General features: G+C 38.4%; 7 protein-coding genes and 2 pseudogenes across 15 annotated transcripts in view; 5 read left to right on the top strand and 4 right to left on the bottom strand.

Moving 5' to 3' along the window:
- Nucleotides 1–1,481, bottom strand: part of LOC113685566 (dopamine receptor D1) — a 2,140-nt gene extending 659 nt beyond the window's left edge. The window contains exon 1 of the mRNA XM_027203094.2: nt 1–1,481. This exon is cut by the window's left edge and continues 659 nt beyond it. Coding sequence (XP_027058895.2) covers nt 1–829 — 829 coding nt within the window. The 5' untranslated portion in view covers nt 830–1,481.
- A 2,906-nt stretch (nt 1,482–4,387) lies between these two features.
- On the top strand, nt 4,388–33,702 carry LOC149041258 (uncharacterized). 4 transcript variants are annotated; one of them, XM_089180154.1, is made up of 5 exons: nt 4,388–4,426; nt 30,742–30,914; nt 32,518–32,822; nt 33,179–33,444; nt 33,564–33,702. In XM_089180154.1, exons 2-5 carry the CDS (start codon nt 30,764–30,766, stop codon nt 33,607–33,609), a joined length of 768 nt encoding a protein of 255 aa, XP_089036280.1. In that variant the 5' UTR covers nt 4,388–4,426; nt 30,742–30,763; the 3' UTR covers nt 33,610–33,702. The 4 variants fall into 4 exon arrangements, with proteins under 4 accessions (XP_089036280.1, XP_089036279.1, XP_089036278.1 ...); XM_089180153.1 differs by lacking the exon at nt 4,388–4,426 and adding an exon at nt 4,500–4,641; XM_089180152.1 differs by lacking the exon at nt 4,388–4,426 and adding an exon at nt 23,483–23,582.
- LOC149041262 (uncharacterized) lies at nt 6,073–6,930 on the top strand. Its single transcript, XM_089214708.1, has one exon. The coding sequence runs from the start codon at nt 6,263–6,265 to the stop codon at nt 6,620–6,622; it is 360 nt and encodes a 119-aa protein (XP_089070834.1). The 5' UTR covers nt 6,073–6,262; the 3' UTR covers nt 6,623–6,930.
- LOC149041260 (uncharacterized) lies at nt 12,611–24,627 on the bottom strand. 5 transcript variants are annotated; one of them, XM_089180147.1, is made up of 15 exons: nt 24,446–24,613; nt 22,299–22,993; nt 21,303–21,356; nt 20,721–20,832; nt 20,476–20,570; nt 19,964–20,028; nt 19,522–19,575; nt 18,296–18,389; nt 17,799–17,851; nt 16,849–17,635; nt 16,253–16,336; nt 15,597–15,654; nt 14,663–14,877; nt 13,809–14,017; nt 12,611–13,417 (listed from the first exon to the last, which is right to left on the bottom strand). In XM_089180147.1, the coding sequence occupies exons 8-15, from the start codon at nt 18,377–18,379 to the stop codon at nt 13,228–13,230; spliced, it is 1,680 nt and encodes a 559-aa protein (XP_089036273.1). In that variant the 5' UTR covers nt 18,380–18,389; nt 19,522–19,575; nt 19,964–20,028; nt 20,476–20,570; nt 20,721–20,832; nt 21,303–21,356; nt 22,299–22,993; nt 24,446–24,613; the 3' UTR covers nt 12,611–13,227. The 5 variants fall into 5 exon arrangements, with proteins under 5 accessions (XP_089036273.1, XP_089036274.1, XP_089036272.1 ...); XM_089180148.1 differs by having other exon boundaries at nt 20,757–20,832; nt 24,446–24,590; XM_089180146.1 differs by lacking the exon at nt 21,303–21,356 and having other exon boundaries at nt 20,757–20,832; nt 24,446–24,627.
- LOC149041261 (uncharacterized) lies at nt 22,123–23,434 on the top strand (annotated as a pseudogene).
- On the top strand, nt 28,674–29,534 carry LOC149041259 (uncharacterized). The gene has a single exon (XM_089180837.1). It carries the CDS (start codon nt 28,674–28,676, stop codon nt 29,532–29,534), a length of 861 nt encoding a protein of 286 aa, XP_089036963.1.
- Nucleotides 33,703–36,223: 2,521 nt separating the features above from the next.
- On the bottom strand, nt 36,224–46,766 carry LOC113685555 (uncharacterized). Its single transcript, XM_089180145.1, has 15 exons — nt 46,516–46,766; nt 45,678–45,847; nt 44,925–44,981; nt 44,342–44,390; nt 43,844–43,879; nt 43,359–43,423; nt 42,765–42,926; nt 41,901–41,994; nt 41,404–41,464; nt 40,442–41,240; nt 39,831–39,914; nt 39,176–39,233; nt 38,262–38,476; nt 37,412–37,620; nt 36,224–37,020 (listed from the first exon to the last, which is right to left on the bottom strand). Exons 1-15 carry the CDS (start codon nt 46,655–46,657, stop codon nt 36,831–36,833), a joined length of 2,391 nt encoding a protein of 796 aa, XP_089036271.1. The 5' UTR covers nt 46,658–46,766; the 3' UTR covers nt 36,224–36,830.
- A 16,302-nt stretch (nt 46,767–63,068) lies between these two features.
- LOC113685538 (uncharacterized) lies at nt 63,069–65,369 on the bottom strand. Its single transcript, XM_089180144.1, has one exon. The coding sequence runs from the start codon at nt 64,791–64,793 to the stop codon at nt 64,095–64,097; it is 699 nt and encodes a 232-aa protein (XP_089036270.1). The 5' UTR covers nt 64,794–65,369; the 3' UTR covers nt 63,069–64,094.
- A 4,066-nt stretch (nt 65,370–69,435) lies between these two features.
- The window catches only part of LOC149041257 (uncharacterized), a 4,676-nt pseudogene continuing 3,689 nt past the window's right edge, over nt 69,436–70,422 (top strand). Inside the window, exon 1 of the transcript XR_016179314.1 lies at nt 69,436–69,478. The product of XR_016179314.1 is annotated as an uncharacterized LOC149041257 (transcript). The remainder of the gene's footprint in view (nt 69,479–70,422) is intronic.

The following is a 70,422-nucleotide window of genomic DNA, read 5'->3' as shown; positions in this document are numbered from 1 at the left end:
CAACTATTATAGAGACAGTCTTGGCTGCTTTTCTCTGTTTGATGGTCTCACAATGTCTCTTTTTTCTTCTGATTGTACCGGAAGACATTTCTTTAATGTTGCTACGATGACCGTTCGTGTACTGTGCATTACTTTCGAGAACAGCAAGTTCTTGCACGTGAATTCTGCGCACGTGCCGCAAGCTGGCTTTGAGAATAAACCCGTATAAAAGTACAACTGTACCAATTGGAATAGCGTGAACAATAACGTACATTCCTAATATGTAATCTTGATTTAAGTAAATGGGAAAGCGGCAGACTCTTGATGAAACAACTGGTATAAGCCACACCAGGGGTGTAGCAGCCATGATGCTCAACAACCCAGCCACCGACCACGAACAAGCGATCGCTATGTATGTGCATTTTATGTTTGAGTATCTAACATATGTATATGGATATTGCACAGCAAAAAATCTGTCAATGCTTATAACCAGGATAGCCAAGTTTGAGCTGCTGCCAAACAATATTGCTGTGGCAATTGCAATTCTACAAAATACGTTTGGGTTGTAGCCTACCGCCATCACTTCCAGTATTCGCAAGGGAATCGCAATCAATCCCTGGAAAAAGTCCGCCACCGCCAGGTTTGCTAAGAAGTAATTACTGGTGTACGAGCGTAACGTGTGATCCCGACAAACAGCTGTAATAACCAGAAGATTTCCGAATACCGCAATGAAAGAAATTACCGCATACAAGCAAGCCATGGGAATGGATTTGTTATCTTCCTCGGAAAACCAAACAACGGAAGTCGTGGACGTAGTGTAAAATGATTGATTTCTCGTAAAATTTTCCATTCGCTAAGTTATCCTTAAACTGAGCAAAGAAAAACGTCCTTTGTCGACGGAAACTTCAAAATTCAAATCAGTGCCTTGCAACTTCGGTTTTTTCGTCAGCTTTTCGACGAGTTATTAAAAAAGTCTCGTTTGCAGTGAAAGGGAGATGATTTGGCCCTTCTGAGTGCAATAGTGGAATAAAATCTGGTCGTGCTCCAAGAAAACTGCACGTTCAGATATCCTTCCCACACAGTTCAAATCTGTTGTGCAAAGAGCTCAGTTTTCATCAGCTTTATCTTCTTGTTTTAACTTAGTGACCCGGGCTCTATCGATCATATCATCTTATGCCTTCTACGATTATTTTTGACGCGTACAGTTGTTTACCGAAATCGTGTTTCGTTGTTTCCTCATGATCAAAATTATAATGAAACCTGCATTAACAATAAGTAATATTCACTTTTGTTCCTTCATCCACATAAATTAGCAAAGTTCTGCCTGCTTAAAGACAATCGCTTTAAGATAAGTCTTTTATCCACTTCAACGAACCCTGTTGAAAGCCTGAAACACAAAGAGTAGATCGTAAAGAAAGGATTTAGTCCACATCAGAACAATGACTACTATCGTGCACTGTTCATTACAAGCGATCAATTATTTGTGTTAATAAAGCTGTATAAACACAGATTTCTGAGTTCCGTAAATTTTCGTTTGTTTAAACTTATTACTTTCATTTCGGTTACTCTGTGTTAACAAGCTTCGGTGGGAAAATAGATACTTTCCTAACTGGGTTTCAATTTTGTGGCAAGACATTACATCTTTTGAGCCCACGCTCGCATAATAACCTTTCAGTCCCAGGCCCTTTTTTACTCTCTTTAGTATTCTTATATTCTAAAATTTTCACATAATCAGGAAAGAAAAGTAATGTTGTCAACATCAGAAACAAAAACGTAACATTTGGCTCACTTTGGTTAAATACGACGTGATAAACAGTTGAGGATCGCCCATTGTACCATCTGCTCTTGATCTTTTTCAAATGACCTGTGTTTCATTCTTGCCCGTTGAAGCTCTTGTTCTGCTGTGCAAAGCTTCCTAAATTTGTAAGAACTGAACGAATTTTTACCACGTTTTCTATTTCTGCCCGTCTTTTGTAATTTTTAACTGAATCGTAAGGATTGTGATTGTTGGTGAAAAACTGATCACTCTGAGAGACAAGTGAAGTTTTGGGGATATTTCTTCCTTCAAGCACAACCAGTAAATGATAATGAATCAGTTTTTCCATACATTCTTTTGTGTCGAGGTGCAGTGTTGTTTATTTCACACCAACGGAAATTCCATGTTTGATCGCTAGCCCTCCTGCTCAAAAGTCCAAAGTTGTACTCTTCCTTATCACCATCTCTCCCCTGCTCTGGGAACAAACAAGCTTAAAAAATTGAACAGGAAACGTAACTATAAAAACACGCAATTACGCTCGAGTCCAACGTAGGAATTGTGAAAGCCTACAATTTGTGTGCAATGAGGCTCATCTTGAATACGGTTACCATGAACAACATTCATGAGATAGAAAGCAAAGGTCCGTTATTAAAAAACTCCCATGAGTGTTCAGTTAATTAAATAACTAACCAGAAGTCGTCGAAGACCGGCTGACTCCTCTGACTTTCCCCTTTGTAGGGTTCTTTCTTGACTGGTTAGGTACTTGGACAAGTGCTTAAGCTTCAGGCTCTATAACATACCTTTCACAAGTGCTGAGTTGAGTTTTTAGGGCGAGGACTTACCTAGGCGTCATTTCTAATGTGTTATTTACGTAGGATATATACATTTAATAAACTGTCTGATCCCAAAACAAGCCTCTGTCTGTTGAGGTGTTTAGTGGATTGGCTCTCGAAGTACCAAGCCGGAATCATTTGCTCTTTCAGGGTGCCAGAACTGCTATCATCATCATCAGTTTCAGCAACCCCAACGTCACACTACCTGGTTTGTGGTGAACCATGGATGATTTAAATTTCAACGAGACCTTACCAACAGCCTTTATGGAAGGGGACTTTCACACGTGAGTGTTCATGTTGTTTGCCTATGAATTGTAAGTAGATGTTTATTATATATTTGAAGTACGATGTGCCTTTCAATTAGACAACGTAATGACGTAATTAGAATAAACCCACTACATGTTAATGTGAAAACAGGTTTTTTGCCTTCACAAATAACGGACGGACGGAGAACAACTCAATAAACTTCTTCTGGAAAAGGCTTTCCAGGGGGCACTCGCTGGCTGCGGGAAGGTCGGGATCTATTACGGCTGTTGACTATCCTTGAGACAATGACTAGCCACAACAAAATTGGCTCCAACGTAGATTTATTCCGTAATCACCACTAAGCTGTGACTAAAGAATTTGACATGCTTGGCACAACGATAGATAACAAACAGTTTGACAATCATGTTGCTAAAATATGTAGGAAAGTTTCACAGCAAATGGCTGTTCTTAAAAGAATGAAGAAAATGCTTCCCTTCGAAACAAGGCGCGACCTATATTTAGCATTTATCCTTCCTCAATTCAATTATTGCAGTGAAACCTGGAATTTTTGTAGTAAAAGTGCTGCAGACAAATTGGAAAGCCGGGTTAAATGAGCGCGCGATCAGGTTTGTTTTCAGGGATAAGTACACAAGCTACTCGGAACTTCTCAGCGCATTAGGCCTCTCATCTTTAAAACAACAAAGATTAATCAAAATCACACTGTCTATTTTTAATGCCGTCCACAATTCTTTAGCGCCCAAAAAGTATACAAGACCTGATAGTTCATAGGAAGAACGTTAGCTACAATTTAAGAGGTGACTACACTCGATTGCAAAAACGTTGACACGCAACAAGCGTTTATAATGAACGATGAGACTCAGCAAACAGCTATCCAAACTTTCCCGGAAGAAAACGTTTTATCATGAGAAAAGATTTTCCATGAATAATGAGAGAAGTAAATCACTGATTGTGTATCTGTGCGAACATTTCCCATAAAGGTGATGGGTCTTGTCGTTCGTGAATCAAGCTTATTAGGTGTCAACGTTTTTGCAATCGAGTGTATATCCTCTCGCTACCCAAGCCAAAGTCTACTACATATGGCTTGAACTCAGTCCGTTATATTGGTCCGAAACTCTGGAATTCTATTCCGAACATGTTTAGAAATATAACGAATTTTAAGTCTTTTAAGAGATCCATTAGCCAAGTTGACCTAGTGCAATTTTTATAATCTCGACGCTTTTTTATTGAATTTAATATTTATTTAGATATAAGATATACTTATTAAGATTTTATTGTTATAATTTTAAATTATAGAATACTCCATATCTAGTTTTTTCTTTTTCTTTTTTTCTTTTTTTCTTTTTAACTTTATTGTGTTTGTGGAATGCCTGTAAATTAGCTGGCGTGCTTTCACAGACCCCGATTTCGGTTCAGTCTGTGAAAGCACACCATAATTGTAGCTAAGTGTATTTTCACAATAAACTCTTATTGTATTGTGTTGTATTGTAGTATTGTATCTTTAAGAACGAGTTCATCATGGGAATAGATCAGCACGACTGCATGACTGTGTGTGAATTATGAATATTAATGTGGTGAAATATATTTAAGTGAGGTGAGTATTGATTAAAGTGTGTTGTAAGTTGTGACTGTATAATCATATAACCATATTCACCTTCAGCCTAACTCCAAATCAAAGGCTTGGCAACTAAGTACACAACTGTTAACTGGCCTATTCTGACAGCTCTGCTTGTTGGAAGCCTATTACTTAATACGGATTTATGATCCCGCTGCTTAGATTTCGGGCATTTCGAAGAAGATATCCAAACGGTAAGTTGTAAGGAATATTTGTACCAGCCGCCTCCCCTTTGGCGACGTTATTTGCAGCTAGCGCTTTCGCGCTAAGCTGCTAATTGCCTTGGCCACTATGGGCAAAGATGAACAAATCAAATCTTGCTTACTTTCTTGGAATCTAGTAAGGGACAACCGGCACGGATTCCCAATGTGGCTTTTGTTGTCGCTTCGCATTATCGCCTTCAAATTATATTTTAGCTCTTACAAGCGCGTCTTACCGATCGGTAAAGGTTTGTGTATTTTGTGTATTTTCGTGAGCGTATATAATATTAGTATTCTAGGCGGATTGGGAGTTTGTGATAGCCATTTCTTAGTTATGTCATCAATGTGTTTGACCCGATACATTTGGTCAATGATCCTATTAACCCTTGCCTGCGTGTTATTTACTATCGGTGCCCTGAGAGGTTTGTAGTGAACTCTGTTGTCGAGTTGCACTTTGGCCTCTGCTATCTTTTCTGTCTCATTCACGATGACTGTTGTTGTACCTCTTATTCAACTCTTTTAGAGCTGTGACCTCATTGCGTAACAAATTACTTTTTGGCTTAGTTGCAGTGATCTCTGCAAGCTGTGCTTAGACATTTTCTAAGTAATTCTCAGGGGCAACAGAAGGCTGAACGGTGGCATCCAGTTTGATTAAACATGAAACGGAAGTGGTTCTTTGTTTTGTCCGAGAAAGATGTATAACGCACCGATCTCAGCGCACTAAGAAATAATTGCTTCAGAAACTGCTCACCTACTTGAATAAGGTGTCATTGAGCCTGCTGTACACACTCCAGATGAATACATTTCCACTATATTTGTCAGGAAAAAGAAAAGCGGTCAACACCCATGATGTTGAGTTTAAAGGGGCTTAACAAGCACATAGAGAAACACCATTTCAAAATAGATACTCTTTGGTCTGCTGTGGGACTCATGACTCCAAATTGTTTCATGGCATCAATCGATTTAAAAGATGCCTACTACTCAATTCCCATTGAGGAAGTTTTATCACTAGCGATTGATATTTTTGGCACAAATAGCTCCCCAAAGGCCACAATCTTTTCCCATGACTTAACCACGCCAGACACATCGTAAACAATCGAACAAGAAGAGCAACTACATGTAATAAATGGTTAACAATAGCACAGATGCAATTCAGATTCTAGCCCCCAAAATTTGAATCTATCGAATCGGCGTGACTCTAGGATCAAACTTTTACGACGAATTCGTCCTTTCATGACTACGTAACAACGAATCACTTATTAAAAATTAGTCCATAATCAAACCAACTAGGCTGTGCTTTTGTTCTGCACTTCAAGGAGTAACTTAGATCAAGTCCTTAAACATCAAAAGCGAGCTGCCAGAACAATTTTATATGCCCAAAGAATGTAATTTGTGTTAATCGGTATTGACATAAATTGATATTTTGCCGACACGGAACAGAGAACTGGGTGCGAGCGTAGTACGCGGAGGCTCATGGGTAGTATGTTTGTAAGAAGAGATCGTTGAGAAACTTGTGGCATTCTACGGTCAGCCTTGCCACTAGCACTTTCCCATAAGGTTTATTTCTTGTCTTCATCACTTTTCCTTGCCTAGTTATGGACGAAGCAGGCGTCAGATGTCAGAGATTAAAAGGTTGAAACGCGATTCCGTTCCTCACTTCAACAAAAAGAGCAACGAGGAGCAGTACAAAGCTAACAAAGCTGTTAAAGATGCTGTTGAAGACGCCCAGATTGCCCTCGAAAGGAACGACGTCGAGAAGATCAAACAATCCTTGGATAAAGGTATGGAGCTGCTTCAAGAGCGTCAAAAATTAATTTTACTGGCTGATAAATCACAGTACGGGTGGAAGACGGTCCTCGAATACAAGCACCATGATCTCGCAGACGACGAAGAAGATGAGAAAAAGATATACAGGGCCGAATCCAGAGCAGCTAGGTCCACGAAGCGTTTCACATCTCGCTCGACCCGGCAATGAAGTAATGTTACATCGACTTCAACAACTCCGCAGTTTTCCGCCTCACAGCTACCCGATTTGTTTTCGCGTGTAAACCCGCAGCTTTCGTCCCAGAGTTCGTCTTCTGGTTTGTGCTTTGCTTGTGGCAAACCCGGGCATTGGAGGGTTTTCTGCCCTAATTTGCGGTTTGATGTTCTTTCTAATACCGGTCAGAATCCCAAATGACTCACTTCGGACGTCGATTTGGAACAAGGCCTTGTTCTTGAGGATAGCGATGAATTAATTTTTCTTCGTGTCAATGGAAATTCTTTCGAGGTTAAATCCGGCGATGATTTCTCGTCCGTTAAAGGACGGCTACGTGGAGTCCTCGCATTCTGGAACGACACCCACGCCCCTCAATTTATCCTGGTTGTTATTGATTATGGCTATAAATTACCGCTTCTCCAAATTCCTCCGCCCTTCACAGCTAAAAATAACAGTTCGGCTTTGGAGCAGGCACCTTTTGTCGAAAGTGCCATTAACGATCTCTTTATCAACGGTTGCGTCACTGAAGTGTTTGAAGCTCCTGTTATCATCAATCCTTTGTCCGTATCTGTTCAAAAATCAGGCGAAAAGCGTCTAATTTTAGACCTTCGCCACGTTAATCAGTTCCTTTACAAATGCCGATTCAGGTGTGAGGATTTGTCTATTGAAACCAAATGCGTTTGGGAGCCCACTCAGGTTATTACTTGGCTCGGAGCCGTTCTCAATACTTCCACTTCTGAAGTTTCTGCCACTGCTCACGTGGTTTACGGATAATCAGAACGTTGTCCGGATCGTTAATTCAAGGTCTAAGACTCCAGCATTACAAGAGCTTGCAATGGATATCCGTCGTAGTTGTTTGCTTAGTGCTATTAACATCGATATGCAATGCATCCCAAGAGACCTAAATAGTGCGGCGGCCGATATAAGCAATTTCATTGATTATGACGACTACACGATCAACGATACGGTCTTCAGTGTTCTTGACGACTTATGGGGTCCACATACCTGCGATAGGTTCGCTTGTTCCTACAATGCCAAAGTCCAATGCTTTAATTCAAGGTTTTACCAGCCTGGTTCGAGTGGCGTCAATGCGTTTTCTCAGGATTGGTCTCATCATAATAACTGGCTGCGTCCCCCTGTGTATTTAACGTGTAAAGTTATTAAGCATATGGAGCTGTGCTGTGCTCAAGGAACTCTGATCGTTCCCCTTTGGAAGTCAGCCCACTTCTGGCCCATCCTGTGTTCGGATGGTTTCCATTGGAGTACATTTATCCATGACTGGGTTATCCTGCCTAACTCTCCTAAGTTGTTCATTAGAGGAAAAGCTAAGAACTCTATTTTTGGTAGCAAGCCATTGGCTTTCGTTTCGTTAGCTCTACGTCTTGTCTTTAGCATCATTCCCTGATTAGATTCCGAGTTATCTCGTCAAAGTTTTCTAGTTCCTTGTGCTTTATTCCATTCGGGTTAGAGTTCGCTGCTGTCTCCACTATGCACCGATAAGGCGTATTATATTTGCGCGAAGTACTTATTATTTGTTGATAATCATTTTCTAAGTTAAACGTGTTAGGCCTTAGAGAGGCATCCAGGAGAGGCCCTAGAGGGGCGATTTGTCATATGTATTTTCATTTTGTACCCTAGAGGGGTATTTTCTGTTGGCATTGTGCAAACGCCCTAGAGGGCTACGTCCACTAGAATAGCATGGTTTTTTCTCTTGTATCGTTTAACGCAGAAGTGTATTGCCTGATCGGCAAAGTGGTCTTTCTGAGTGATGACAGTGAGTTGAATGTAATTCAGCATTGTGTGCATTGCTGCCTGTCTCATTGATTTTTGTCCCTTTTTTCTTTTTTTTTTATCCTTAGATATCTTCACTTCCGTTTTCTGGTCTTCAGAGGCCCAGAGTTCCCCGAGAGTGGATCAGCTAATAGAGAATCTCAAATCTACCGTGCTTGCTTCCAGAGCATCTGGGACATTCGCAAATTACTTGAGGGCGTTTAACAAGTGGAGACCCTTTGCTAGTGATGTCTTGGGTACCTCGAAGTTTCCAGTCAGTCCAATCGATTGTGCCCTCTACTTGCAATACCTCTTCGGGTCGTCCAAGTCCGTCGCTTCCATCAACTGCGCCTTTTACGCGTTCAAGTGGGTACATCTTCTTGCAGGCGTAGACTCTCCAACATTACACCCTACTGTTATTGCCGTAAAGGAAGGAGCTGTTCGCCTTGCCAGTCAGCCAATAGTCAATAGAAAGGAGCCCCTGGACGCCCACCACCTCAAGGTCCTTGCTGCAGAGACTAATCTAGAAGACCTTTTACAATTACGAAATTTAGTTATGTTCATTCTCGCATTTTCCGGTTTTCTTAGAAGTTCCGAGTTATGCGTTATGCATAGCAGAGATGTTCAGTTTAACGAGGGTTACATTACAATCAGCATAGAGAAAAGCAAGACGGACCAACTGAGGGAGGGCAGGTCGGTCGTTATTGCTGAGTCCTCATCTATCACGTGTCCCTGTTCTTTACTTAAGCTGTATATGCATAAGGCCCAGATTCCTGAAAATTCAGACGAGTATCTTTTTAGGGCCATTTCAGCTTCGGGCAATCACAAGCGCCTTATCTCTGTAAACAAGCCGATTTGTTATTCTACCTAAAGGCAGTCCTTTTAAGAAGTCTTTCGCGAATATTGTACCATATATCTCTAAGTATAGCACTCATTCAGCTAGGTCAGGTGGAGCTACTTTAGCTGCCAGCTCTGGCATTTCGGAGAGGAATCTTCAGCGCCATGGTCGCTGGGCCTCGGTCACAGCAAAGAACATTTATGTTAAGGATTCTCTTTCCAGTAGGCTAGAAGTTTCCAAGGCTCTGTTTCTCTGAGCTCAAGCCCTACCTTTAGCTTTCTATCTTGGGCCTGGCTGACCAACGCGCCCATGCCTCAACCTTTGAGTGTGTTCGGTTGTGTAGTGAAGGCAAAATATGTAATTTGTGTTAATCGGTATTGACATAAATTGATATTTTGCCGACACGGAACAGAGAACTGGGTGCGAGCGTAGTACGCGGAGGCTCATGGGTAGTATGTTTGTAAGAAGAGATCGTTGAGAAACTTGTGGCATTCTACGGTCAGCCTTGCCACTAGCACTTTCCCATAAGGTTTATTTTTATTGTGTAATTAGCCTGATATGATTTATTTTCTTCATTCTCTTCATTGTTTATAGATCAACCTTAAAACCCCAAAGGTGGCGCCACTGCAGTTGGTCGGGGGTACACGGTCCCTATTTTCCTAACAAGAGGTTTTTGGGGTTTACGTGTCCGGCTTTGGCGCATGTAGGACGTTACTTGATGTATCTCTTATCCACTTTGTTGTAAATTCATTGTCACAATTAAAATCTATCTTGGGCCTGGCTGACCAACGCGCCCATGCCTCAACCTTTGAGTGTGTTCGGTTGTGTAGTGAAGGCAAAATACTGCAAATTCAGTTGATCTCTTTAATTGTCTTAAGTGGATTCCTATCTATAAAGAAGCTTCAATTGTCGTGACTGAAGCGTTACATTGAATTTGTTGATAGTCTTGTGACAAAAGTACAGAAATATTGTAAGTAATTTGGGTTGATGATTGTGAGATCGGAGTTACTAGTGGGTAGGAGAATGAATGTAGAAAATACATGCTGTATTAGTTCAATCACTTTTTCTAAACATTGCGATGGAAGAACAAATCATTGCTTTGGGAAACCAGTTTCAACTACGAAAAGCTGTTGGCTGAGATGATTTTCCCGTATCTTTGAAAATCAGATGTGATCTGCTGAAGCACATTTTTTTAATGTTATTTTTTTATGTATAGCATTGCTCAAGAAAATAAAATTCGCCTCTATAAGACCTATTTTCAAAGCTGGCGGTAAAGCAGCATCTTAACTATATAGACCTGTTTCAATCGCTCCTTGCTTTGGGAAATTCTCCGGCCGGATTCTTTACAACCTCGTGTTACGTTGTCTGAGTGGTTTTCATATGCAGACAGTGCAAAATTTGAACATTCGGGAATTAGGACTTCTATACAGTTCTATCTAAACATTTTGCTACATTACGTCAAAAAGAAAGGGTCAATTCTGGGTCTGTAATTTTTCATGTTAAACATGAAAGACTTGACTAATGCTTCAAAATTAATGACGAGTTTATCTTTTTTCCAGATTCCAAAAATTTCTTTCCGTATTTCTTGATCAGTAATTTAATTTACGAAATAGAAAAACTGTTTAACTGGCTCACAGAAAACTGACTCTTTGACAACTTGACGACAAATTTTTGGAATTTAGCCCTGGCAGAATCCGAAAAAGAAAAAGGTACTTTTAACTTTTTATTTCAATGAAAGAACGGTTGCACAGCTAAAAGATAAAAATTAACTTTTAAAGTGTCTAATATCGGACTTAGTCAATAACATTATATCCGATGCTTGAGGTATAACTTCAAATTTCAAATGCTGGTTTAAAAACTGTCTTCAAAGAACTAATTTTATGATTGAATGGCGAGCAAGTCTAAAGACAATTTTCAGGCAGAAGCTATTAGCTATTTCGGAAGCTACATGAAGCAGCATGTAAACGAATTGCAGTCACTACACTAATTTCACTTTATTCTTAAACAATTCACCAACGATACAATCGATCTTGGTCAGGTTTAAATAAAATTTCCTTTCCCCGGGAGTTGGTTCTGGAGAAAAATAACAAAACAAATGTTGCAGGTACAATAGAACACAAAAACCCCGTAAGTTCAAACCTTTTTAGCGAAGCTTACAAACGTTATCGATGATTTTTGTACCTCCGAAGATTGCAAAAACTTGAAATTGAACGGAATCTGAACTAAAACTATACGTGCAAGGTATAAAATGTGCATAGTGAAGCGTATTTAAGTACGTAAGAGTCCTTTGTGGCCTTAACACCGACTTAAATGTGCTAAGTGCATACCGCTGTAACATGCCGACCCCAAAAAGCGCACGTAAGTAAGAGGACAAGCCTTTCCTCGTGCAAGTGATTAAACTGTTCCTTAGTGTCAGTCAACTCTCGCACAAGATTCTGAATTGCATTTCACTCTTTGCTATCAGAGATCGTTTCAAGAGACGTAACTTGCGAACTTTTCGTCGCAAACAACCACTAGCAGTCTTGACTTCAACAAGACGAATAATTCCGTTGCGATTAGGATAAATTTTTTGAGCGATTCCTTTGGGCCAATGTCTACGAGGACTGAAGCACGCAATCGCTCACTGCAAGGTTCGGTCGTCATCTAAGCTATTTCTGTATGCTAACAGCGCATACCGTAGTAACATTTGCAAAACTTTCACGGCATGCAGTAGGTGCAACCTGGTTGGTCCATGTTCTCGCTTAACTCTTTCTTAAAACTTTGTTTACAATCCATGTTATCCTGTTCGGGTTGATTCCCGGAGCTCAGTGGTCTCTTCTGGCACACGAACAACAGTAGAAATTAATTAGGTCCTCTAAAAAGATTGTAAATCGTCAGGCCTAAAGGCAAATAATCAGATTGTTTCACAGGGAAAGGAACTACTAGATCTCCTCGAGGTTGTTTTTTACGGTGGTATTTTATTTTGCGTAGGGTTAGATAACGCCCTAACCCTAATCCATTAACTCCTAATCCACTACGTTTATTTGTAAATGGGGAAAACTTTTCAGGTTTATATTAGTGTTCATTACGCTTTGTTAGTAATGTACAGCCTAAATAAGGCCAAATGAGTGTCGATAAAGCATGTTCAACAAGGTTGGGAAACATGCCTATTCTTTCCAGCAATCTACCATAAGAGAGCGGACACGTGACAGGACACGTGACCGCAATTGATTAAGAGCACCGGTACCTAATTATTGATGTAACGTCGTTGATCTAACAGACGAAATGAAGCATGATATCAGTGCATGATTTACCAGAATCTGTTTTTACCGAATTGTAGTATGGGTTTCTTCATTTTCCGCTTCCTCCAGGTTTAACTGTAAACACACACATCCGACTAAGAATTGAAAACTGAATTTTAATTGTGTAAGAGCTGCTATAATCATAAAAAGACTGTTCATCGTTCTCCAATAGTCATCTACGAACAAAACCATTCAAGACACAACGCGTTATCTACCTCTATTTAACATTTAGAAATATCTACCGCACCTGCTGACGTCATATCCCCCTCTGGCCTAAGATAACACATCTTACTATGGCAGTAAGGAATATCGTAATTCCTCTTGCTCACAAGATATGACGTCTCTCTAAATAATAACTTGCAGTTAAATATTTAAATAGTAACAGTAATCATCACAATACATGTACATGGCCGCTCCTGTGATTGGAGCAAGGGGGGCGTCAGCACTTGACGATGAACTTCGTTTCTTGTTATATTATTTTATGATGCATAATCAAACTCAACGCCTTCAGCTCTAAGCAATAACATTTCTTCTCCCGTGTTATATCTACTTTATTTAATTCTCACGATGCTTGATAAACCCAATACCATTCTGACAGGTTGAAAAGTGGTCACCGCTAAACATATGTCAGTTGTCAAATGGCTACAAGTTGACATCTTAACGTAACACAAGGAAATAACAGATCGCTCGTGCAGTGTCTCTGAATACCGAAATCACTTTGGCTTGTGTAAGTAGCGTAAAGAAAGATATGTCAAAACTCTGAATATAAAAATAAAACAGAGAAGTACAGCAATGTTTTCTCCCACAGATCTTGTCACATTCAGCCTCTCTAAAATGTCCGTTCCTTCGATGACGGTTCCATTGTTGTAGCATTTACCGTAAGAAGACTCAGTCGCCGAGCAACTGGAGGAACAAAAGTGATGCATTTTGAGTGATCTTTTTTACATTATATTCTGTTTTGACATTAACTTTTGTAGTAAAGAGAATTCTACCAACAACAATATTGTGCTGAAACTGTAGGAAGACAATAATCTTTATTTGCCGTACTATGCATATCCCTTTTGGCTTTCCTGTTATTTTTTTATTTATTATTATTTTTTTTGGTGAAGTTATGAACTGTTGCTACTACAATGCTTTGGTAACTTTCATGAAGGTAACGACTGACGTGCTACCAGTTTCATATCTAAAGGAAAAAGTGAAAGAGAATTCCAAACAACATGTCAAGGAACATACAGCATAAGATTAATGCTGAATTGAATGTCCCGGATATTGCATACCTCAGAATTAAGCTCACCTGAATGATGGAGAATTAGCAAATTCAATGATAAGGGAAGCCTCATAAGAATACTTCACGAAAGCAGTGTACTGAAACCAAGATAGCCATGAGGGTATGTTTTTCTGGTAGAATCCGCCCAACAACATACAGGTCAGACCATATACAGCACACACCACTATTGACTTCTTGAAGTTCATTACTGTGGCGCCGATACACAAACCTATGGACTGGACAACGAAAGATAAGGCTTTTTTACAAGCGTGAAGACACCCTATACTCTATCAAACAATCTGCTAATAGAGAAATAAACCGGTAAACACTTCTCTGGAATTCCTGTTTTTGTTTTGTTTTTTGCGTGTGTGTGTGTGTGTACTTTAGAGGAGATGAAGAATCGTAGTTTGTGTGCCGAGAGTTATTATTTTTTTTCCCTACGTAAAACGACTCTCTTTCCTTCAAGTCACGCAAAAAATTTTTTACCATTATATTTGAAAAAAACAGAACAAAACAAAACGCAAAAGAAAAAGAAACCGAGAGGTTAATTGATTAAGTAAAAAGCCCACGTTTTTGGTCGTCTGCATAAAGAGCAAGAAAACCTTGGTAGGACATATTTGGAGCCGTACTGCAAACTTCCTGCCAAGCACAGGTAATGAACAAGGAAGCAAAGTGTCTTTCATGGTTAAACTCGTCTTGCATGGCTTTTCAGTTAATTTCAAAGTTTTCCCACCAAACATTTTTCTCGGTGGTGCAGAGCGTCAGTCCACCAAAGACGAGATTGTCCGCCCAGTTTAGCATTTTTCTTCTCCCAAAAGATGTTTATCAGAAGACTTTGAAATCATATGCCAAACATCTGTATATATTAAACTTGGTTATACCTGTCCTGTTATGGCTGTTAACAAAAGCACGAAAAGGCCACCGAGGAAGGACTCGCTTCTGTTTAAACCCGTCATCCAATAGACTGCCGTATAGAACAGAGTCGGCTGACATAAGACCAGCGGTAATTCACTGAACAACTTGGCTAAATAGTATGCAGAGAGTCTGTAGTAGCCAGCAGCACGTTCTTTATTTACTACAGTCCTTTCACTTGGAACTACATAACCAACAGAAAGATAATTAGATCTAGAGTTGAACACTTCTTGAGTGTTATTTGTAAAAATAAGACAATAACGTTACATGGACTAATGTATTACACGTTCTACTTAGATGTCACTCAGGGTACATGTAATTCAAAAAGGTTATTTGCAAGAGTCAAGATTTTGTATTCAGCTGTAGTCGCTTCATACTATAAATGAGCAGAGAAAACAAGAAACAACTTACAAGCCGTAAGTTTAAATCCCCCGTTTTTCCTATTGCAAATTTTCATTGCACGGCCGCTTGGGCAAATCTCGATCTCCTGATATAAACAATCGAGCCCACTGTTTTGACTCTCTTACATTCTGTATGCCAATAATTTTCATTTGGGTACCATTGGCTGTTTTCATAGTTGTATTGTTCAAACTGTACTAGAAATTACAGATCTTGAAAAAACAGAACAAAGAAATCTAACTGCCTTAAACCCTTCCTTGTAAGATCTTGTTTGCATTCACGACCCTCTCTTAAGCTAACAAAGTAGCGCAGAGATACTGAGGAACTCTTTTGGTACATGTAGCAATTCTTGGGTGTGCAGTCCTATGTCTTATGTCTAATGTCAAAGTTTGGTGCATGTAACTTCGGAAAAGTGTACCAAAGAACAAAAAAACACTTGGAAAAAAAACAACTTGGGAAAAAACATTTTAATGTTTATCAAATAAACATGCAATCTCAACTCACATGATAACAGAGCTTGGAAGAGTGGATTAAACATCCAATAAACCACAACGAAAAACAGCTGTAAAGTAAAAACAAACATGGCAATTTTCTTTCATTGCAAAAAAAAGTAATAGGGCGCAATGCAGCCAAACAATTGATGACAAAAAAATTGAATCAAGTCAGTTAGGAAATCGCCAAAGGTTGAGGCCTCGCGCTCTGCACAAATTTTCTTTACTTCACGTCAGGTGTGTGACATGACTTATCGTCTACTCTCCACCAAAGAAACAAAACAACCCACTTCCTCTTCTCGTGAACCTGGCCGAAATAAGAAGCCGTATCTTTTTTAAAACTAAAATTAATAATTGGTTCCAAATGAGAAAAAGTATATGTTAATGTGCCATACGTATGGAAAAATTAGTTTTCTTTCTTAACTTTTGTGGTACAGTGAATGAACTGGGACTATAGGTAAAACTCTCCGACCACGCGATTTGAGAAAGATGGACTAAATTAGGCCTAAAGAATGGTTAAGGTCTAACATCTCTGTTCCCCCTCCCACACCACCCAGGCCATACTCAACCAATTTATCCAAAATGGTCAATTTCAGAGGGATTAGGGTGATTCATCGTGAACAGTGGTCTTTATTCGAAACTAACAGTGACAAGCGTAACATAACCTACCAGTGAATATCTGTCTTCAATGCTCTTCTCTTTGTAAGGAAGCTGGAACCAGATCAAGCCCGAAACGAGGGCAAGAAGCAAGTTCTGGAACAAATGATGCACAAGCACATTGTAAAAAGACCAATTTTTTTCCACAGAACGGACGAAATACTAACTTAGGAAACTTCATAATCTCAATCTTTTCAATCATTTAACAATATAAAGGTAACTGGAAATGAACGTTAAGGTGACAAAGGAATGGTCAGACAAGGTTTTTACGACTAAATAAAACGAAATAAAAAACCAGCAAGTTAGCGAGTGTCCTGTGTTAGGTCGCTGTGGTGACACAATCATAATGAGTAAGGCAAATGGAAAGTAAACACCATTTACATAACCTTACTACCTATCAAAGTATGCTTACAACAGCCACATCTGACAAGTGTACTATTTTCTACAGCTCTTGAGTTTAAGTAAATGTTTTGGTTCATCACTGGAAATGTTACACATGGACACCAACATCACCGAAATGTTACAATGGCTGTTACACATGGACACCAACATCGTACTGTTATTTCAGGTTCGACCTTTATTCAAACTATACCTAAAATAGTGCTTACCTGTGATAACTCTAACTTAGACAAAATATCTGGTTTGGACTGCTTAAACGTTCTAAGTAGGAGAACTGTGAACTGTATCCAGAAACTTGTGGGCCATGATGTGGAAATATCTGAGAACAGGGCAGAATGATCTTCATCGTCATCATGAACATCTATTTTAGAATAATCACGTGATGTACTACGCTTGTAAGATACAACAGCCACATTGACATCTGCTACTAGTACCAGGACTTCTGAGTGGACTTGTGGAAGATGATCTGAAGATTTAGTGAATGAGTCTCTCACGTTCCTCCAAAGGGTCTTAGATGCAGATGGTTTGGGATTTGAAGCCAAGAGGTTTGAACTCTCACTCATCTCATCATTTCCAAATGGTATAAGCCGATTGCCTGTCTTACTTTCTTTTTCTTTGTGCAGCATCTCCTCAGACGAGAATTCACCTCCATTCTCCTGCCTTAGGGTATCTTTCTGTTCATTCAGACTGTCAGCAACTGACAGCTCATCAATGGACTCACCACTTCTGTCAGCTGCAGGACTTGTTTTATTTTCTTTTTCAGGGACTTCAGAGTTCTCATCTACCTCACGTACATCTGAAGTACAATGAACAGACACATCATCCTTGTTCTGTAACTCTTCAGTAGCTTTTTGCTGCCCATTTTTAGGGCTCGTTTCACTCGCCATATCCTGTGATTTGTACTTGTCATCCTTCTCTGGAGTAGGACTTGGGGTATCAGTTCTTCCTGGTCTATGGTCGTAGGAAATTGCTGAATATTTCTGACGTCTTTTCTGTCTAAAATAAGAGATAAAATGTGTTTTTCTCTCAAGATGTAAGCACCAGGTGACTCTTTCCATCACCACATATGTAAATATTTTAACTACACAATGATGAAAACAATGGGAAAGAAATGTTACAGCTGTTGTCTACTTTTCTGCAATTACATAATTTCACCAACCTTTCAGCCCAGCCTTGGACAATCCTTTCTTGAACTTCCTCTCCTTCAGTAACCTTTTCCATTGAAGAAATAACACAGATTGCAGCTCAGGAATTGTATGGCATAGATACGTAATTTATTGATAGCACAGCCATGCAGTTGACAAAGTATAGGTTGACCAAGCATAGGTATAAGATGACTGTGCAGTCAATGGCTGCCATCTTATCTGTGTGTTTCATGCATGAAAAGCCACCATGAAGTCATCTTGACTAAACAACTAGCTAAAGCTAATCTAAGATTTTGCAAATGAAAAGGAGGTAGCCCTTAAAGAGCTGAACTTATCTGCTCAGGCAGCCAAACAAAATGTAGGATTTTCTTCATATCATACAACGTTCAAAGTACCTGCTTGTGGAGCCAGCCATATTGTGTCAATCATACATTTACAGTATGGTGTACAAGTATGTCTACACTTGAGTTGATATCAACCAAAATTAATAACCATGTAAAGTATTGCTTACATATAAAATCAGCTGGATTAAAATGAGCATCACAAACCAAGCCAACACTTTCAAAGAAATCAAGAACTCTACTGGCCTTTCCATAATATGCTACCTGTCATGAAAAGGATATTATACAATGAAATATCACAATACCACGTCAAGGTAAATGTGCAAGACTTCATCACTAAATAAAGGTATCTACCCCCTCTTTGCTTAATGCAGTTTGCATATCTTCTAGACCCACAGTGTTTTGTTGATTGTGTGGTACAAATGGTCCTGGAAAGAACTCTTGGTGTGCCAGTGAATCTAATCAACATTTAAGATATTAAACTACGCAATAAAACAGCGAAGGTATGCAGACTTCAACACAATGTTCATAATTCACATAGTACCGTAATTTCCGGTCGTTTACCCGCATGGCCGATTACCCGCACCGGCCGATTATTGCATACGGCGAAAAAAAAGTCAACAGATTACCCGTACTGGTGGATAACCCGCACGTTGTTATTCAACTTTTTGGTGGCAAAAACGTGACATTAAGGTGATACATTTCAGTCTTTTAAAAGTTGTCTGATCCAACTTTCGAAAACTTGAAAGCGTCTTTGTCGAGTTTAAAGGTCAAAGAAATTCAGACGCGTGCACAATTCTGTGTCAATATTAACATGTACTTTATTTCTGAAAAAATCGATATCTCCGGTTCTATTGGGCCTAACAAGTCCCTTAAAACGGGAAAATTCTCCTTAGCTCAAGCTAGTGTTAAATGGAAATTTGTTACTGATGCGCCGGATATCTTTGGATAATTTTTGTCACCATCAAGGTTTTGTTTTCACGCGTGCCGATAATAATTTGTTCGTCGCGCAACTAATTATGCGTGAAATAAACTCGAGTCGGCATCATGTTTTCGTGCCGCTTTGCGGCACTATTAACAAAATAAAATTTACTTGAGAGGTGGAAACGCATGTTGGTGATATTTTTTTTCAATTCAACTACCACTGGATTTTAAAATTGTCACATAACCCGCACCTCCCTATTACCCGCAGTGGCGCGCGTTTAATGCAAAATCAACAGATTACCCGCGGGTAAACGACCGGAAATTACGGTACTTGCATACATGTATACCAAGTTCACGTATATTTTTTCCTAATTTTAATAATGATGTGTAAGAGTGAATACTGCCACTAATTTGTAAGCTTTATCTCAACATCAATACCACATCATTATGAGTGCATCCAGATCATGCTTACATGACTAGAGTTCAGGGGGGTCATTCAGTTAGTTTATCTTCCAATGCCTCCTCACTGTATTAGGGAAATAGGACACAGAATAAGTGTTATTTTACCCTTTAAGACTTAAGCTTAAGATCTGGCATATATTATTACAGTATGCTACTGAGTCATTGTTAGTATCTGTGAACTTTATAAGGGAAATTTGGAAAGTCATCACTCTAATGATGTACCTTTTCAGCTAAATTTTAAAAAAAAGCAATTAAATATATAATTCCAGCTTGGGAATTTGAAACAACAGACTTAAATTGAAAAAAAAAATATTTTAACTTGAATGAATAGTAGCATTCCCTGTACCTTCAATAAAGTATGCAGGTTAAAATTCAATCACACTAACCAAAAGAAGGAAGATATGTTGCTAGTACGTACACATTAAAACAACTAACAAAGAATATACACTTACATCCAGGTAAATCAAAGAAGGATTTGTTATTAACTCCGAACCAATGTTCACCCTTTTTTTCTCCCCTGTAAATGAGGAAAAATCAAGGTACTTCCTTTTAGAAATCATTTAAAAATATTTATTATAAGTAGTATTAACCAACAGTAAGGTACACACAGGGCATGAGTCCAGCATCTATTACATATGGCCACATTCACAATATACCAGGATAAACTATAAATAGAGGTTTAACATTCATAGCAGATTTACTAATAGAAAGGAGAAAAGGGCACTGGATTTACAAATTAACCCACAATCAACATCTCAATGGTAACAGTAAGGTATTTGTATTTAAATTCATGTATAGCAACAAGATAAGGACCCAAGGTTAGCCATGTTTGCTCCATGAGTGACCACCCACAATAAGATGAACATGCTAAGAGTTGTATGTATGGATATAAAAACAGGTGTAAAAAGGCAATAATTCGCATCACATAATGTTTATTACTATGTAATAAAACATTTTTAAATACCTCCTGATAACCCTCTTTCAGTGCAATTCTGCAAAGGCGAAATCTATGGTCATACAGATACCTTTTATAACTTTTCAGACAAGGCATCTGGCCAACTGCAGAGAACAAGAAACATAATATGATAATGATTATATATCAGATTTGAACTTTTGAATTAGAAACACTTATATAAATGACTGTTCAGCAAAGACGATTCTGGCTCATAATTCCAGAAAACTAGGAAGATGAAACAACCACAGTCAAACCTCAATTATCTGGATTTTTCAATTATCTGGACTCACTCTTCTGGGCCCATATTTCAACAAACAATTTTATTCACTCTCTCCTGGACCATTTCCTTTTTGTTCATTGCATTATCTGAAGCAAAAAAAAGGAAAAAAATTTGATTTAACAACCTTTAGCTAAGAAAACAGCTGAACTACAACATTCACATTATTCATCTTTGTTTTAGGTTCTGGTAAAACAACATTTCTACAACAACATTTCATTATCTGAAGCAAAGGAGAGAAAAAAATTGATCTAACAACTTTTAGCTAAGAAAATAGCTGAACCTACAACATTCACATCATTCATCTTTGTTTTAGGCTTTGGTAAAACAAAATTGCTAAATATTCTTGCTGGAAGAATGTTTCCAGAAAGTGGTGAAATCCTTCTCAATGGTACACAGTTGAACAAGAAACTGAACAAGGCTATTTGTTATGTCCTGCAAGAAGACATTTTCTTTGCCAATCTTACTCTTCGGGAAACTGTTACTGTAAGCATCTCAGTTTTTGTCTCAGTTTTAACCATACATTTGTACAAATTTATTGTTTAGTTAATTAGAGTACCTTTGTACATGAGTGGGAATTCACATCTTTACTTTTTTGTTCAACTTGACCATGCTGCAAGTACATTTACTCTAATTACCAGTACATTTGAATCTTGATTATCCTGATTGATAATTTATTATTCAATGGTTTTTAAGGGAAAATTCTCAGATGAATGTGCATCATTGCAAAAAATTTGCCAAATTAACTACGACAACTCTTTAAGGCAACAACGGTAAGTACTAACCGTGGAACCACCTAAAACCACCTACAACCACCTACAACCACATACAACCATCTACAACCACTTCAAAAATTTCAACAACCACCTACAACCACCTCAAAACCATCTACAGCCACTCGCAAACTATCTAAAACCATCTAAAACAAGGCAAGAATGTCTTAAATAAGGCAAAATGACAAAATGTTATGTACATGAAATATGAGAATAGAATGAAACCTCCACCTCTTGCTGAAATCTTACTCTCCCTGGTCTCATGTATAATCAACCATCTCATGAAATGAAATGCAAGAGCCAGTTTGGTAAAAGGCTAAATAATAAGCACGTCAAAATACTTTGTGATAACTCACCCATTAATGCTATGGGTGGAACAAAATCTCCAAGTTGCAATCAAGTGGCATATGACATATGGGATTGGTGTGTAAATAACAACACTGGGTTAAGAGCAACTCACATAGCTGGAGTAGAAAACACTGAGGCTGACGAAGAGTCCTGATTATTTAGTGACCACACTGAATGGGCCTTAAAAAGGGAGATCTTTCCACAAATAACCACCCACTGGGGCATCCCAGAGATTTATCTATTTGTCAGTTGACTTAATACACAGCTCCCCAGGTTTGTCTCTTGGAAGTGTGACCCAGCCTCTTGTTTTGTGGATGCATTTACTATTAGGTGGGATTCCTTGTATATTTATGCTTTTCCACCTTTTTGTCAAATTAACAGATGTTTAAAAAAAAATTTGGAGGAACAAGTACCTCAGGGAATCATGATCTTACCACTTTGGTCCACTCAAGTTTGATGGCCACAACTTCTGAGAATGATAATTGCAATTCCATTTGTGTTGCCAAAGCACCAGGACCTACTTTCACTGTCACATTCTCCCCAAAAGTTTCACCCCTTAGGAAAGAAGTTGACTATGCTAGCACTTCTCCTATCTGGAGGATCAGGGGATTTCACAAGCAGCTACAAAGCTCATCATGGTTACATGGCAAAATGGAACAAAGAAAAAATACAGTACCTACATAAAAAAATGGCAAAACTTTTGTACTCAGAGGCAAATCAATCACATTCAACCACCTGTAGTACCTGTGCTTGACTTTCTCACAGCACTATATCAACAAGGCCTTACATACAATGCCGTCAACACTGCCAGAAATACTTGTCTAGCTATGTTACTTTAGAGGATGGGACATGTGTAGGAAAACACCCACCGGTGTCCAGGCTGATGATAGGCGTTTTTCAGGAAAAACCTCCAAGACCAAAGTATACAGAAATTTGGGATGTGTCTATTGTCCTGGTGTATCTCCAGTCTCTATCCCCTGTGAATACATTGTTTTTGAAGGAACTGGCACTGAAACTTGTCGTGTTAATTTTTTTAGTTTGCGGCAAAAGAGGTCAGACTGTACATTTGTTGAATATTGACCGCATGGTTTTTTCAAATAATTGCTACACCTTCCAGCTTGAGGGACATCTGAAGCAAAGCAGACCAGGAGTTAACAGCCTACTTGTTAAACTTAAAGCTTTTGAAGATAAAACCCTGTGTGTTGTATCTACATTAAAAGAGTACTTAACAAGAACACAAAAATTAAGAGGCTCAGAATGTTCACTAACTATCAAAGACCTTTCAGAAAAGTTAGTAGAGATACTGTAAGCCAGTGGGTGAAAACTGTTCTCACTGACTCTGGAATTTAAATCACACAGCACACAGGCTGCCAATACATCTGCAGCTAACAAGAGAACACGTTTGCTGATAGGATACTCAGCACTGTGAAGTAACACACTTGTAAAATAAAAGTTTTGCCATGAAAATGCTTAATGTTTGTGTTACTTCAAAATCTCATGTGATCTTACAGCATGATAACGAGGTAGACTGGCAAAATTAAACAAGACTTACCTGTAAGTTGAAGTTTGATTGAGATTCTACCGAGTTATAAAGTGCTGGGAGATTACATGCCCTCCCACCCACATTAAGCCTCTGAAGCCTGAGTTGGCGCATGCGCTTGCTATCCCGTGTAATCTCCCAGCACTTGGAAGAATCTCAATCAAACTTCAACTTACAGGTAAGTCTCATTTGATTTTACTATTTTAGCACTAGCGATTGAGTTTTATCACTAGCAATTGATATTTTTTGGCACAAATGGCTCCCCAAAGGCCACAATCTTTTCCCATGACGTAACCACACCAGACACATCGTAAGCAATCGAACAACAGAAACAGCTACAGGTAATAGTTGGTTAACAATAGCCCATATTTGAAGAATTCAGATTCTAGCCGCCAAAATTTGAATTTATCGAATTGGCATGACTCTAGAATCAAACTTTTATGACGAATTCGTCCTTTCATGATTAATTAACGACGAATCACTTATTACAAATTAGTCTATAATCAAACCAACTAGGCTGTGCTTTCGTTCTGCACTTCAAGGAGTAACTTGGACCAAGTCCTTAAACTTCAAAACCGAGCTGCTAGAACAATTTTATATGCCCAAAGAACTGCAAATTCAGTTGATCTCTTTAATTGTCTTAAGTGGATTCCTATCTATAAAGAAGCTTCAATTGTCGTGACTGAAGCGTTACATTGAATTTGTTGATAGTTTCGTGACAAAAGTACAGAAATATGATAAGTAATTTGGGTTGATTGATTGTGAGATTGGAGTTACAAGTGAGTAGGAGAATAAAATAGTGTACATAAAACCAGTGTGATTGTTTGTAGCGAGATCATTTACGACACACTGAAGAGATATGCTCTTGTATTCAAGGGCTTAATGGCCAACTGCCCCTATACATGAATGAATTACGAGTGACTGTAGTGTGACCTTCAAGAATGTTCTAGAAGTAGCTGTGTTATGCTGAGTCATCCCCCAATCAATATATAAATAGAATATGCTGTAATGTTACGGAACGTTCTAAATCCTCAACCATACCTATAAAAGCTGAGCTTGTAACTAGATGTAGCGAGTAGTTTAGTTGCTGGTATAGCCCGTCAGATATCAATAAAGGTGTATGCTATAGAGAATACAAGACGTCCACACTTCATGGTGTCAGGAAGTGGACTACAAACTTGAAGATAGATGTCGATCCAAGCGAAGACAGAAGAATTAATCGCGGGCGCTAAAAGAATCCAGCGGTGTTATTGGAAAGACCGGAAGTGTTAACACTGCCACTTGTGAAATTTGAAGTGAATTTCGAGGTTCACATGTTGAGGAAACTGCATTTCTGCGAAAAGCCAGAGCCTATCGTACACTTAGCGAACGTCTCACGAGGACGACAAAAGAATTAACAGGATGGACGATCAAGAGGACCCTCCGGTGCAAGAGAATCCTCCAGAAGCACCTTTAGCGCAACCTATTGTGCCACCTTCACAGATGTACAGTCAGCCGACCAACGCCACCTCCAATGAGTCTCGAGGGGAACCTGGCAGAGAACTGGACTTTTTTTAGAGAGAGTTGGGAGAGCTATAAGATAGCAACTGAACTTGATAAGAAACCCAAACCAGTCATTTGGAAACTCTTAAGATAGTTCTGGGAAGAGAAACTTACCAAATAGCTTAAAATCTGCCTATCGCTGATTGCACAGATCCTGATGGTTTTCTTGCCGGTGTCACAGCGGATTTGGAACCCCCGCGGATTTGGACCTCCCCCCGTCTAAATCCGCTAGCGGATATGGACCCCTCTTCGCAGATTTGGACCCCCTTACCAAACTTTCCTTTTAAGCATCCTCTGTATCATATTTGGTAACTAATTCTATTTGCAAGCTTTTTTGTCGATGTTCTTTTCAATCACAACACAACATTTCCTCAATAAAGGTAAAAAAAAAAAACCAGCCATTTCGTTCCAATTCTACCGCATTCGTTATAGCGAGTCGTACAGTATACGCAAGAATTAGATGTGAACAAACTACAGCATTCGAACCGTTGAAATTGTCACAATAAATCTTTGCTTCTTCTGATGCGAATCAACATTGGTACGAAACGTCATAACAATAGTGGAGACTATTGCGTCCAGTCACAAAAATAACTCAGTCTGACTTTCTAAAATAATAACATTAAACAGTTTTTGAACAAGAACGAAGAAACTACTCGTATTACAAGTCGTTCGTAAAGCCTATGATAAGTAAAAATGTTTCTATTCTGAACTATTGGAACTCTCAGCTTATTTTCAGATGCTAATCAACATTAATGTCAACGTCTTAACAAAAGTGGAGACTATTACATCGAACTCAATCTTATTTTCTAATTTTAACGATTATTAACTGTTGAGGGATCCAAAATAACACCTTAACAATTACGAAGACGTCTAGAGTCTGGCAATCTGCAGATAATGCAGAGCCACTCGCCCTCCAGGGCAGTCTTAAATCCCTCGCAGCTCATGTGTAACCTTTCCTTGCACAACTCACACTGTACCACGTCGGTCAGAAAAAAAAGATTGATGGAGAAATAGAAACTTCAGTACACGCTGTCAAGTACAAAGGAAAGAAACCAGATTTTACACGACGAGTAGAAACGGTGAAACAATGTAAATATTGTGGAACGAATCACAATTTGCACCAGTGTCCGGCTTATGGAAAAAATGCAGCAAGTTTAACAAGAAGAGCCATTTTGCTAAGATGTGCAGAAGTCGAGATCAAGAATCTCAAAGGAGAACACAGAAACCTGTGAAGAACGTTTCCAAGAAACCTACGAGGAGTGTTCATCGAATTGAAGAGGCCGAACCAGTAATCACTGATGATTCAGTCATTGACAGCAGCCGTTGTAAATACATGATTGAACCTCAGCTAAGAAGTGGACAGACAAGTAATTGGATTGAAGTAACCATGCAGATTGATAGCGGATCAGAGGCAAATTGTTTGAGAATGGAAGATTTTGTAAAGATTCAAAACCGACAAGACTTGAAGAAAACTGGTGCCATTTTGAAAGCGTACAATGGAGAACGTGTGTTTCCCAAAGCTGAAGTCTACCTTGACATCAAGATGGTAGTGATTGATGATGCTCCAAGTTCACTGTTATCAGGAAAAACATGTGAGGAGTTGGAACTCCTGTCTACTCCTGTCAACTCAGTTTCTGACGTGAAAGGGTTGACCAAAGATACTATTTTACGAGAACACAACGACGTATTTACTGGGCTAGGGTACATTGGAAATTACAAGATTGAACTGACAGAAGGAGTAGTACCGAAACAAGATGCGCCTAGAACCGTACCCGTCGCACTGAGAGACGATCTCAAGAAGAAACTTTATGAAATGGGACAGAAAGGCCACGTAGCGAAAGTTGATGAACCAACAGGCTGGGTGAGCAGTGTAGTATATGTGAAGAAGCGCAATGGCCAACTTCGTGTTTGCCTGGATCCCAAAGAATTGAACAAGCATGTCAAAATACCAAAGCTCTGCCTTCCAACCATTGATGATGTGACCTCCAGGCTTGCTAAGGCGCAAGTGTTCACAGTCCTGGACGTTAAAGATGGGTTTCTGCAAGTGAAGCTAGATGAGGATTCTAGCAAATTAACAACATTTCATTAAGATGGGTTTCTGCAAGTGAAGCTAGATGAGGACTCTAGCAAATTAACAACATTTCACACTCCTTTTGATAGATACAAGTGGCTTAGGATGCCCTTCGGCATATGTAGTGCACCAGAAGAATTTCAGAGACATATAAATGAAATCATTAAGGGCCTGGAAGGAGTAACTGCTATAGCTGATGACCTGTTAAAAATTGGAGCAGGAAATACCCATGAAGAAGCCTTGGCAGACCATGACAGAAATCTGATCGCGTTGCTACAGAGATGCAGGGAGCGTAACTTCAAACTGAACAAGGACAAGTTCGTCTTCAAACAACAGAAGCTGAAGTACTGTGGTCATATCTTGACTTATGAGGGTATTTTACCAGATCCAGCCAAAGTTGAAGCCATCACTCAGATGCCGAGACCACGCAGTAAGACTGAAGTGTGAAGTGAGAAGACTACTTGGAATGATCAATTATCTGGGCAAATTTTTACCTCAGCTGTCTGACGTATCTGAACCTCTCAGAAACCTAACCAAGGAGCAAAACCAATTCATTTGGTCGAAAGTTCACCAAGATGCCTTTAACAAGTTGACTCAGCTGATTTTAGAACCGCCACTACTCCGTTACTACGACTTGAGGAAGAAGTAACGATTGAGACAGATGCAAGTGACTATGGACTAGGAGTTGTTCTACTTCAAGCCGGCAGACCAATGGCATTTGCTAGTCACATTATGACTGAGACTGAGAGACGTTACTTTCAGATCGAGAAGGAATGCCTCGCACTGGTGTTTGGTTGTACACGATTTGACCACTATCTCCATGGAAGAGAAAAGATTACAGCAGTCACAGATCATAAGCCTCTAGAAACCATACTTGTCAAAAGTATCAACCGCGCGCTCAAGAGGTTACAACGCATGATGCTACGACTGCAAAAGTACCGCCTGAATATTGTGTACAAAAAGGGTACTCAGATGTACATAAGTGATAATCTGTCAAGATCTGCCCTCCCAAACGGCCGAACGCAAAATAAGGAAATAGATGATTATGAAGTCTTTACAATTCACGCAGAAGAACTTCTCATGAAAAATATCGAAGGAACAGATCCAAATATCTTTCATAACATGACAGATGTAACCCTTCAGAAAGTAGCAACGGCAACCTCAAAAGATGGAAATCTTGTGACCTTAGCTGAAATTATAGCTCATGGATGGCCTGAGGACAAGACGCAAATACCGCCCAATGTCTGAGACTACTGGCCGTATAGAGATGAACTAGCAGTTCAGAATGGAATAATCTACAGAGGAACGAGAGTGCTCATTCCTACGGCTATGCGCCCGCAGATGCTAGAAAAAACACACTCCGCTCACCTAAGAGCTGAGGGATGCATGAGACTCGCGAGACAATTGTATTGGCCATCGATTCATCATGATATCAAATATCTCTGCGATAACTGTTCAATATGTCAAGAAGCTAAGCTAGATCAACCTAGAGAAACCATACAGAGCCAGCCTATTTCAAAGAGAAGATGGCAAATAGTCAGTACTGATCTTTTGAATGTGAAGGAAGACGTCTAATTGGTAGTTGTGGATAATCTCACAAAATACTGGGACTTAGAGCAACTGAATGATACTGATGCTGACTCCACAATCTTACAGATGAAGAAGATTTTCTCCCGGCAGGGAGTCCCTGAGGTGGTAAGATCAGACAATGGTCCTCAGTATGCTAGCAAGGAATTTAAGGAGTTTTCAGAGAGTTGGAACTTTCATCACTATACACCTTCACCACACCATCCAAAAAGAAACGGCGCAGCGGAAGCTGCAGTCAAACAAGCTAAGAGGATACTCAAGATGAGTCGCGACCCCTGGATGGCTATTTTGGAACAAAGGAATACACTTGATGAGTTGGCATCACCAAATGAGAAATTGGACTCCAGAAGAACAAAAACAGTTATACCAGTGAAATCAGAATTACTTGAACCCCACGTGATACCAATCTCAAGCATCGTACGAGCTTCAATCAAGAAGAAGCAACAGAACAAGAGGCACCATGAAAAGAAAGCGAAGCCGCTACCGCCTCTTGTTGTAGGAGATAGTATTCGCGCCAAGATCAGGCCTCAGTCGTCGCCCCTGTGGACACAAGGTCGTGTGGTCATAAAAGAATCTAACGGATCCTACATAGTGAAGGCCGATGGCCGTGAGTACAGGAGGAATCGGTGTGACATCAGGAAAACTATAGAAATGACAACGCCCAAAGTCGTTGTTACAGACCCTTCTTTAGACCCTTCTTTAGACTCTCCTGTGGGCCCACCCACACAGTCAGATTCAGCCTTGCCAACTGCCCCACAGCCAAAGTTCATAGAATTATCTGGAGTCAACAATGAAACAGGACAAATGCAGTTGAGTGACATAAAAAATAAATCAAAATCAGAACCAGCACCGATTCGACAAGGCGTAAGAAGATCACAGAGACAAGTCAAGCCAAACTCAAAGTATAAAGACTTCGTTCTGTTTAAATAGCCTCAGAGAAATTTAATAGACTGCAATAGGCAATGTGATTTCTCGTGATTTCCTTAATGAATTGTTCGTCAGCCTTTGTAAAGAAGAGAGGATGTAGTGTGACCTTCAAGAATGTTCTAGAAGTAGCTGTGTCATGCTGAGTCACCCCCGAATCAATGTATAAATAGAATTTGCTGTAATGTTACGGAACGTTCTAGATCCTCAACTGTACCTATAAAAGCCCAGCTTGTAACAAGATGTAGTGAGTAGTTTAGTTGCTGGTATAGCCCGTCAGATATCAATAAAGGTGTATGCTGCAGAATACAAGACGTCCACACTTCAGTGACCAACAACTATGGAAATAATATATGATACGTTGAACTGAGCTTAAGATACCCTTCATATAAACATGAAACTGGAGAGAGGACATTTTCTGTGCGCATGACTAATCAATGGAATAATTTAAAAGTAGCAGAGTCATTGGGAACTTGGGTTGTATATTTAAGAATATACTGGTGAAAGGGAAATAAATTATTTACTGTTAGCAAACAAATCATAATGCACCTATAAGAGTTCAGTTTGAATCATTCTTAATATTTTATATTATACAATTTTATCCTTGTATTCTATATTATCATTTGGTATATTCATCTTTATGTGTGTATATATATATATATATATATATATATATATGTATGTATGTATGTATTGTAATTCTATTTATGTATTATTTTAGATAGAGGGCTTCTGAGGGTTATCGCGGAAAGCTGTCGCGTGCCACCCTCTTTCAAGAAAGTCTCATTCATTCATTCTTTCACTCCAAGGCATTACAAACAAAAGAGCAAACTTTGCTTGATTTTACTGTTTCGTGATTGGAGAAGAAACTTACGAAAAAAGAAAACGAAACTAAATGGAGAAAGTCGACTCAAAAGCTTTGATGCCATTCCTCGTTACTTCGAATATCTGCAACAACTTATCCACGTAGCCCTAGGCCATGTAGTACAGTTTTACTATTTCGATTTTAACCTTCAGAGGCAGACACATGCACCTCTCAAGCGCCTATCTTTTTCTTGTTTTCTAGAGTTGATGTTATGAATAGTGGGTCAGTAATGATGGGAATTACTGGGTCAAAATAGGGAGGGGATAGTATTTATAGAAAAGTATAAGACCTTTTTTAACCAATTGGGGTTTTCTTATTACTTAACCTATGATGAATTATTGTTTTAAGCATCGCACAGAGAGGGAAAATAATGGGTAGCACTGTGACAGATAAGAGTAACTACAGCATGCTCCAGACCCAAATAGAAGGCCAACTGTCAAGTCAGAAACGATTTGTTCCTATGGAAGAAAGGCGCGATACCAGCTTTCTTCCAGCTGAAATCATGCCAGCTATTTCTAGTGGTACGTAGTAATCTGGTTTAGATAGTTAAAAAATTACTGGTGGACACGTGCACAAATAATGACAGACAGATAGGCAGGCAGACAAGCACATGAATAAAGATACTGTGAAGACTGCTCGGGGACCAGGCTGATCAGATTAATTTTCCACCAATGTTCTGATAAAAGGATTGAAGATATCATGGTCATTGATTTCAGTCAAAGCTGGCTGAGCACATATTATACGTCCATCGGGAAAAAAAAAACCATGGATCAGCAAACAGAATTGTGAACAGACAATTAAAAGGACTATCCTTGAGGGTTGTCCTATACACCCAATCTGAGTCCGATGGACGAAGGCCACGAACATTCCGACTCACCGGAAGTCAGTTCGCGAAATATACAAAGTATAGAGTTGCGGACTGGGTGGAACATGTCGGCAAACGGCCGGACTCCATCGGATCCGATGAAGACGGGTTGCCGTGGCAAGAGTATATCGGACTGACCGCGTGTTAGTTCGCGAGAGACTTAGAAAATATGCAGCAAAGTAGAGAAGTGAGAGGGGTGGAAAATGTCGGCAAACGGACTTCATCGGATCCAATGGAGACGGGTCACCGTGGCAAGGGTCCATCAGTCTCGATGCGTGTTAGTTCGCGAGAGACTTAGAAAATATACAGCAAAGTAGAGTAGTTAGAGAAGTGGAAATTGTGGGCAAACGGACTTCATCGGATCCAATAGAGACGGGTTGTTTTGACGAGAGTCCATCGTACGCGCCGCGTGTCCGTTTGCGAGACACTTAGAAAATATTATGGCAACGTCGAGCATGTGGAGGGGCTGGAAAATGTCGGCAAACGGACTCCATCGGACCTGATGGAGACGGTTTGCTCGACATGAGTCCATCAGACGCGCCGCTTGTTAGTTTGAGACCTCACGGCTTAAAGTGCGACGAATGTTACATGAGTAGCGCGCTTGCTTCGCCTCATGATTTTAAGAACGACGAATGTTACATGTGTAGCGCGCTTGTTTCGCCTCATGGCTTGAAGAACGACGAATGTTACATGTGTAGCACGCTTGTTTCGCGTCATGGCTCAAAGAACGACGAATGTTACATGCGTAGCGCGTTTGTTTCGCCTCATGGCTCAAAGAACGACGAATGTTACATGCATAGCGCGCTTGTTTCGCGTCATGGCTCAAAGAACGACGAATGTTACATGTGTAGCGCGCTCGTTTCGCGTCATGGCTTTAACAACGACGTTCATTTCATATGTAGCGCGCTTGTCTTGCCTCATGGCTTTAAGAACGAGGTATGTTTCATGTGTAGCACGCTTGTTTCGCCTCATGGCTGAGAGATATTTTCTCTGTCTCTCGCGAACTGACCTCCGGGGAATCCGATCGACTCTTGCCAGGACGAACTGTCTCTATCGGGCCCGATCGAGTCTGTTTGCCAACATCTTCAACTCCCCTCGCTGCTGTTAACCTCTTACTTCAGGTACCATTGATCAAGCGCCTTGCGCCCATTTCCGGGTGTATTGGACATGAGTGGGTGGAGAAGGCCTTGAGGACATGTGTGCCTTGAGGAACAGTTTAAAATGGCGCTTATATTTAAAATGACTCGCTTTGCTTGCAGGAAAATATATTACCACCTATCGCGGCGTACCATTGATGAAAGATCCTTTCACTCTCGCAGTTGTACCACAGTTGCTCTGGGAGCTTAAACCACGTACCATAATTGAGTTCGGCTCTTACGCAGGAGCCTCAGCACTTTGGATGGCAGATTTGTTGAGGCAATACAACTATGAGTCACGTGTCCTCTCGTTGGATATTGATCTCTCCATGCTGGCGCCTTTAGCGAGGGATTCCCGTTCTGATATTTCGTTTATCGAGGGAGATGTCTTTGACGTTGAAAAACACTTCCACAAGGAACTTCTTGAGGTAAGTTAACTGACACCTTACATTTAGTGTTTAAACACTTCTTTGAGGACCCAAGATCTCATCCTTTCCTGGGGGAGAGGATATTTATTGTCACTTCAACAATGAGTTACTGAATCTTGGATAGAATTTGAAGAAGTAAACCCCTGTTTGATTTTTCTATCAGGCAGGGATTTATCTCATTCATGGTTCTCATTGCTGCACTCATCCTCTGACAAGTTCAACAGGAAAGATCTAGAATTCCCGTAAATCTGGCATGAATATCGAAAGTTAAAGTGATAATCAGCGTGTTCTTGTTTTCCACAGAATTATTTCAACTTTGTTTTGTTAATTTTCTTTCTTGTCGTTTCTTTCATTAGAGCTTACCTCATCCATGGTTCCTAAGTGAAGACTCACATGTGAACATGATGGGCGTTTTAGAACATTTTCATAAATTTATGCAACCTGGAGACTACCTCTGCATCGAAGATACAAACCCAACGGGACCTGAAATATCCGGACAGGGACTCATCAAGGATCTCGGATACTCAATGTTTGGGGACTCCAAACTGAATGACCTCAAAAGATTTCTGAAAGACCATCCAGGCAAATACATGGTAGATCAAAAATATACCGATTTTTACGGGTAAGAGGTTGCTAAGTGATTTTATCCATTAAAGTAAGAAAAGCGTTACTCAAGTTCCTCTTTCCCTTTCAAGCTGATTTTAATAAACTAAATCCGACTTTGCGTTGTTATTCTTGCAGATACAATGTCACTTTAAACACCAACGGCTTCTTAAAACGGGTGTAGGTCCACAGCTTCTTCGAATCGAAGATTCAAAGCTGAAGGCAAAGTAAACTGCAACCTTGAATAAAACATTAAACTCAATTCCGAGAAGGAAAATATCGTTTTTTTTTTCATTGATCATTGTACCATGTACCGTTGTCATTCCTTTGAACCTTTCAATGGTCTGTCTTCTCTCGTCCCATAATAAAAAAGACAGAAGAGCAGAGGGGGGAGGTGTTTGATAGCATTTTAAATCTGTGGCTGTACATAGAACGAATTAAGAAAATAATTGTGGACGAATTTAGAGGGGAGCCGAGGCTATTGTTTTCCTGCAATTTAAATTATATTCTCCAAACTGCGTTATTGGTCTTTATTTTCGTCTCGTGGTTTTCATCTTGATCTAAGATGGGCCCTCTTGTCAAATGTGTGACTCCGGTCTTTTAAATTACACATATGGACCTGCTTCAAACAACGAATTCGTGATGAAGGCATATTGTAATTCATTTTAATCATCGCGTTCCCTTATGATTTCTTTCATCCTCGAATTTCAACACACTGTAACAGCACAACATTATGAAGTTGAGACCGTAAAACTCCAGGCTGAAATTTGCAAACGCATCTATGTCAATTCCGTACGAATAAAAAAGACTAAAACGAAAACAAAACAACAGAAGTCAGAAGTTTTAAAAATTTGGAAAAAAATTTAATTCGAGAAGTAATAATTAAACTGTAAAATAAAATGGAGTTTTGCAGTGAATGACGGTACCACTGCAACAGTTAAAATTGCACACAGCTCAATGAAACCCCTTAATCTCGCTCTTAGGAATAAAAAATACAGTCAAATTCTCAATAAAAAATACCTCACCTTACTTCTATAGTGTATCGCTTGCTATCTGACCGCTTACTATGTTAAAAAGAACCCTTTTGGCGAGTTATCCATTTCTAGGTTTACCACTTACATAAGGCTTTTCTTATGTACTCAGTAAATCCGGAAATGGATTACTCGCCAAAATGGGTTCTTTTCACCATTCTTTTCATCGCGCTCGAAATATATGAAGGGAAAATTGACCAATTTACCTTTGGCAGGCTGTCACTTCACGCCTCCGCGTAACGATACTGCTTTGTTGTCTTTGTAAAACGTGTTTCGAAGCTTAAGGGGGGAAAGAGATTTACAATTAATTTTTTAACATAACTTGATTGCAACGCATTTGCAATGTATCCAGCAGGCGAGAAAGACTACCTGTGTCTGCTAGTCAAAGAGATTTTAAAATTGATGACGAATGGCGAACACTAGACACCTTACTAATGACTTAGTCTGCGCATTACAGACTGTAAACAAGTATTTAAAAACTTGGAAATCACAAAAGGAAACCTCCAGTTGTAGAACAAGTGGCTTTGAAATGATGAAAATGTCATTTATTATGAAGATTCAAGGGGTTGGAAAATTGGAAAACGAGAACCGAAATGTATGTAAAATGTACACGCTATATTGGTTCAATAACTTTTTCTAAACATTGCAATGGAAGAACAAATCATTGCTTTGGAAAACCAGTTTCTTTTTTTTTCAGTTTTTTTTTTGACTGAGATGATTTTCCCATATCTTTGAAAATCAGATGTGATCTGCTGAAGCACATTTTTTTAATGTTATCTTTTATGTATGGCATTGCTCAAGAAATAAAAATTCGCCTCTATAAGACCTATTTTCAAAGCTGGCGGTAAAGCAGCATCTTAACTATATAGACCTGGCGAACTTCTCTTCACAAACAACTACTAGCAGTCTTGACTTCAACAAGACGAATAATTCCGTTGTGATTAGGATAAATTTTTTGAACGATTCCTTTGGGCCAATGTCTACGAGCACCGAAGCATGCAATCGCTCACTGCAAGGTTCGGTCGTCGTCTAAGCTATTTCTGTATGGTAACAGCGCATACCGTAGTAACATTTGCAAAACTTTTACGGCATGCAGTAGGTACAACCTGGTTGGTCCATCTTCTCGCTTAACTCTTTCTTAAAACTTTGTTTACAATCCATGTTATCCTGTTCGAGTTGATTCCCGGAGCTCAGTGGCCTCTTCTGGCACACGAACAACAGTAGAAATTAATGAGGTCGCCTAAAAAGATTGTAAATCGTCAGGCCTGGAGGCAAATAATCAGATTGTTTCACAGGGAAAGGAAATACTAGATCTCCTCGAGGTCGTTTTTACGGTGGTATTTTATTTTGCTTAGGGTTAGATAACGCCCTAACCCTAATCCATTAACTCCTAATCCACTACATGTTTATTTGTAGTTGAGGAAAACTTTTCAGGTTTATATTTGTGTTCATTTCGCTTTGTTAGTAATGTACAGCCTACATAAGGCCAAATGAGTGTCGACAAAGCATGTTCAACAGGGTTGGGAAACATGCCTATTCTTTCCAGCAATCTACCATAAGAGAGCGAACACGTGACAGGACACGTGACCACAATTGATTAAGAGCACCGGTACCCAATTATTGATGTAATGTCGTTGATACTCTAACAGACGAAATGAAGCATGATATCAGTGCATGATTTACCAGAATCTGTTTTTACTGAATTGTAGTATGAGTTTCTTCATTTTCCGCTTCCTCCAGGTTTAACTGTAAACACACACATCCGACTAAGAATTGAAAACTAAATTTTAATTATGTAAGAGCTGCTATAATCATAAAAAGACTGTTCATCGTTCTCCAGTAGTTATCTACGAACAAAACCATTCAAGACACAACGCGTTATCTACCTCTATTTAACATTTAGAAATATCTACCGCACCATATCCCCCTCTGGCCTAAAATAACACATCTTACTATGGCAGTAACGAATATCGTAATTCCTCTTGTTCACAAGACATGACGTCTCTCTAAATAATAACTTGCAGTTAAATATTTAAATAGTAACAGTAATCATCACAATACATGTACATGGCCGCTCCTGTGATTGGAGCAAGGGGGGCGTCAGCACTTGACGATGAACTTCGTTTCTTGTTATATTATTTTATGATGCATAATCAAACTCAACGCCTTCAGCTCTAAGCATTAACATTTCTTCTCCCGTGTTATATCTACTTTATTTAATTCTTACGATGCTTGATCAACCCAATACCATTCTGACAGGTTGAAAAGTGGTCACCGCTAAACATATGTCAGTTGTCAAATGGCTACAAGTTGACATCTTAACGTAACACAAGGAAATAACAGATCGCTCGTGCAGTGTCTCTAAATACCGAAATCACTTTGGCTTGTGTAAGTAGCGTAAAGAAAGATATGTCAAAATTCTGAATATAAAAATAAAACAGAGAAGTACAGCAATGTTTTCTCCCACAGATCTTGTCACATTCAGCCTCTCTAAAATGTCCGTTCCTTCGATGACGGTTCCATTGTTGTGGCATTTACCGTAAGAAGACTCAGTCGCCGAGCAACTGGAGGAACAAAAGTGATGCATTTTGAGTGATCTTTTTTACATTATATTCTGTTTTGACATTAACTTTTGTAGTAAAGAGAATTCTACCAACAACAATATTGTGCTGAAACTGTAGGAAGACAATAATCTTTATTTGCCGTACTATGCATATCCCTTTTGGCTTTCCTGTTATTTTTTTATTTATTATTATTTTTTTTGGTGAAGTTATGAACTGTTGCTACTACAATGCTTTGGTAACTTTCATGAAGGTAAGGACTGACGTGCTACCAGTTTCATATCTAAAGGAAACAGTGAAAGAGAATTCCAAACAACATGTCAAGGAACATACAGCATAAGATTAATGTTGAATTGAATGTCCCGGATATTGCGTACCTCAGAATTAAGCTCACCTGAATGATGGAGAATTAGCAAATTCAATGATAAGGGAAGCCTCATAAGAATACTTCACGAAAGCAGTGTACTGAAACCAAGATAGCCATGAGGGTATGTTTTTCTGGTAGAATCCGCCCAACAACATACAGGTCAGACCATATACAGCACACACCACTATTGACTTCTTGAAGTTCATTACTGTGGCGCCGATACACAAACCTATGGACTGGACAACGAAAGATAAGGCTTTTTTACAAGCGTGAAGACACCCTATACTCTATCAAACAATCTGCTAATAAAGAAATAAACCGGTAAACACTTCTCTGGAATTCCTGTTTTTGTTTTGTTTTTTGCGTGTGTGTGTGTGTGTACTTTAGAGGAGATGAAGAATCGTAGTTTGTGTGCCGAGTTATAATTTTTTTCCCTACGTAAAACGACTCTCTTTCCTTCAAGTCACGCAAAAAATTTTCTACCATTATATTTGAAAAAAACAGAACAAAACAAAACGCAAAAGAAAAAGAAACCGAGAGGTTAATTGATTAAGTAAAAAGCCCACGTTTTTGGTCGTCTGCATAAAGAGCAAGAAACCTTGGTAGGACATATTTGGAGCCGTACTGCAAACTTCCTGCCAAGCACAGGTAATGAACAAGGAAGCAAAGTGTCTTTCATGGTTAAACTTGTCTTGCATGGCTTTTCAGTTAATTTCAAAGTTTTCCCACCAAACATTTTTCTCGGTGGTGCAGAGCGTCAGTCCACCAAAGACGAGATTGTCCGCCCAGTTTAGCATTTTTCTTCTCCCAAAAGATGTTTATCAGAAGACTTTGAAATCATATGCCAAACATCTGTATATATTAAACTTGGTTATACCTGTCCTGTTATGGCTGTTAACAAAAGCACGAAAAGGCCACCGAGGAAGGACTCGCTTCTGTTTAAACCCGTCATCCAATAGACTGCCGTATAGTACAAAGTCGGCTGACATAAGACCAGCGGTAATTCACTGAACAACTTGGCTAAATAGTATGCAGAGAGTCTGTAGTAGCCAGCAGCACGTTCTTTATTTACTACAGTCCTTTCACTTGGAACTACATAACCAACAGAAAGATAATTAGATCTAGAGTTGAACACTTCTTGAGTGTTATTTGTAAAAATAAGACAATAACGTTACATGGACTAATGTATTACATGTTCTACTTAGATGTCACTCAGGGTACATGTAATTCAAAAAGGTTATTTGCAAGAGTCAAGATTTTGTATTCAGCTGTAGTCGCTTCATACTATAAATGAGCAGAGAAAACAAGAAACAACTTACAAGCCTTAAGTTTAAATCCCCCGTTTTTCCTATTGCAAATTTTCATTGCACGGCTGCTTGGGCAAATCTCGATCTCCTGATATAAACAATCGAGCCCACTATTTTGACTCTCTTACACTCTGTATGCCAATAATTTTCATTTGTGTACCATTGGCTGTTTTCATAGTTGTATTGTTCAAACTGTACTAGAAATTACAGATCTTGAAAAAACACAACAAATAAATCTAACTGCCTTAAACCCTTCCTTGTAAGATCTTGTTTGCATTCACGACCCTCTCTTAAGCTAACAAAGTAGCGCAGAGATACTGAGGAACTCTTTTGGTACACGTAGCAATTCTTGGGTGTGCATTCCTATGTCTTATGTCTAATGTCAAAGTTTGGTGTACCAAAGAACAAAAAAACACTTGGAAAAAAAACAACTTGGGAAAAAACATTTTAATGTTTATTAAATAAACATGCAATCTCAACTCACATGATAACAGAGCTTGGAAGAGTGGATTAAACATCCAATAAACCACAACGAAAAACAGCTGTAAAGTAAAAAACAAACATGGCAATTTTCGTTCATTGCAAAAAAAGTAATAGGGCGCAATGCAGCCAAACAATTGATGACAAAAACATTGAATCAAGTCAGTTAGGAAGTCGCTAAAGGTAGAGGCCTCGTGCTCTGCACAAATTTTCTTTACTTCACATCAGGTGTGTGACATGACTTATCGTCTACTCTCCACCAAAGAAACAACACAACCCACTTCCTCTTACCGTGAACCTGGCCGAAATAAGAAGCCGTATCTTTTTTAAAACTAAAATTAATAATTAGTTCCAAATGAGAAAAAGTATATGTTAATGTGTCAAACGTATGAAAAAATTCGTTTTCTTTCTTAACTTTAGTGGTACAGTGAATGAACTAGGACTATGGGTAAAACTCTCCGACAACGCGATTTGAGAAAGATGGACTAAATTAGGCCTAAAGAATGGTTAAGGTCTAATATCTCTGTTCCCCCTCCCACACCACCCAGGCCATACTCAACCAATTTATCCAAAATGGTTAATTTCGAGGGATTAGGGTGATTCATCGTGAACAGTGGTCTTTATTCGTAACTAACAGTGACAAGCGTAACATAACCTACCAGTGAATATCTGTCTTCAATGCTCTTCTCTTTGTAAGGAAGCTGGAACCAGATCAAGCCCGAAACGAGGGCAAGAAGCAAGTTCTAGAACAAATGATACACAAGTACCGATTGTAAGAAGACCAATTTTTTTCCACAGAGCGGTAATTACTAACTTAGGAAACTTCATAATCTCAATCTTTTCAATCAATTAACAATATAAAGGTAACTGGAAATGAACGTTAAAGTGACAAAGGAATGATCAGACAAGGTTTTTATGACTAAATAAAACGAAATAAAAAACCAGCGAGAGTTAGCGAGTGTCCTGTGTTAGGTCGCAGTGGTGACACAATCATAATGAGTAAGGCAAATGGAAAGTAAACACCATTCACATACCCTTACTACCTATCAAAGCATGCTTACAACAGCCACATCTGACAAGTGTACCATACAGTACATCTATTTTCTACAGCTCTCGAGTTTGAGTAAATGTTTTGGTTCATCACTGGAAATGTTACACATGGACACCAACATCACCGAAATGTTACAATGGCTGTTACACATGGACACAAATATCGTACTGTTATTTCAGGTCCGACCTTTATTCAAACTATACCTAAAATAGTGCTTACCTGTGATAACTCTAACTTAGACAAAATATCTGGTTTGGACTGCTTAAACGTTCTAAGTAGGAGAACTGTGAACTGTGTCCAGAAACTTGTGGGCCATGATGTGGAAATATCTGAGTACAGGGCAGAATGATCTTCATCGTCATCATGAACATCTATTTTAGAATAATCACGTGATGTACTACGCTTGTAAGATACAACAGCCACATTGACATCTGCTACTGGTACCAGGATTTCTGAGGGGACTTGTGGAAGATGATCTGAAGATTTGGTGAATGAGTCTCTCACGTTCCTCCAAAGGGTCTTAGATGCAGATGGTTTGGGATTTGAAGCCAAGAGGTTTGAACTCTCACTCATCTCTGAAGGCAGTCCATCATTTCCAAATGGTATAAGCCCATTGCCTGTCTTACTTTCTTTTTCCTTGTCCAGCATCTCCTCAGACGAGAATTCACCTCCATTCTCCTGCCTTAGTGTATCTTTCTGTTCATTCGAACTGTCAGCAACTGACAGCTCACCAGTGGACTCACCACTTCTGTCAGATGCAGGACTTGTTTTATTTTCTTTTTCAGGGACTTCAGAGTTCTCATCTACCTCATGTACATCTGAAGTACAATGAACAGACACATCATCCTTGTTCTGTAACTCTTCAGTAGCTTTTTGCTGCCCATTTTTAGGGCTCGTTTCACTCGCCATATCCTGTGATTTGTCCTTGTCATCCTTCTCTAGAGTAGGACTTGGGGTATCAGTTCTTCCTGGTCTATGGTTGTAGGAAATTGCTGAATATTTCTGACGTCTTTTCTGTCTAAAATAAGAGATAAAATGTGTTTTTCGCTAAAGATGTAAGCACCAGGTGACTCTTTCCATCACCACATATGTAAATATTTTAACTACACAATGATGAAAACAATGGGAAAAAAATGTTACAGCTGTTGTCTACTTTTCTGCAATTACATAATTTCACCAACCTTTCAGCCCAGCCTTGGACAATCCTTTCTTGAACTTCCTCTCCTTCAGTAACCTTTTCCACTGAACAAATAACACAGATTGCAGCTCAGGAATTGTATGGCATAGATACGTAATTTATTGATAGCACAGCCATGCAGTTGACAAAGTATAGGTTGACCAAGCATAGGTATAAGATGACTGTGCAGTCAATGGCTGCCATCTTATCTGTGTGTTTCATGCATGAAAAGCCACCATGAAGTCATCTTGACTAAACAACTAGCTAAAGCTAATCTAAGATTTTGCAAATGAAAAGGAGGTAGCCCTTAAAGAGCTGAACTTATCTGCTCAGGCAGCCAAACAAAATGTAGGATTTGCTTCATATCCTGCAACGTTCAAAGTACCTGCTTGTGGAGCCAGCCATATTGTGTCAATCATACATTTACAGTATGGTGTACAAGTATGTCTACACTTTAGTTGATATCAACCAAAATTAATAAGCATGTAAAGTATTACTTACATATAAAATCAGCTGGATTAAAATGAGCATCACAAACCAAACCAACACTTTCAAAGAAATCAAGAACTCTACTGGCCTTTCCATAATATGCTACCTGTCATGAAAAGGATATTACACAATGAAATATCACAATACCACGTCAAGGTAAATATGCAAGGCTTCATCACTAAATAAAGGTATCTACGGTACCCCCTCTTTGCTTAATACAGTTTGCATATCTTCTAGACCCACAGTGTTTTGTTGATTGTGTGGTACAAATGGTCCTGGAAAGAACTCTTGGTGTGAAAGTGCCAGTGAATCTAATTAACATTTAAGATTAGTAAACTACTTAATAAAAACGGCGATGGCAAGCAAACTTCAATACAATGTTCATAATTCACACAGCACTTGTATACATGTATACCAAGTTCATGTATATTTTTTCCTAATTTTAATAATGATGTCTGGGAGTGAACACTGTCACTAATTTGTAAGCTTTCTCTCAACATCAATACCACATCATTATGAGTGTATCCAGATCATGCTTACATGATTAGAGTTCAGGGGGATCATTCAGTAAATTTATCTTCCAATGCCTCCTCACTGTATTAGGACACAGGATAATCTACAGTATAATGAAGGGTGCTCATAGTACTGCAAACAAAGGAAACCTTGACTTTTGCTTTTTTGACAATCAGCTACTGAGTGAAAATCTTCTAAGTCTGGAGAGCGTAACAGCATGGCAGTGAACCTGAGCATTCGACTTGAGACAGCTCCTTACACCCAATGTCACATATCTTAAGACATGTTTGAGAATGGTGGTGAAGACCGATAATCTCATCTACAAGTTAGAATAACAACAGCTAAGCTCTTTTTATCCATTACCTGTCCTCCACAGAGCAATAAAACCTTGTCAAACATGTAAAAGATCTGGCTTGATGGCTGGTGAATGGTGGTTACCACTGTCTTTTTTTCTCTGGCTGCAAAGCTCTTCAGAGTCTTAACAAGGTTCAAGGCATTGCTAGAGTCTAACCCAGATGTTGGTTCCTGAAAAGAGATATGACGTGTATAATTAAGTCTGTGCTGACAGAAAAAATAGGTCACACAAACAATTGCTGGGACAGGCTACTGACTCAAGTAAAAATTTGTTGTCCCAGTGTTATTTTACCCTTTAAGACTTAAACTTAAGATCTTGCGGGGGTGATGAAGGGGAAAAGCATACATTATTACAGTATGTAATGATGTACCTTTTCAGCTAAATTTAAAAAAAAAAAAGCAATTAAATATAAAATTCTGACTTGGGAATTTGAAATAACAGACTTAAATTTGAAAAAAAATATATTAACTTGAATGAATAGTATCATTCACTGTACCTTTGATAAAGTATGCAGGTTAAAATTCAATCACACTAACCAAAAGAAGGAAGATATGTTGCTAGTATGTGCACATTAAAATAACTAACACAGAATATACACTTACATCCAGGTAAATCAAGGAAGGATTTGTTATTAACTCTGAACCAATGTTTGCCCTTTTTTTCTCTCCTGAAAATGAGGAAAAATCAAGGTACTTCATTTAAGAAATCATTTAAAAATATTTATTAAGTGGTATAAACCAACATTAAGGTACACACAGGGCATGAGTCCAGCATCCATTACATATGGCCACATTCACAATATACCAGGATAAACTATAAATAGAGGTTGAACATTCAGAGCAGATTTACTAAAGAAAATTAACCCACAATCAACATCTCAATGGTAACAGTAAGGTATTTGTATTTAAATTTCATGTCTAGCAACAAGATAAGGACCCAAGGTTAGCCATGTTTGCTCCATGAGTAACCACCCACAATGAGATGAATATGCTAAGAGTTGTATGTATGGATATAAAAACAGGTGTAAAAAGGCAATAATTCGTATTACACAATGTTTATTGTTATGTAATAAAACATATTTAAATACCTCCTGATAACCCTCTTTCAAAAGGACTTCCAATCTCTGAATATATGTCAAGTATCAAAAGTAATACCACCATGAAATTAGTTTAAATAATTTCAATTTTGCAGTTATGTAATATAATAATAATAACAAAAACAACAACATTGGGATCAATAACAATAATAGATAGAGAAAAAAAAAATCATCGTTGTGATGATGATTTGTCAGTACTCTTAGTTCAGAGCTTAAAATGCAGAGTATTCCAGTGTCAATGTCCTAAAAGCATTGTTGTGAGTTCCATCTAGGGAAAAACTTGAGGTGCAAGTAACAAATCAAGATTTGAGCCTTGCTTCTCTCAATGACCAGTTAAACATCATGCACCCAGTTGTACAAAGCTATATATATCACAAACCATTTCTTCTAATGGTGTGTTACCCTACAACACAAGAAACATTGACTGAGCTGTTTACTACATGCTACATCACAAAAACTATAAGTACATTTCCCATAAAGTGAACTCACTTGTATCTAAGCACTTCCTGATATCCAAGCTGTCAACAATTTCATCTACCTAAAAAAATTATTTAAGAAGATTAACTAAAATACATGTCCACTTTTTACTTAACCGTTTAACTCCCAGAAGTGATGAACATAAAACTTCTCCCTACAATATCCATACATTATTCAGTAAGCAGGTAATGAGAATATTCAAACTCATCAGGTAGAAGCTGCTATCTTGATCTAGCACCAAGTTCTCATAACTTATTAACAAAGAAATGTGTAGCAGCTAGAGGGAAGAATTAACAATCAGATCTTGGGAGTTAAAGGGTTAAGGTACCCATTTAACTGTGGAAATGTTATCCATAAGGATGCCTCAATGGGACGTAAACTAAGTAAAGTAAATACTTAATTTCATAATGTTTCTTTGAATGGTGAAAAAAATTGTTAATGCTAATGAAATCTGTTGATATTTGTTTTCATACATGTGAAGAATAAGCCTATTGCTTTGGGTAGGCTTCTGTGCCTTGAGTTTGACATTCATAGCAAACTGCACCCCAAATGCAAACCAATTCTGCAAAGGTGAAATCTATGGTCATACAAATACCTTTTGTAACTTTTCAGCTTTAGACAAGGCATCTGGCAGGCGAAGCATTGCAGAAAACTGCAGAGAAAAAGAAACATAATATGATAATGATTATATATATCAGATTTGAACTTTTGAATTAGAAACACTTATATAAATGACTGTTCAGCAAAGACCATTCTGGCTCATAATTCCAGAAAACTAGGGAGATGAAAACAATCACAGTCAAACCTTGATTATCTGGGTTTTTCAATTATCTGGACTCACTTTTCTGGGCCCATATTTCAACAAACAATTTTATTACTCACATTGAAGATCCAAAGCACAATGATGCACACTTGATATAGCAGCTTAAAACAAGCTGATTTAAATAAGCATTTCAAGTCATAAAATCTTGTCACCTCAAAGAGTTGTCATAGTTAATTTGGCAAATTTTTTGCAACGATGCACATTCATCTGATAATTTTCCCTTTAAAACCATTGAATAATATTACTTAAATAATACCTATTCAGTTTTATTTTTGGCTCCTTAATATTCATAGTTTTGATTGTGTGGACTCTCAGTTATCCAGATTATTCAGCCCAGTCCTTATCAATCAGGATAGTCAAGATTCAAATGTACTGGTAATTAGAGTAAATGTACTTGCATGGTCAAGTTGGACAAAAAAGTAAAAGATGTGAATTCCCACCTACGTACAAAGGTACTCTAATTAACTAAACAATAAATTTGAACAAACATATGGTTAAAACTGAGACAAAAATTGAGATGCTTACAGTAAGAGTTTCCCGAAGAGTAAGATTGGCAAAGAAAATGTCTTCTTGCAGGACATAACAAATAGCCTTCTTCAGTTTCTTGTTCAACTGTGTACCATTGAGAAGGATTTCACCACTTTCTGGAAACATTCTTCCAGCAAGAATATTTAGCAATGTTGTTTTACCAGAACCTAAAACAAAGATGAATAATGTGAATGTTGTAGGTTCAGCTGTTTTCTTAGCTAAAAGTTGTTAGATCAATTTTTTTTCTTTCCTTTGCTTCAGATAATGAAATGTTGTTGTAGCAATGTTGTTTTACCAGAACCTAAAACAAAGATGAATAATGTGAATGTTGTAGTTCAGCTGTTTTCTTAGCTAAAGGTTGTTAAATCAAATTTTTTTCTTTCTTTTGCTTCAGATATTGAAATGAACAAAAAGGAAATAGTCCAGGAGAGAGTGAGGTCAGAGTGAGGGAGGGTGAATGAAATTGTTCTGAGCTGTTTCAAGATATTGCGATGTCAGCATGTAATGTTCCCGCTTTTTGTCGCATATTGATTGAGAGCACTAGGGAAGACGAAACTTGCGATAGTATTTCTCATTCACTCGTTAATAGTGGTCGTACTTTTTTTACTAGTAGCAGGACTTCGGAACAGGGCATTTGAAAGCTCAAATCTTACTTTCGGACCTAATCTACATGGTAAAAATTCACTTGCAACAAGCAAGATTGCAATTTTAACTCGTGAACCTATTGACCCAGATATTACCCATTGATTACCAGCATGTGAACATTCTCTTGAGAAAAGCTTGGCTATTTTTTTTTTACATAAAAAAAATATATTTAGAGATCAGAGATACTTACCACTAGGGCCCATCACAGCTAACAATTCCCCTGGGTTGACTTTCCCGCTTACATTTCGAAGAATTTCCCGATCGCCGATCTTTACACCAAGATTGTTAAAAGAGAGGAAAACAGGTATATTCTCCTCCACGTCTTCAATCATTTTTGTAGCTCTTTCTATACTAATGCGCTGGTTTCCTTCGCAGGCCCTTGCTAGTATTAGCAGTAATGAAGAATGGTAGTATTATTCGTACGGTGCCAAATAGATATTCATGTCATCATCATGAAGTTTATCTTTCTTTTCATTGGTTGCCTTACTTATATTGACCAATCAAGAGCTTTTATTCGAAGAAGGAACCCCAACGATGGTTACGTAATCGTAGAGAGAAGGATATACCCGGAACTTTCATGTGATGGTGCAATTTCGCAAAAAGGTTATATTCCACGAGGGAAGGTGCCGTCTATCGCCGTCTATTTATAAAATAACTATGGTTCACCAGTGCATCAAACGATAGGTTTTTGACCAATCAGGATGCTTGTAATATCTCAGTTATTTTGTAAATCTTATTATGATGACAGGGAACAGAAAACATGCAATAATGTTCGCTTGGAGTTTTAAGTATATTTCGGATCCATGTGAGTTTCAACTATGGTATTACAAACAGCTTGGACGTTCTTCTATTGGTTTCTGCTTTTCTTTGCTTTTTGGTTTTTGTTTTTGGTTTTTTTTTTTTTTTCAACATGGCGTCATCCTAAGTCGACTGTTGACCTCATTTGGAGACAATTTTTGAACAGTTAGGTTGTGTAAGGTTGTGCTTGAGCAAAAACATCTGTGTTGTCTGTAGATACTCTCGAAATGAGTACATTAGGGCAATAAGGAAAGTCTCATGCAATGTTTCTGTCCTTATTCTTCTTTTAATTCCTACTGTATCGAATGGCACACATTATTACAATGATCATTACAAACCTCCTACGTTTACTGGTTAACCTGAAATTGCTAAAAACTACTTACATCCATACCTAACAGTATGCCATATCTTTTATCTAGAGAACGGTGAATTATTTTCTCTCATTTATTAGCGTTACAATGAGCTCTTAAGTACTCATGGTAGTATCTCCGTCGATTCAAATCGAACTGATCCTCTAATATAAGGGACTTTCGCGGCCAGCTTCGATGGCTTTATCTGGTATTGCCACATCTTTTGATCTCTTGTTGTTTACGCGAGAGTGAGTTTGAGGTAGCTAACTGGAATCCTTAGTTGAAACTTAAGAGCTCTGGAGACGCACGCTTTTTATCACGGGTCACAGTATGGCCAGCTTCAAAACCGGAAACATAAGTGCCAGATACTTAGACTGTACTAACCATGCAATGTTACGTGAGAGAGTTTGGTAGAGAAGAGTTAATCTCGTAGTTCTCAGTCCTTGCCAAAAAGGGTGCGAGACTTGTATTCAGTCCAAGGTGACCGAATACGTTTAGAGGAACATTATAGAGAGCAAGACTCGTCGTTAACCCATTGTTTTCTGTCCGTGCCATAAAGATTGCGAAACTAGCTGAGAATCTTTCGTGACAGGAGTTCTCTTCGTGCCGTACCAGAAACGTAAAACCAAATTTAAAGTTATTTACTTCTGGGCGAATCGAATGCGACATGAAAATTAAATCTCACGTGACAGGGTGTTAGGGAAAATAATTACCAGCACATTTTCTGCCCGTGCCGAACAGACTGAAAGACTTGCAATTATATCTTACGTGACAGACTGATATATTTTTTTAAAAGGTTTGACCTTCAGGTTTGGTTTTGCGAGCCGAATTGATTGCGCACTTGAAGTGAATGTTACATAAACATATCTTAGCGATATTACACACCAAAACGTCTAATAAGTTATTTATTGTTCAACTACTTAAGATGCATTTCTTATAAGGCAAGACAAGTGAAACAGATAGAGGAGCGTAGCACGCGCAGCGGACCGGTTAAACAGGTTTTTTTACATTACAAAAGACCAACTGCCCAATATCGCGTGATATTTGTAATTGATTCGTGCGTTACTTCTTTTCCCTTAGAGCAGTTGGATAATAAAAAAATGCCATCGAACGCTTTCTGTCAGTTATCAGTCAGTTGATATTCTCCTGTTTGTAGTGAGAAAGGAACGCCCCATAAAAAGTAACGAGAGACATGTATTAGCCACAAAGAACATTTAAAGAACAAATTTTAATCAAAAGTGATAGTGGATAAACTGCCCAACACAATTTAAACTTCAAAAGCTTAATTCCCAGAGTCAAAGAATGGGTCTCAAAGGTTTAAAAATCAACCGTTTAAGTAACACTCGAGTTATGTCGAACTCCAAGAGGAAATAAGGGAAGAGAGAGGGAGGCTTCTAGTCCAGGCCTTAAGATAGTCTCTCGTGCAGAATTTTGTTTTCCGAGACGTCCGGTTGGAGGTGCACATCTTTCTTATCATCTGAAGTGACCACCACTATTATGAAATGGTGGCTGAGAATATTTTTTTAGGCGAAAAGGAACGTGAAACGCAAAACTAAACGGGACTCGTGTATATCTTTTTGCATGAACGAAACGTGACTATGGCCTTTGCAGCATATGCGACACATAAGACAAACTACGGAATCAAAGTGCTCTATGAGCAAACTCGTGAATTGACACATGATTTTTTGGATTATGTTTAATGTTACCTGGTTCAGGGAATTTTGTGGTTGATTGTCGTATCTATAGTACGAGCAGTAGTTTAGTGTTCGCTAATGTAGCAAAGAAACAAAGTAACGTTGGGATAAGAAGGCATTACAATTGAAATGATCATGCTATTACATTTGACAAGGGTGGAGATGTCATGTCTTTTAAACGTATATCATGGGTGAAAAGTGAAATTTACTGTCTATCATTGTAAATATTAGAAAATCAAGGCAATACTGTCTTAATGAAAACATTAACAATTCCCTCTTTATCAAATGAGACAAACGGGAACGAGTTTTGAGTGATTTAATTAAGCCAAGACTGCCACCGTCATTTTGGATCTCCACCTGGGTAGATTTTAGTCACGTGCTAAGCAACGTATAATTAATAACAAGATAGAATTTCATTTCAGGCCTATTTATCAATTTTGTGGTGTATAACTTTCGCATTTTAGTACGTAATATGTATTTTGAATCTTCAAATTGTCTTGAAACTGAAAAGAAAATTTTTCGTTAAAAATTCACTGAAAATCGGTAGCTAAAATTGTTTGTTTAGGTGTTATTTGATTTTCGTGTTAACTTGTAATTTCGTCAGTCGCCGGCATCTTTTGTTGCTTCACACAGGAAAAACACACGATACGAAACGTAATGATCGATTTTGTCCTCAATCTCATGTCATAACAGAAAAAGCATTTGAACATCTGTAAACTCCGTGCGCTTCGCAGTAAGTGATAATTTCAATGAATCTTCGGATTGTTTTCAAGTTCAAGGATTATGAATTACAATTTTATGAAAAACGAAGGTTGTTCTGTTATTTCAGTGTGAATCCTTGCATGTCTGCCAGTCGCTGACGCCGCTTGTTGAAACTAAAACGAAAAAAAACACTCTTTTAAGATTATCATTGGCTTCTTTTTCACCCCACCACTGTTCTAAGCAACAAAGGTCGCCATTTCTTTTGTTTATTGCTCGCCAAAAACTATCAAATGCACTCAAAAGCCTAAAATCGAAAAAAAGTTTACAGGAATCGACCAATCGCGCGAGCGAGTGCGATTCCCTACATCGTATCCATAACTCACTCTTGCGCATGCGCGCAATTCACGAGTTAAAAATAAGATATGAAATCAACGACGGTCACATAATAATGCACCAAAAATTTCAGGTTAAAAACCTTGATAAATCTGAGAAGACCGTGGCTTGTAAGTAAAGATTTTCCGTTCTGCGAACAAAATGCATTGGTAGGATTGCTTACTGAAATTTCAAAACTTTCCTTAAAACGAGAAAAACAAATGCCAAAATATGAGATAAGCATTTATGTTAAGAGTGCTCTAAAAGCAGCTGGACTGATAACTAACGCAAGATAAACTACAGCTTATAGCAAAATAATCCTATTATGTCTGGCAGAAATAGTTCCCAACTTCAAAATGGGATAGCTCTAATGCTAATGTTATGTAATGTTAGATAAGTCAAAACAAGAGCCTCATTGGAACTTGAGCTAATGCTCAATGTTTGCCATTTCCAGGGGCCAAAATATACCCAGCATTATGACATAAGCTTATCTCACTGCACGACAGGGCCGACATGTTGTTTCATAGGAAGTGCTTGTACATTATCGCTATCAATGTTGAGTGCCTTGTGACAAATAACAGAGTAATGAAATAGTTTAATAGACGACAATTCGTTGTTCCCAAAGAAACAGTACACTGCAACTAAATAACAAGATCAACAATAATTACGAGGAGGTCTAGTCTAGTTGTAGCAACGTCCGATGGAGGCAAGATGTTACCTGGTTTAATGTTATATTATGAAGATATTTACAGGAGCCAATATCTCTTATCAGTCCGACATTGCTTATGAATGCAATATCAATTTTCCGAGGCGAAAGCAAAGCCGGCTGTGCCAACTTTCTTCCAATCAGAGCCCAAAGGCTATGTCCCTAAGATTTCTGCTCAATATTTATTTTGGCTTTTTCATGTATATCATAAACTGGGCACGTTACATATCACCATGCATACAAGTTTTTTTAAAGGATTTATTAAAATTAAATATCTTTCTCCACATGTGCCTTTTCCAGTTTTCAACAGTGCGGTCTCCCAACCAGTTTCTGCTGTTTTGCTGTCACCACAAAAAATAGACATATTTTCTCGGTATACTTTCGAGGGCAGCAAATTTAAAAACAAAAAGATAAATTAAAAAAAAAATAACAAAAAGAAAAGTGCAAGGGAGAAGGATTGGAGTCATCGTTTCATAAAGTTGATAGAGAGAAGATCATTTCGATCAGAAATGAGTTAAGAATGTATGGCGGCTCTCCCATCCCAGGCACACTTTCAGTATCAACTTACACCCCGCTGTTTAGAGGATTATGAGTAGAAATAGTTTTTAAATTATAAAAGGTTAAAATCCTATGTTTGAAAGTGTAAAATAAATTGACCCTTTTAGTGTCCATCGGCAATTTGTTCTAAGCGAGGAACCACATTCAATTTGGTAAATGCCTTTAGGTTGTAAAATGTATGACGTCATTTTATAGTGTTAAAAGACAAAATTGGCAACTTATTTAAGTGTTCAGAAAATGAATGGAAATAATGTATATCCATAAGCCATTCAGTAAAAAAAAAACCATGATAAGCAAGTTGACATTCCTATTCGTGGTCGTGAATTTGACGTGGAAACAAATGTTTCCACGCAAAATACAATTCGTGGTTTAAATATTGGAGTATTTCCATTATATTGCGAAAAGATGTTCAATTACGAAGAAAATGACTTTACCTACTAAAAATTGATCCCGTACAGGAATCTCCTGCAACCAACCCTTCTCATATTTTCAACTTCTTTGATATCCTCGTTTTGTTAGGTTAATTCCATTTCGAATTCCCGATCAAGAAAGTAGTTGTTAAATTTTAATTTAGCCTGTTCGACACCTCTTTTTCTGAAGGTAATTTAGTGTTAACAACTGGGTTGAAAACGTAAATTAGCCACCGTAAAGAGTAAAAAAGCTGACGTTTCGAGCGTTAGCCCTTCGTCGGAGCGATTAGAAGAATTGTGGGTTGTGTATGGATTTATATGTAGAAAGTGGAGCTACGCCATTGGTGGGAATATGATGACGAAAAAAACAGGAATAAATTAGTTGAATGAAAAGCGCTCGTTGATTCCGTGGGGATTAAGGGTGCCGATTTGAAATATAAATTTTTGTTCTAGTGTTTTACGGCTTTCCGAACTGCCTAGATGTAAGGAAAGGCCGCAAACTGCCATATGCTGTTTAGAATGATAAGGAAGATTAAAGTGTCTAGCGACTGGCTTGGATGCGTCCTTGTCATTTATTTCCACATCGCGAAGGTGTTCTCGGAATCGGTCACCCAGTCGTCTTCCTGTCTCGCCGATGTATAACTTATTGCAATAAGTGCAAGTTATGCAGTAAATAACACTGGCGGAGGTACACGTAAAGTGATCAATGATCTTAATGGATCTTTTGGGTCCCGATATTTTCTGTACGTTGTGAATGAAAGGACAAGTTTTGCATCGTGAGCGAGCGCATTTAAAAGTTCCAGATTGGTCATTGGTTTGAAATGAACTCCTGACTAAAAAGTTGCCTATGTTTTTGTCACGTTTGAATGAAATAAGTGGGGGTTGCGAAAAGATAGTGCCAGTCTCTGAATCGTTTTGGAGTAATTTAAAATTTTTAAGAATGATAGATTTAACTGCGTGGTTGTGAGGGTGAAATGTAAGAGTAAATGGAATGCGATCCGTGTTCTCCTTCTCGGCCGTTTGTAGTGCTGCCTGTCGATCGATTTGTTGGGCACGGTGGTAGCCCGCTTGAACGACAGAAACAGGATAGCCGCGTTTATCGAAAAACTGGCACATTGCCTCTGATTTTTCGGAAAAATCAGAGTCGTCACTACATAAACGACGAAGTCTGAGAAACTGTGAAAAAGGTATGGAGTTCTTGACGTGTGATGGATGTGAGGATGAATACAACAAGTAACTATGTGAATCTGTAGGTTTGTAGTAAACACTAGTACATAAGCCGTTGCCTTCAATTGAAATTTTGATGTCTAGAAAAGCCAAAGAATTGTCGGAAATTTGCCAGGTATATTTAAGAGCCGGATGAAAGGAATTGACGGCGGTTATAAATTGAGTGAGCTCCTCTTTGGTAGAGGAGGTAGCGCCGATGCAATCGTCAATGTAGCGGCCGTAGAGTTGAGGTTTTGGGCCGTGGTATTGGCTAAAAAATTGATGTTCGATAAAACCTACAAAAAGATTGGCGTAGCTGGGTCCCATTTTAGTACCCATGGCCACGCCGTTAGTTTGTTTGTAGTAGTTACCACCGAATGAAAAGCAATTGAGTGTGAGTACTAGTTCGGCCATACGGAGTAGTGTTTCAGAGCTAGGTTCCTTAACAGTGCGTTGATCGAAAAAATGTTTGAGGGCCCGGAGACCTTCGTCATTGGGAATGACAGTGTAAAGAGATGTTATATCCATGGTGAAAATAAGTTTGTTTTGGTCGAGGAAACTAAAGTGAAATTTATTCCTGTTTTTTTCGTCATCATATTCCCACCAATGGCGTAGCTCCACTTTCTACATATAAATCCATACACAACCCACAATTCTTCTAATCGCTCCGACGAAGGGCTAACGCTCGAAACGTCAGCTTTTTTACTCTTTACGGTGGCTAATTTACGTTTTCAACCCAGTTGTTAACACTAAATTACCTTCTATACTCTCCCACCGACGCAGCACCACAGTTTCTTTAGAAACTTACCCCTTTTACCTCTTTTTCTGAGGTGACTTAAGGTATAAACAAGTAGTACTTTTCATCCTCCGCGCTTAATTTATAACCAGGTAACTTCTACGAATAACACTTAGCTCTTTTAGAGGTGGTACCTTGGGTGTGCCCTTTCTTCTCCGAATTTTCTGTTTCCTCTGTTGTTATGTAACAGTCTTCGAGGACTATTTTCTCTTAAGATATCTTTTTAAGTATGATTCTAATTATGTCAGTAAGTTCATTATAATTTTTATATTGTCAATCTTGTTTTTGTTTTGCCCAACCTTGATCGTAAGAGTAAGAGATTTATGGTAGAAAATGATTTTGTAAAGCGTAAACATCTCGAAGGTACATGCTTAGCATCCAGGAGCTGTTTCTCATAACTTAACGTGATTCGCTAACTTAGTGAGAAATGATGACGACGACAATAAGGAAAAGGTGACCGAAATTCTACCAATAAGATACGACCGCCAAAAGGAATAGGAAATTATTAACTTGTTTATTATGGTTTTTTTTTTTTACTGAATGGCTTATAATAAAATAAAGCCTTTTTACAGACCCAAGGGGCCCGTGGGACCGGCGCTTAACTCCGGTTACCTTAACATGAAGTGGCTAGGAGTATTGCTACTCCCCCCTGGATGGGATGCTTGTGCATCGCAGGGTTACCCCCAGCACATTTGCTGGTACCCATTTGTACACCTAGGTGAAGAGAAGCACTGTGAGAGTAAAGTGTATTGCCTTATAACACAACACAATGACCCCGGCTAAGGCTCGAACCTGGACCACACGATCCGGAGTCGAGTGCACTAACCATGAGGCCTCCGCGGCTTATGGTGATACATTATTTCCATTTATTTTCCGAACACTTAAATAAGTTAAAAACACGTATACAGAAAATTCTTGCTGGATGCCAATTCTGTCTTTTAATAATATGGGTTACTTCTTTCTGGCTAGTATTTTTTTTTTTATGTAGAACTACTTTGGAATAAGAGTGTAATTTAGTATTATCAGATTTATTCCAAACTAATAAAGGGACTAAGTTCCTAAAGAAATTATGGTGCTGCGTCGGTGGGCGAGTATGACAGGGTAATCAAGTATTATCAGCTGAGTTGATAAAGTAAATTGGCTACCGTAAAGGCTTTAAAAGCTGATGTTTCGAGCGTTAGCCCTTCGTCAGAAGGATTGGAGGAATTGTGGGTTGTGTGTGTTTATATGCAGAAAATGGAACTACGCTATTGGTGGGAATGTGGTGACGAGAAAACAATTATAAATTAGAGTAAGAGTGATGGTAAGTTCTGAGCTCAGTAAAGAAATAGAGAGAGGTGTTTTTCGCCTTTCCCTTCATCTAAACAGTTCGGGAAGCCGCCAAACTCTAGAACAAAATTTTTTCTTTCAAATTGGCACTCTTAATCCCTACAGTATCAACGACCGTTTGAATAAAGGAAAAGTAGTACGTGTCATGATATCAAAAAAAAAATAATAATATAAACAACTGACAGATGAAATTTCAATCAAAAAATTTTTTTACTCATATTTTTTGTGTTATCATTTTATAAGCAATTTGATTTTTTTACTTCAAAACTCTTTTTTTCTTTTCGATCCGTGATCCAGTCCGTGATCCAATCCGGTCCGGTCCAGATTTTGTCGACGCCGGGTGCAATGCGAGAGTGAACGGAATACGATCAGTATTTTCCTTCTGAGCCGTTTGTAAACTGACTTTCGGTCAATTTGTTATGCACAGTGGTGATCCACTTGAACGACAGAAACAGGATAGCCACGATTATCGAAAAACTGGCACATTGCCTCTGATTTTTTTTTAAAAACCATAGACGTCACTACACAAACGATAGAGTCTAAGAAACTGTGAAAAAGGTAGGAAAGATTCTTGACATGCGATGCAAAGATGAATACCACAACTAACTAAGTAAATCTGTGGGTTTGTAGTAAATGCTAGTGCATAGACCGTTGCCTTCAATTTCAATTTTGACGTCTAGAAAAGCCAAAGAACTGTTGGAAATTTTCCAGGTATATTTCAGAGCCGGGTGGTGGGAATTGACGACGGATATAAATTGAGTGAGCTCCTCTCTGGTACAGGAGGTAGCCCCGTTAGGTAGCGCCATTACAGTCGTCAATGTAGCGACCGCAGAGTTCACGTTTAGGGCCGTTGCTTCGACCGAAAAATTGGTGTTCAATAAACCAGTTAAAAGATCGGCGTAACTGGGTCCCGTTTTCGTACTTTGTAGTAATTGCCACCGAATGAAAAGCAATTGAGTGTTAGTACTAGTTTGGCTGGACTGAGTAGTTTTTCAGAGCAAGGTTCCTTGACAGTGCGTTGATGGAAAAAATGTTTGAGGGCTCGGAGACCTTCGTCATCGGGAATGACAGTAAAGGGAGATGCGCTGGATGTACACGCGTACGCGTACGTACACCAACAAGAACCTCCCCGTCCTATATCTGAGTTTTCAGTCCTCAAGAAATTATCGGCGCTTAACACGAATAAAGTATCCGGACCTGACGGAATCACCTCTTGGTTACTCAAAGAAAACGCGGACTTATTGGCTGCACCAGTGGCAGACTCTTGCTTTCTTCCTTTTTGGAGCGTCGCCTTCCAACTTCGTGGAAGAAAGCGGACATTACACCCCTCCCGAAGACCTCACCTGTTAGTGATGCTGACAAACACCTGAGGCCCATTTCTCTGACCCCAATTCTTTCTAGAGTTGAGGAAGAGTTTGTCGTTGACGGCTACGTCAAGCCTGCCGTCCTTGCAAAAATTGACCGGAACCAATATGGGTCTGTCCCGAAATCCAGCACTGTGCATGCCCTAATCAGCATGCTTCACAACTGGTATAAGGATACTGACGGTAACGGTTCTACGATGCGCGTGATGCTTTTCGACTTTAAGAAAGCATTCGGTCTTATCGACCACGCCATTCTTATGGCCAAGCTTGGGGATTACGAACTACCTCTTCGGGTGTTAGACTGGATTGCGGACTTTCTCACTGACAGGAAGCAACGAGTGAAGCTCGCCCATGATTGCTACTCCGATTGGGGATCAGTCAGGGCAGGTGTACCGCAAGGGACCAAATTGGGGCCCTGGCTCTTCCTGGTCATGATAAATGACATCAATGTCAATGGCTTCAACCTTTGGAAGTACGTCGATGACACATCGATGGCCGAGACAGTCCACAAGGGCCAACCGAGTGGAATCCAAGTTGCCGTAGACGAACTAGTTAGGCAAGCTGAGACAGATAAGTTCCAATTGAATGAGACCAAGTGTAAAGAGTTGCAGATAAGTTTTTCAAGATCTGCAGATTCTTTCGAAGCAGTTACTATCAACAACAAACCAATAGAGGTTGTAACTAGCGTAAAACTTCTTAGTCTTACAATTTCAAATAATCTTAAGTGGTACGCTCACATAAAGAATGTTATCAAAAAAGGATCCTCCAGGCTTTATTAGTTAGGGCAACTTAAGCGTGCAAAAGGAGATCCTGTGCAGCTAGTTTGTTTCTATACTACGTGTATCGGGCCGCTGTCTGAATATGCTTGCTAAGTTTTCCACAATGGTCTACCTAAGTGTCTCTCTGAAGAGCTAGAGAACATTCAGCGCCGTGCACTTAGAATAATTTTCCCAGTTCTTAAGCTACCAAGAAGCTCTTAAAGAGTGCAATATTGCCGCCCTCTACCAACGGCGTCAATTGCTGACGGAGCGCCTATTCAGTGAGATCAAAGACAACACCTGCCACAAATTACATGGCCTTTTGCCGTCATGTAAACTTAGTACCGTAGCCTTAAGGAGAAAGCGCGCTTTTAACATACCTTTTTGCAGAACAAATAGACTGAAGAATTAGTTTTGTCATGTACAACGCGACTATTTCCTAATGGCTTTATCATGTGTAATGCGAATTTTAATATACATATATAGTATTTTTAGCCTTTTTTTCATTTAGTTTTTTATTCTTTTTGTATTTAGTATTAAGTAAACATTTGTACAGCCCGTAATCCAGCCTTTTGGCTGCAATGGATTTTAATACAGCTATCTATCTATCTGGCCAAGGTAATTTAAGTCGCGAAAATTTTCAAATGCGTGTTGGCTGTCAGTTATTAATGTATGATTTCAGAGTTTTGACGATAGAGGCCATAATTTTGTTTAAATGGCTGGAAACAAGTTCGGTGGGACAACTACAGGCAGAGACTATGGGTCGCCATGTGTTAGGTTTGTGGACTTTAGGTTAAAAGTAATACACAGAGTTCTAAGAGTGGTTATGGTGAGATTTTTTGCAGCGGCCGGCGATTCTTGTTAAGCTAAAAGATCGTTACTCGTGTTTTTGACAATGAATTAGTCGACGAAAGTGAGATCTTTTTCAGCTTTAGCATAAAATAAGGTGTCAGAAGGTTGTCGAAAAGCTTTCTTTTGATAGAGGTCGGCCCGCCAAACAACGACTGCATCGCCTCTGTCGGCCGCTTTAATAACTGGCATGCTTTGCGTTTTTTAGTGCCTGCCACTCTTCCGAAGAAAGGGTGGAAAATTTGGCGTTACGATTTAATTTAAGTTTGTTGATCTCGTGAGACATTTTTTGATGAAAAATCTGAAGATGCGAATTGGCCCCTGGGGGAGTCCATGTAGTCTTTCGAAACTGAAGAATTTTTGACAGTATCTTTGCTAGAGGTGTAGTGAAAATAGGCTTTCAATTGAATGCGGCGAAGTAATTTTCTCTCTAACCATTCTAAACAGCATAAGGCAGTTTGCGGCCTTTCCCTACATCTAGGCAGTTCGGAAAGCCGCAAAACTCTAGAAAAAATATTTATGTCTTTCAAATCGGCACTCTTAATCCCTATAGTGTCAACGAGTACTTTTCATTCAACTAATTTTTCTTGTTTTCCCGTCACCATATTCTCACCAACAGCGTAGCTCCATGCTAGTCGATATAACACGTCAAAAACCTTTTAAAATGGGAGAACACATCCTTTATAAGGGGAAGTCAACAACACTCTCTGACAATACCCGGCCTATGCAAATTCAAATTGTAACCAATGGCAACTTGGTAACAAAAAGAAAAAGAGTAAAGCAAGAAAACAAAGGAACAATGAGAATGAGACATAGTCCTGTTTCAATGTCTCCGATAATTCAATGCTTGTGGAAGAATGTACTGTTGCCGCCAAAAATGCGTTTGGCGTATCTTATTGCGAATTCGCACTCTTCTTTTGTCGCATTTTTATTTAGGCCTTTTGTTCTACACGCATAACTTTCATCAATATTCTATTACTTATTCCTGTATAATTTTCCTTTGTTTAAATAGCTTGTGTAAGTTTTCACAGTGGGTTTTAACGGTTCTGTCGTTTACTGTTAAACCGTCTATCCGTCGCTTTACTTCGTCTTCGATTTGCCATTTGTCCTGGACATCGTACGACGTTTGTAAGTGTTTTTTGCTGTTCTTTAATTTTTGTTTATAATAATATTGTAATTGTATAAACTTATAAATTGTAGTTTGTCTATCATTTACCAACCGTTTCGATTTGAATGACTTCTCTTCGTTTCGTTTTGCAAATTTTGGAAGTGAATTTGCATATAACGGATATTTTTTGCTATCACTTGTAAAACACTGTTAATTGGAAACTCCATGATAAAAAGTATTCATGGTGTAAAGCTAAAAAAGCAGTTATAGAGTACTAATCAAATTATTCTCTACTGACACTACAAAAGCCATGAAGGACTACTTTAAACCTAACCTGGAGCTGTCACTAGACCAAGTTGTTCTCTAATGTCGGCACCAGTGACCTTAAACACAAAAAATTGTTTTAAGTTGCAAAATCGATCGTAGACTTTGCCAGACACATCGAAAACTCATTTGATGTCACCGTCGCTATATCTTAGCTTACTTCTACAAGAGATAAATTCAGTGGAGCAGTGAAAAAAAGCGAACAAACATTTAAAGGGCTACTGCCGTAAGCTTTGATGGACACTGATCCAGCAGCAAATACTCACAGAGAATCAGTCTCGGCAGGGGAGGACCGCATCTTAATTTTAAAGGTAATCATAACATTTTTAACCACTTTCAAACCGGACATTGGATTAAAATTACGCGCTCTCTTCGGATTTCGTACTTAATCAGTGCACCAAATGCAACATTAAATTCCGTATTCTAAATGAAACTATAAGCGGTAAAGAGCCTACCTCACTGTTGCCATCTCGACGTGGTTTTAAATTAGCTTCTTTGAATATCAATTAAGTAACTAATCACACAGAAGTATTTAGAATTTTTCTTGCGCTAAACAAAATAGACCTATTACTGTTTGGTGAGACTAAACTCAATGAGACCGCAAGAGACCATGAGGTCGACATCTTGTGATACGATATACCGCAAGAGACCATGATATACCGCAAGAGACCATGAGGTCGACATCTTGTGATACGATATAGCTCGACGTGACAGAACAACAATGGCTGGGGTAGAAGTCTAACTTGTGTTCTAAAGCTTCTGTTCTCTGAAAACTAACTCGCGGTTCCATTACTGCTCACAAACTATTATGAAAATGGCTTCAGCTACAGATGTGTTACTCGTTGGATTATTACTATTTATTTACATTTCTAAAGCCGTGCATTGTGGTGAGGCCCGTCGCTCCTAATGATTATAAAAGTTACAAGGCCCGCCAAGGTTTTGAGAGTAGATGTTTAAAACGGGAATCTGAGCCTTTAAAATTTCCAACGACATATTTTTAGGCTCAGTTTCTGAACTCAATCAAACCTGGTTTCAAATGATGCGAAGGGTCTAGGAACGAATTTATAACACCAGTACGAGACCAACAACAACAACAACCATCAGAGAGAGCAGGAAAGCCGACTAGCGTATAATGGGCGAGTAAGTATAATAATGTTGACAGTATCTTTTTGATAAATATCTTGCTAAATGAAAATTTAAGTTTCTTAACTCGGAGGAGGGCCATTTTTGGTGGAAAAATTAGCGTCTCTTCAAAGTGTCGAAGGCTTGTTTACGTTGAATGTTAATCTTGATCACTGTGTGTCCATAACCCTTATCTTGCAAATCTTGCGCTACTTCGATAAACTGTTTGATATATTTAAATTTTTATTCGTTCAAACATTCTGATCCATCCTATTCAATTTTAACAGAAGAGCTTATGAACAGAAGAGCATATGTACCGTTCGACATCCTTCCCCTCGGGCAACCCACGTGGGTTTAACTATCGTCCGTACCCGGGGTGTGGGGAACTTAAACCTGCCTTCCCGGGGTGGAGAATTTGAATTGGAGGTGTGTAGTCTTTCTAATGGAATGCAAGTGTTTTAGTGTGGAAAATTCAGATATTAAGACAAAGGTTGTGAACAAAGTCTTTGTATAAAAAAGCTGCCCAGCTGGCAAAAAAAATTCTTTTTGAAAAATTGCAATGAAGCTAGGGATCTAAGTGACTTAACACACAATGGATTGGCATGTATATGTACAATCAGATGGAAAATGTTTTGGCTTGCATTTAGGTTTCCTGTTGTTGTTGCCAAAAGTAGTTGGCTTATCTCTGTTAGTTGGCTGAACCTTGTTAGAATTCTTAGTTGAAAGTTGATTTGATAGATATAATATACTTATTAAGCACACAAAATTACATTGCAGCTAGAAGGCTGAACTGTGGAATAATTTGTTAAAAAAAATTTAATGATATGCATGGTCCTTGAAAACTACTTTAACAATGAAATTTAAATCATAAAATATTTGCTAATTTGTATCTAATTTACTTCAGACTTTTTTATGTATAAATTATGTGCACTGGATGAAAATCTAAAAAAACTGTGGTCTTGTTTATGACAAGTTAAGGTTAGAATTTGCTTCTCTGTACGTGGGTGGTTTGAAAGAACATCTCTATCTTTTAGTTCTTGTGAGCTGTATTTGAAAGGTTAAGTTTCTTTTTACTTGGTTTGGTGCTCAGATGATGACACGATACTTAGCACTTATAGCTGACACATTAAGGCTCTTCCAAAGGGGAATGAAGGGAATGAAAAGAAGCAATTGGCAAAGATATTCCTAAACCAATGTAAGTGAGGCTAAAGGGTTTGCACTTTTTGCTAAGTTTACAGGTGCGAACTCAACGTTTTCAATAACCAAGGAAGAAGAAACTGATTTACCAATAAAATTGTATCTAATCAAAATCTACAGGTGTATGAACTAGTGAAAACTAAAATGTTTGAGTAAAAATGTGGCAGTACATGATAATTTTTTTGGCAGCTAGGAGCTCCACATAAAAAGAGTAATGTAAGGGAAACCAGAGCTCAGCAAGTTACCTTCACACCTTGACATTTATGTTTTGGGAACCAAACCCATACCAGAGAATTGATGCCCTCATTTTGGTTTTATGTAACACCACACATGCACTGTTCCAAGAGCTTTGTTTCACTTTGTCAGGAAAATGGAGTGCAACAATTCTAGAAAAACCTTGGGCAAGCGGTCATCTCCTTTATAGGTCAAAGGGCCCTGTTACTATTCTTGTTGCCACTTACACTAAAAGTTCTTGTCAGGAGGACAAAATCTGTGTTGCTCTGCTTGATCTTTACAATGTAGGTTGGACAGAGTTGTGTAAGATGGTGATATTGTCTTTTGCTATGGTGTAAACAGCTACATTAATGATGATGTAATGGATTTGGGGTTGAAATGTTTTGTGTAATGGCTAGAGCTTTATTTGTTCATCTGAGAGGTGGCTGCACCCTCCAACTGGCTTTATCATGTGAAAAACAGTTGCATCAAGGAAGTCACTATGCATTACAAACAGTTAACATTTGTAAAACAAAAAGCTTACAATAAATGGAGAATTACATGTAAATGAACTAAAAGTGGAGCAAACATAGCCAAACAAAACATCAACAGCAATGTTACATGTAAATTATCAATTATGAATCTTACTTTTCACCCATACATATGCACTAGAGGGAGTCAAGGAAAATTTGTGTAAAACTAAGAGCCTATATACTAGTGTGGTGTTGCTTAACAGTAATGATTAAAATCATTATTTCTTCTAATGAACCAATAATGCTCAACAAAGTTGCTAAAAAAACATTAAAATTACATCATAAGTTTGATATTTTTTAATATGGAAACTCTCCCCTTAAAAGAACTTGAGAAGAAGAAGAAGAAGAAGATGCTTTTATTTAGTTAGGGCAACTCCTACAGTTACAAAAACTGTTATCCTTAGAGGCCCTAATTAAAAAAAAATATATATATATATATATGATGAGTAGCACAGTCACATAGCCATTTGCTGCAACATAGTTCAAAAATAACTATTTTTTTAATTTTCACTTTTTATCACTTTTTGACTTTAATTTTGATCAAAATGTACATTGTAATCAATATCTGTAAATATTTTTATTATTTTGCATTAATAACATTCATTTTGATATTACCCACAATCCATTGTGGGCGTGGCACATTTTTGGTTTTTCATAAAATCAATGTAAAAATGGAAAAAAAGAGGTTTTGTAATCATTAGTTCACATTGAAGCAATGATTTCCTCATTTTCTTTTAAAGGGAGTTTGTAAATAGACTTTTGTCCTCTCTTTCTGACTGGTAGGTCACCGCAAATGTGACGGACAGTAGCAGCATGTACAAACGCTTTCCGTTTTTCGTCAATTGTGAAGGTCATGTCATGAATGTTCTCCCTTATGTAAAAGTGCCCCTTAAGAACTCTGTCTCCTCTGTAATAATGACACTGATAGTCATCTGTGACATTACTGTCAAGTTCTTCAACTCCATCAGAAGTGACCTGAAGGAGATAGAAGTCGTAGACAGGATCATCTTTAGCGGCTATCGCAACTGTACTTCCCTTGCTGGCCAGGTCAGCTATGTAGGAAGCAGTATCATGGTCTAAAATTGGTGCTTCAGTTGCCTGTCGAGTGGTTGCCACATCACCCTCTCTGGTTAGCTCCACCAGCTTCCATTCATCAAGCCATGCCTTGTTAGTGCAATTCTCCTCATCATTCACAATGCAACTGATGCAGTAACAGGAGCGGTGTTGCACAAACACCTTTCCCTGCTGAGGGGTGGTTTTCACAAGAGCCTCCTCATTCACAATGCAGTTAATGCAATAGCAGGATCAGTGTCAAACTAGCACTTTCTCTTGCTGGGCTAAAGACTTCATGCAGTGCCATTGCCTGATTCCCTTTACCTCTTAAAATTTTCTTCCATCTCTATTTCTCGAGACAGCCTCTTCCCCTTCAGATGGTACATAGAAGAAGACTCTTTGCTTTAAGTGAACTGCATTTGAAGCAGGCTGTGTGAAGTTGGCCTCCAGGTATTCATGCATGGCCTTAGCACTGTTGATGGTGGTAGTCCTGTAGAGAACTACTTGGCTGATCTTCTGTTTTATATTTGAGCCAGCTGCATCTTGCTCTCCTTTTGCATGAGAGGTTTCAAAGTAATTTCTTTGAATGGTATATCCAAAATTAGCAAGAGAGCAAGACAGATTACCAACACAGTGTCTTGATTTATATTGTGCTGTGAAGCCATCAGTAAAATTGTGCATCTTTTCAACTTTGTAGATGATATGGCTCAAGTATCCTTGCACAAGCTGTTGCACCTTGTGGACACTGTCCTGGTCTTGTACTGTATCATCTGAGATGACAAATAGGTGTTCTTTGATGATGTTGGGTTCATCCTCAGTGCTACTTTCATCATCAAAGTCTTCCACTGCATGGTGATAGAGGATGGTGATGTGAAGTGAAACTTTAGCGACATCAAAGTATTCAGACTGTATTTTGTCTAGCTGCCTGCATGAGTAACCCTCAGAGTGGTCATGAACACGTACTGCATGGCCCATTGGGAAATGTTCAAGGAGGCTATCCATTTGATTTCTTTGCCACTTCGCCATGAATGAGTGGTAAGGGTAATCCTAAAGTAGCTCTTTAAAGTAAAGAAACAGCTCATAAGGTTTCTTTAGAGGAGAGGAGAAGTTTCCTTTGACATAAGAGCTGTTTTCTTTCCTGAGCATTCGACAGAAACTTCCCTGTTGATATGTACTTGTAGCATGACAAGTGGACAGTCCCCTCTTGTGAATTCTCCTCGGGCAGCAGTTGTAGTTTATCAATGCTACAAGACTCACAATTTCATTCTTAGCACTCAATCTGGTGGTAGATGATGTTTTTTTCTTTGGGATGGAGGGTCTTCTCTGCAACTTCTGTGAGTGATTTCCAGATAAGTGAATCGTTGTCGGTTTGGTTCTCTTTGCTTTTTAATAGCTCTTTCCTGAATTTAGGACAAGTGCCGAAAACGATTTTTGCGTCAACGTGTTTTCGACAAGACACGATTTTCTGTCTCTTTCTTTCACCTGCGTAACATAAAAGGGCATAAAGTTTTCAAATTTCCTTTGTTGACTGTAACTTAAGGGTGGAGCACTTTGAATTCTTGGAAAGCCTCCATCTTGGTCTTTTCAAGAACATGCTTGGCATGCTTTATGTACTGTTTTTATGAATGCTTTTCTTCAGTCTTTCTTGTCTCCTGTTGGTGGGCTCGCTGAACTTGACCAGTAATTGAAAATTTTTTTCTTATCTTGCCCCAAAAGAGCATCTTTGCAAACTTTGCACTTTACGTACAGCCAGGTTTCTTTGTCGCCTTTTGAGATTTCTTTGCGTATCTTTATTGCTTTGCTTATACTTTGTTCATTGAGGTTGACCAAACTCCCCAAGGACTTTTTGGCTCTAGATTTTTTGACATTATCTCCAAATGCAAAGATTTAAAAACTCTAAATGCTGCTCTTTTTTTGTTGGACCCAGAACGTTTCGTTTTGTTGAGTCCTGCTGATATGGCTGATGCAAGAGCTCCTAAGACTTGCAACTTCTCTCTCCTCTTCTGGGGTTTTCAAGGACTGAGTATTTTCCTAGTTCTGGGACTACATGCCAAATTTTCAGTGACATCAGCTTTTTCTCCTTTAACTTTATCAGTAGTATGTTTTTTTGTTGTCCAATTTTGAAATCTGTTGCCCATGTCTTGACCTATGGTGTCTAGAGTCTGATCCAATTGCTGCTTTCATTCTCTGTATTCTCTGACTCTTTCTCTGGTGTGCTCTCTAATTTTCTCTCTCCTTCTCTGACTTTTCTTGATGTCATTTCTTGACTCCTTCAATTTTTTTTCTCAATTTTTGAGGTAAAATTCTTCATCTATTGCATTTTTCTTTTCTCCTGTGCGAGGCTTGCTTATGTGAAATCTGTTCTGAATCTGTTTTTGTTTCAGGCATAATAGAATTTGTAATTTCTTGTTTTACGCTTCATGCTTAAATGATTATACATGCTTGACATTGGACATCAGGCCTATTTTTAGAAAACTATGCGTAAAAAAACCCTATTCAACTTATTTATTAGTATTAAATCCTTTTGCATATGGTATTTCTGACAACCAAAGATTTAGAAAAACATTTTATAATAAAAAGTAGCATGATTAAAACAAGCTGTATTAGCAACGACCAGTGACCATCTTTAAATTATCTTAATTGTGATAAAAAATGTAATAAAGTAAGAGTAAGAGTAAAAGAAAAAAATTTTTTAATACTACGTAAAAACTGGTTATCGGTTAATCATGTCCTAGCAGTCTTAGCTTGGATAAGAACGAAACCTTTAACTTGACCTCTCTGTTAAAAATTCCATGGTCCTCAGTGTTTCTAAGATTCTCCAGAGCTTAATTGAAAAGAGCATTAGCATGATCTTAAAAAGTGTTTGCCATTGGTAAGATTTGTAGTTGAGTACTACTGGTAAATCTTAACTTCCCAGATGGCTTATGTACTCTTAAGTGCAAATAATCTAGCCAAAACAGGTTATGCAGCAATTTTTTTGGAATATCTTCGATGTTGGAATTTTATGTTTGTAGGTCTCTGTGTAATTGGCAACATCACCATCCTAAATGAGAGTATCTGCTGTAACTCCTCTCTCTCTCTCTCTTCAAGGGAGAAGTTTATGTCTGTGAGCTACACAGGATATTTGCCTGTCATTGGTTGTTCCTATTTGGGTGCACCTCTTATTCAGGGTAACTACAGCTTTGTCAATTTTCAACCCCATATGCTATATTTAATTTTGGAATGGATCAGAATTACACTACATGTAGATGACACTTGCATGCAATAAGTGTCACTGTTAATTACTCATAGTGAAAACTGGTAAAAATTACATCGGGAAATGGAAACCTAGATTATTAAATAACTAAGTATCATGTATTCATTTTCAATATTGTGCATGTACTTACAAAGCTACTATGGAATCCAGTTATCTGAAAAATAGTTGTATAATTATAATGAATAATTGTGAGGATTAACTCAATTTTCCATTTTTATCAACTAACACCTCATAGAAATCAAAAATACTCTAATTGTTTTAATAACTAAAATTTACTTGAAATAACTGTTATCCAATGATGAGAAAGATCACTCAGATTGAATTGTCATTTTTGAGTGGCAGTTTTGTGCACACATCTCAAATGTCCTTAATATAGTATTCTCTGGAGTTTAATTTGATAGACCTTATTCATATCCTCAGTATTGACCTGGGACTTGCTTGAGATGTAGGCTCATGTGGAGGAAAATAATAAAAAGAGATAAAGGTTATTTAATTTTTGGCAAACTTTCCTCTTCTGAGAGTCCTGATGGGGAAAATTGAGCTGGGATTCTGATCCCCTTCAGCACCTTCTCTTCGATTTTTTTTTCTGTTTTGCTCAAACAGCATACAATGAGGAATTACGTTTTGAGTTCAAAATTATTAGCAAAGTAGAGTAGGTTTTAAAACTAAAGGCCCCAGTTGTTTGAAGGCTGGATAACCCTAATCACTGGATAAATTTCTATCCAGTGGATAAGTGTTGAAAAACAAACCCTGCTAATGATTAAGCAATGCACTCTTTCCTTTTTGTATAGCCCTTACCTTTGCTTTGTGGTTGAATTTACTTTTGTTGCATTTTAACCACAGCACCTGGGCCAGCAAATGGTGTTTTTGGATGAGTGTGTGGGTCTATAGAGCATTTTGTTGGCATCTGCAATTTTGTAGGACCAAACTTGCAATCAAATTCAGGATTCACAAAATTATTATTCATCCTGAATGAAGTGATGGATGACCTTGTGAAGCATAAGAAATGGCACCTTTGGAAATTCAGCAAAGAAACTACTTGATTGTAAACAGTCTTTTTCTGCAACCACTGCATTGCGGGCAGAAACTATACATATGGATATGATCTAATGCACTTTAAAACAACCAAAAGAGAATAAGTAAACCTAACAATTGAAAACTAGACAAAAATTTGTATCTACAGATCTCATCTTAACAAGCTCATCTTTTGAATTAAGAAATGAAGGTGATTGCCAAGATTTTGCTTGTTTTGTTTCATGAAGATGCAAGAGGGAAAAAATGTGATTTCAACACATTCTTCCATATTTGTCTCATTCAATCTCCTTGCTCACTTAAGATTTCATAAATAATATGTTTCCAGCGGGCATTTATCTCTGAATGGTTCTGAGGCAAGTGCTGTGTGCACTCTGATTGCATTGCATTGTGTTGGCTTCATTTTCAATATGGTGGTGAAAGCTGCAGAAATCAGCAGATTTTGACTGAAAATTCTGGGAAAGTTAAGCCGTTCCTTTTTTCTTTCACCATAGGTAAATGGAATTTGATCTATTCTGAATGTGTAGGAGAAAGTTTTATACTCATTTGTTGGGTATTCTATGATTCTCAAGGACAAACCTAATCACTGTTTTTTAGTATGTAATTTGAGACTGGTTTTTGAGAAGGTCAAATTTGATGTACGTCATAGTTTGAAGCCTTTCAAAGATTTAGATGTAGTGGGTTCTTGGAATTTGGATTGTGGGAGGTTCATAGAATGTCCTTATGGTAAGCTGGACTAACCATTGCCTTTCCTTGTGCAGCAATAAGTGCCTTCCTTCTGAACATGAAATGATGGTTTATATCGTTATATCCAAAGGTTATATATTTTTCAGCTCCACATCTTCCCATACTTCACACTTCAGCCTGGAGTATTTCCTCTTCACCACCTTGTCCAAAAACCTTACTCCAACCAGTCTGTCACTTTAATCCTCTGCCGCTCTCAGGAAAAATTTGTCACAGTTGCTATAAGCAACTGCAACAGAGAAAGGTTAATGGTTTAGAGCCATTATGATGGTTGAAATTTAAAATAAATTAAAGCTTCTACAATTTCCCTCGGGCTTTGCGATGTCAAACTGTCATCTTTTAAGAAACCTGTGTCCAGAAAAAGATTCTTCTTCTATCTTGCTATTTTTTCTAAAAAAGCCATCATCAGTCAATGTTGTATAATGCAAAGTAATAGCATTTTATTTCTAGAAAATTAAAATTCCTAGTAAGTCCACACCTGCAGAAACAGGAGCATTGACAATGTAAGTGAGTGCACTATTGAAGGTCTGTTGTTTGTTGTTTCATAATTAAAAATGGTTCACTTTCCAAAGTGGTTGTTTTAATTCTTCCTCAACTTTAACTGAGTCATCCTGTAGCAAAGGTGTTTAAATGTAGATGGTAGTAGGATTATCAATGTCAGTAGGATGTTGTTCTACAGGTTGGTGTTTTAATGATGAACTAAATACTAATAATAATGATGATGATGATGATAATAATGATAAGGAGAGCCTTAAATGTTGAGAAAGTGGTTCCATCTCATCTGCTCTAAGTCATACCAACTTTGAAACTATACATTGAGGATCCATAGTTCAACTGGTATCGAAAGTTAAATTTGTTGTTCTAAATAGTTAGAAAACAAAAACAGGTTTTAAAATTAATAGCTCTGGTGTTTCACCAAATACCTGTTTCTTGCGGCAGCACTTGAAAGGTTTTTCTATTGATTCCATGTCCTCCTGTTCCAGCATTAAAATCTTCATCTCATCAACAATTTACTTTTAATAAATGTTTTTGGAGAGCACCTTTGAGGGAAGTATGAAGTGCTCACCATTTCATCATTTTGCTCTGTTTCATTGATGGTTGTTTGTTTTTCAGAATTTTGTTCATATGCAAGTTAAGAGGATGAATAGGCTGCAATGCGAGGACGAACACATTTAGCCAAAAAAATGAATGCACCTTCTTTATCACAATCTCTAACACTTACTATGAGTTGGAGGTCCTCTCTAGGATGCAAATTTTCAATGAAGTGTTCTTGCCTTTTACAATACCGAAAGAAAAATGACTGTTTCTGTGATGTCTCAAGTTCTTCATTTGCTGAATCAAGTGAGATAGATAGATACCAGTATTTGAAGATTTTATGTTGTCCTGAAAAAAGTTAATCTTGCTCTCTAACAGTTCCACTTCCTATCAAAAATTGCGTGGAAAAATGTGTTAGTGAGAACCTCAAAGGGTTTCAACCCATGGATGCAAGCTGTTAAAGATGTGATATATATTATTAAGGCCAAAAGAATAAAGACATCATGTTTCAATGCCCTTTTTGCTTTGAGGTTGTGTCCATTTACCACTTTGTTTTTTCAACCTAATGTTAAGAACTACCTCTGTAAG

This window comes from Pocillopora damicornis, chromosome 8, assembly GCF_964200805.1.
Source record: "Pocillopora damicornis chromosome 8, jaPocDami1.2, whole genome shotgun sequence".
Lineage (NCBI taxonomy): Eukaryota > Metazoa > Cnidaria > Anthozoa > Scleractinia > Pocilloporidae > Pocillopora > Pocillopora damicornis.
This window is presented reverse-complemented; position numbering and strand designations above follow the sequence as displayed.

Coding starts and splice junctions, on each gene's coding strand:
- LOC149041259 (XM_089180837.1), top strand. CDS start 28,674: ATGAAGAAGATTTTCTCCCGGCAGGGAGTCCCTGAGGTGGTAAGATCA.
- LOC149041260 (XM_089180146.1), bottom strand. CDS start 18,379: ATGGAAAGGCCAGTAGAGTTCTTGATTTCTTTGAAAGTGTTGGCTTGG. Junction 17,852..18,295: donor TAATCCAGCTGATTTTATAT/GTAAGCAATACT, acceptor TCAATGGAAAAG/GTTACTGAAGGAGAGGAAGT. Junction 14,018..14,662: donor TAACAGCCATAACAGGACAG/GTATAACCAAGT, acceptor TTCGTTGTCCAG/TCCATAGGTTTGTGTATCGG.
- LOC113685555 (XM_089180145.1), bottom strand. CDS start 46,657: ATGATTGAAGACGTGGAGGAGAATATACCTGTTTTCCTCTCTTTTAAC. Junction 45,848..46,515: donor AGCTGTGATGGGCCCTAGTG/GTAAGTATCTCT, acceptor TCTTTGTTTTAG/GTTCTGGTAAAACAACATTG. Junction 38,477..39,175: donor CTTCCAAGCTCTGTTATCAT/GTGAGTTGAGAT, acceptor TTGGTTATGTAG/TTCCAAGTGAAAGGACTGTA.
- LOC149041258 (XM_089180154.1), top strand. CDS start 30,764: ATGGGTAGCACTGTGACAGATAAGAGTAACTACAGCATGCTCCAGACC. Junction 30,915..32,517: donor CATGCCAGCTATTTCTAGTG/GTACGTAGTAAT, acceptor CTTTGCTTGCAG/GAAAATATATTACCACCTAT. Junction 32,823..33,178: donor TCCACAAGGAACTTCTTGAG/GTAAGTTAACTG, acceptor TTCTTTCATTAG/AGCTTACCTCATCCATGGTT.
- LOC113685538 (XM_089180144.1), bottom strand. CDS start 64,793: ATGGCGAAGTGGCAAAGAAATCAAATGGATAGCCTCCTTGAACATTTC.
- LOC149041262 (XM_089214708.1), top strand. CDS start 6,263: ATGTCAGAGATTAAAAGGTTGAAACGCGATTCCGTTCCTCACTTCAAC.